Below are 72,089 nucleotides of genomic sequence, written 5' to 3'. Positions count from 1 at the left end.
TAAGACACTCACGCATTTTCATTAGCTAGTTTACATACTGTATCTGTCAGGTCTTGTTAGTATAAACCAAAGATGATTCTCTATATGTGTTGACTTGTAATCCCCAATACTTTTCAGACTCAATGTTTAAAAAAAGGTCATTCTAGCTTTGAATTCTCTGAAATGTTTGTCATGGAATTCAGCATTTTTAACTGACTATGGGATTAAAACTAAATACTAAAAAATAATTGAATAGAAATATGTCTATAATTTATAAATAAATAATTGAATACAGATATTCCCAAAGAATCTACATGTCCAGGAGGATTTTAAAACCTCTATGGCCAAAATCAACAGAGACAGATTTTCAGCAGGGTTAGCTAGTTATCCTAGTGCATTTAGGAACAATGCATAATAGAACCTAATTGTGATTTGGTGCTTTGTTCCAGCATATAACTACCTTGAATTTCAGCAAAGTATTTCTTTAATAAGAATATGAGAAGAAAAAAAACCCAAAACATCTATCAAAATAGGGCATTTCAAACTGGCTTTGAAAAGCACCTAGAGATAAAGTGAATTTTATAAACCACGGAGAGATTGGAAACCTCTAGTGCAGAACTGCAAAGAGTCTTAAAAGAGAAGATGAACTGATGTGATAAAGATCGCAGACAAGAACAGAAACAAATGTTGCCTTTGGAAATTCATGATGGTACAAGGACTGAATGAGGTGATTGTATCGTGGATCATTTGGAATGAGTTGTGACTTTCAATATTTCCCTTAGCAGTTCTCAGCAAGATGGCTATACCTGAAGAAAATTCAAAGACACCATCTATCCTGCCCTGAAAAACTGATTCCTGATGCTATAGTCTGACTCCCTCACTTGTACTCAACATATGTACAGACTTCAGACACTCTGGCTGAATAACCCTGGTAACAACCTTTTTGAGGAATCCACAGGTCTCTAGATACATGTCTTCTTAGTACACTCTTCATCCATTACCGATTCAAAATTTGTGGGCTGGAGAGCTGCCTTTGGCTAGTCCAAACCTTGTCCTATCTCATAGAAGGCACCACAGAAAAGGACCCATGGAATCTTGGAGTGTGAAAGATCAATTGAATAGCATTGCCAACTGTAGCTCCACATAGCAGAAAAAGCAGTGGCGTGCAAGCTAGTGTTGGTTCAACTCCTTCAAAGATAAAAGAGAACTTGAAAAAAACTCCCAGATGATGAATTCCAAAAAGCTGTTGACAGATGCAAAAGAATGAGCGCAGTTACCTGGCATCCTACTATAATATGAGAAATCCTTAATCAGCATGAGCAAATTTATTTGTATTTTATACCCAGATCTAAAGCACAATGAAAAAATTGTACAGCTGCATATGCACAACTTTCTTAGAGGTATTGCTTTGGAAAGATCAGAGTGAATGATAGAAGCAGACATTGCCTTTCCAAAGCACTATTGTTTGGTTGTTTTGGGTTTTTTTAACTACAGAGAATAACTACACACTTATGCAGTGTTGGCATCTCATCTACCAAATGAGTTAACTCTTCGAGCATAATGGATAATATGTTAATTTCTATCACAATTGTTTGTATCTTCCTTCTATTCTCTGGCATCAAAACAGAGAACAGTTTCACTGACGAGATGTTTGGGTTTTGATATTACTTTCTCTTAAATTAAAGCTCTTTTGGATAATCTATATGCTAGAGTTCTTTGTGAAGTGTCACCAAAATTGTCATCACTTCTTGCCCTGCACACTGTCCCAGCTCCCACAGTTAAATTTACAAGCAACAATGCTAGATAAAATCATTGCTTTCACTAACTGTAAAGTAGTAAAGAGGTTGTACTAATTACTATTCTATTCTATTCTATTCTATTCTATTCTATTCTATTCTACCCAAATCAGTATTTTTACTAATTAGTGGGGTTTACTGCTAACTATGAAGCTTCCCAGTTCTAAAACTGTATCCACAGTATGTAGCCACAGTAAGTAAATAAGGTATTTTTTTTATATGCCTTTTACAGCTGTGCTTACTGTACTATAAAGTTGAATTGTCTACCTAACTTAAAATCATCTGTCTGGTACAACAAAACATTGTATTTCCTGAGATTGCATTGAAATATTAATCTTTTTTAAACCATTAAACTAAATAATAGAACTGTCTAGAGAATATCATAAAATTTTACATTTTAATTTTGAAGTTTACATAACAGAGCATCCACTTCATGTGTTACTCTGTTTTTGAGAATCATTCACCTACTTCAGGCATTCCACTTCATAAAATAAAGTTTCAGTAAGAGATTTGCACAGCTTAGAAAAAAAAGAAATAATCAAATGCACAGAGGTTATTTGAACTCCCTTATCCCTGGATAGCTTAGAGAGGTGCTTTTTGAGAAAGAACAGAGTAAACAAATAAGGTGTGAGAGGTCTGACATTAACTCAATAATTCCCATTAAGAACTTTGCCATTCAACGTTCTTAAGAGACCTACCAGTACATTCAGATTTCCTGTGACAAGATACAAGTGTCTTTAACTAAGAAAGTTCTGATTACCTTCTACTAAGACTTTTCTGAAGAAAGAGTCAGGACCATTGTTCTTTCAAAAGCACATCTTAAGTTGATGTTTTACAAACCTGAAAGACAGGCAAAAACTACTGTGACTACTTTGTCTTTTAAAAATGTTGCTATCTCTACTCTACAGAGATTATCAAGCTGCTCACCAGGATTTTTTGTGGTTTAGTGCTATTAAAGTATCACAAAATCAAACACCTTTGGCTCTTTTCAACAAAAAGATATTCCAAATATCATGATTTATTCTGATTAGATTTTAAATCAATCAGCACACAACTTCAGTGCTTAGTATTACACCTCCATGTATATTTGAAGAAATTTTGTATGCAAAAAAAAAAAAAAGTGGTACATGAAAGTAAAGTGTTCAAGAGGGAGAGAGTCCTCTCAACATCTTTACTTTATTGGAAAGCAAAGCAGGATATTGAACTATTCAGAGATACAAGGTTGGAAGAAAACTGTAGAAATTTCTTCCACATATAAAATGTAACATTATAGAGCATTTATATCATAGCAGACAAATCACTGTTTATTACTTCCTGGCTCCCTCTGATCATGTGATATATTTATTCCTGGTAATGCCATGTGTTATAAAACAAACTACCTCCCGATTGTTATTATTCTGGAGCAAAATTTTGGCAATTGCTCTAAGCAATCGCAAATGTCCTAGAAATAAGGATGTGCCCTCTTGTTTCTAAATATGGCCTGTTGATGTCAGTGAATGTAGCCACAGCAACACTCTGTAACAGGAGAACTCACCTGTATGTTCACTGAAGTTGACATCCTTCCCAAGCTGCAGTCCATCATTTATATTTACCTGACTTTTCTGGATGATTTTGTCCACTCTTGGCACTTTAACTTGTCCTTTAGCCTGCTTCTTAATGTCTGAATCCTTCAGATATTTTTCTTTGAAATAATTTTCTGTTTATTTAGTTTCCTGGATCTCTAACTGGCTTATTGCTTAATGAATAGATTAGTTTATTGGTCATTCACCTAATGTATCTACTACCTGACTAATAAATTTGTTAATATAGTCCATGTTTTATATACTCCAAATTGACTGTGTGTTTATCTTAGTCTTTGATTTTGTGATTGTTTAGTTCTTCCACTGTTCTTTTGATTCTGTCCTTGATCATTGGTTTACTGTTAACTTCCTGTAAAAATAATTAGCTATTTCAGTATCTTTTAGCATTGCTTCTCATTTCTCTACTGTTATGCTCATTACATATAGCTTCTGTTACATCTTCTCTGCAATGCCTTCCATCCCTTTCACATCCACTCATTCGTTCTTCTCTGTATCACTTTCTCCATACCTTTCTACCAGCTTTGTTCAAATATAGTTTTCCTGGATGTTTCAATGTATGTTAATAATCCTTCAATAGCCTTCTAATGGCAAGGAGACCAAAACACTAAAAACCGGTTGTCATATCTCTCAGGAAATCTGAAGAGATGATTGAAACTCAGTAGTACTTTCCCATGTATTTGCAGAACATTGATATACCTATGTATTTTATTGTACTTTATTTCCTTTTTGCTTCTAATTTTGTGTTCTTTAATTTTATTTCTTATGTTTATTTGTATCTTCTCCACATCTTTTTTATGTAGCTATCTGGAATTAGAAAGTAAAATTAAGCAGAATTTTAGGTGCCTGCATAGCCTAGATTAGATCCTTGTAACTTAGTAAATTTCTGACAAAACTTTTAGGTTTTCCACTGAGCTAACATAAAGTTTAACACGATTTTTTAAGACTCAAAGTCTTCAGGCCCAAAAGGAGTACTCTAGATCTTAATCATCAAAAGAGGCAGTGGACTTTATAATCTTATCATCCGTTACCTTCATTTTGCTAGAAATGGAATTACCAAAAGCAGAAGTTTTTAGTTGTTCTCCCAAATATCTCTGTTTCTCGGCAGGTTTATGGAGAAATAATTTCTAGCTATAGAAACATAAGTGAGGCATATGTTATTATATTTATTCCTTTAAATGCAGATAATAAAAATGTCCTGGGAAGCTCATCAATTTTCTGTCCACTAGATGTTAGTCCATACACCTTTCAAAATATTTCCTGAAGACTGTTATATTCAAAATACTTACTGACGAGGGTAAAAAGTCGAATTAAGACCCCAACATTTTTAAAGGTCAAATATTGCTAGCTTTTAAGGAATCAGTTCATGAGCTAGAACTGTACTATTGAATAAACTTTGGGCATATTCAGTCCTAGGCTAAAAATAAAAAAAAATTCCAGGTGTCTGACAAGTCATTGACACTGATCCTTGATTAAATGACTACCAGTCACTTTATCCTGACAGGCTTCAGGAAAGCACTAAGTAGCTTTAAGAAGATGCTACAAATCTCTTGTTTATATAAATGGGATTTTCTGCTCTACTGGCGCTTCCCATAAACCTTGTTTTTTTCAGATGCATACTTCTGGAAAAATAGTTAAACATAAGTTCTTTCTCTCCCACTGACTCACACAAGCACTATCACCCTTCACATTTAGTTGCTGACATTATCTCAGTCTGACAATATCTCAGATTACACATAGACTGGCTTAAATGCAGATGCCTTGTATATCCATTCAGAGTGTAAATTTTGAAATACATTCTTTCCCACTGAAAAGTTTTATTAGTTATAAGGGACAACGGGGAAGAATTTAATCAAGTCAGGAGCTAGGGACATGATTAATTCATTAGCAAATTGATATTTAATGTACCCAATGGGAAATACTAAATCTTCAGGGCTCTGCTTTAATAGTCTTTGTCTTCAATAACTGCACAGCATTGAACTTTGTTGTTTACCTCGAGCTACAAGAAAGCTTTAACAGTCTTGTTATAATATGGAACAACATAATCCAAGATTCATTTTAATTCACACTCCTTAGGCCTACAATTTGCAGAAGACAACTAGGAGAAACAAAGAGAAAAGGCAGAAACAAGGAATAAAAATAATCAAAAGCACTCAATGCTACTACACTTAGTTAAAATGCTTTTGTAAGAGTCACTTCCAACATTTCCTAATAGAAAGAAGTAGTGTGTTAGCTAGCACTGGAAAGGGTATCAGCATTTCGGATCCTATGAGTTTATAGACAGATCCAGAGAACTATTACTGTAACTTAAACATATGTAGGAATCTAAATACCTCGTGAGTGTGACTTACACCTTTTACTTTATGATTCATGAGCAAATACGTTAAAAAAAAATGGATCGCGAGCTAATCGTGATTTTCATAATTTTTTATGTTATTAGTAAGTACTGAGAGAGATGGTCATTGAAAATATAAGATAGTTCAGGCTTTTTCTTTTTTGAATTGGATTGTTTTTTTGTTTTTTTTTTTTTTACTCCAAACAGTTTGGAGACAGAAATTGTTATTTGCTTTTAAATAACAAGATAGATTAATCTCTGGTTTAAGTGATCGTACTGACATTCATCAAATCGACATTTCTAGTAATTTAGTCAGTTTAGATTTCTGTTCATGTACTTAACTTAAAGTGCAGTTTTATCCTTTTTAGGGAAACTATAAAAGCTAAACTAATAGCTTTTATTTGTTTCTTTGCTTTTTGCAATTGTAATCTGTTTAATAAATTATCAGAAATGGAATAAGTTGATCAGGGATATTTATTGGTATAAATTCACGTATAAGACTATTAATCTGGTTTACTTTTGGATCATTACATATTTTATCATTGTTATCCATTTCTATTTTAGTTTAGAGCTTTCAGAAGTCTGTATTTTGTATTTTTGGGTTGTTTTTTGAATATACTCTATCAGTTATTGCTCTCTGTCCTATACCAAAGGAGATACATATTCAGTAGCAGTTGAAGAGATTAAAAGATATTTAATATGGTAGAAATTATTTAACGTTTATTCTTTGCACATCAGGCATATTTATTTAAAGAGTACTTTTTCTGTCTATGTATTATCTTCCAGGCTTAAGAAGATAAGAAAAGTTCAAAACATTTGCAGCCCTATTTGAGGAGACTGGATGTTGCATCACATAATCAGAAGTGTACATTAAAATTAAATTTCACGTAGTAATTTAAGAAAAGAAAATCTGAACTTTTTAAAATAGGAAGCAATAACAACACTGATTTGTAGTAAATGTCTGGCTTATTTTCTGTATGAGCAGCTAAGTGTGTTAGTTCAGGTTTTACAAAACCTCATGCAATATCATTAGTAGTTAAAATGTAGAGGAAAACACAATACTCAAAGTGAAGATTTTGTCTTATTTTAACTGTCCGTCTCTTTCACGTATTTGTTTCTATGACTATATTCTATCTGCTCCAAACACAACTCAACATTTATTTGGTTCCCCTTCTTTGATGGAGAGAGTGAAAGAGATTTACAAAGTGAAGGAAGCAGATGAGAAATAACAGAAGTTCCTGGATGTGAAACCTGTGGCCACTATTGGCATTGCAAATGGCTCCACCACAGCCATGAAACAGTGCAGTGGTGGTACTGTAGCACCTCTGTTTTTCTCAGATTTCTGAGGTTCTTGGGACTTTGGATTCTGATTACTCACTCTAGAGGAAAGCAACCTTAAAATGATAGAAGTGATAACAACAGAAGTTATAAAAATAATAAAGACTAGTCCCATCTGGGCTCCTACTTACTGCTCATTGGAAAAATTTATCAGCTGATGCCTCCAGGTAAATAATAAAGTGTATTAATGTTAGATTGGCCAGGGGATTACTCCTCAGAACATCTTAGCTCTATTCATAGCTATGCTTTCAATTGCATGTGTAATTTAAAGTAAATTGCTGACAATTAATCTCCCTGTTCTTCTCTGCTGTAAAGCTAACTGTGAATTTTTTTCCTTGTACAGCACTTTAAATTTTTACGAGTTACAAATTTTGTTATTGATTGTTTCTAGAAAGTTGAAATTAAATGCTCATTTTTGCATTTATTTCCTTCCTTATTAATGGAATGTATGTATTTAAATCAAAATTCATAACTGCTTGCACGTTTTACTCTGATACTTTCTAGAGCTTACCTCAAAAGTCTGCAACATATTTATAGGCAATGGATTTAGTACTTTTTTTTTTAATGTGCAAAATTCCATTTTGGTAAGCCAAGTACTTTCTACCCACAAAACAAAACCCTAAATAAAAGACTAGCAATATCCATAGAGGACATGCTCAGTGATTCATACAGGGTACACCAGCACTAGTCTGGCTAAACACCACTCCCATTAAAATTGATGCAGCTAACAATTTTTGTAGGATTATCCAGCTCCCTCTGAAAGAATGTGAACTAGATTTTGAACTGCTGGTTTGCCCTTATATATATGCCAAATATTCTACTAAACGGTTGTATGACCTTTTAAAAACATATATTAGTCAAATATTTTTAAATGTTTTATATACAAACATCTACAAGCCTGATTGACAAGGCAGCAAATGCTCAACTCATTACTGTACTACATATGCTTTCTTTTAAGTTCACTGCAACCTGAAAACAACTAAGCATACAGAGGTAATTTGTAATAAAATCTGTCCTGTACTTCATTTCCCCTAACTAAATAATTTATCATGGAAATATTTAGAAAGGCTTTAAATACAATGAGAGAGCAAAATTTGATCTGTAGTCATTTGGAACTCACACTCTTCCTGTGATTTCTTTTGTATAACTATCTTTTTTTTTCCTCATTTTGTATTATTCTTTAAAACATAAGAACATTTAAAACTTCCAGAACAGATGAACTTCCTTAACATTCTCTATGGACTTAAAAATCTTATGCTTAAAATTGCATTGTTAAAAATAAAATTAATTAAAACAGTACAAGTTTTAGGAAAATGCATATTTTTGGTCTAGTGTTTTTACTCAGGTATTACATTAAATATTAAATTAAAACTAAATGAATTACATTCACCATTAAAACCATGAGAAAGTCCATTCTAAATGGGAAGCTGATGTCTCCCCTTAAGATTCCTGAAATGGCTGGCACTTCTATAAATCTAAATGACATGATATTTCTTTACATCTCAACAGTCTATGGAGCATTGTAAAAGGAAATCCTATGTTCCCTTTATGCAAAAAACCAAATTCCTTTATGTTCAAATTCTTCCCACATGTGAAAGTCATTAGCACAGGAGCTTCTCTGCATTTTAAACTCAGAATATAATCTAAAACATAATTGAAATCCATGAGCTTCTGTGTTGGTTAGGTCAGATCCAGAAGACAGTAAGTACGGAATATCTGAATTTCCTATCACCTGATAATGTCATTTTCATGACAGAGTTATTAATCTTAAACCTCTTTGTTCTTTATGGACTACATCCTGAATGAATAAAAAACCTTCTAAAAAAGTGGATCAATGGGAAAACAAACGAAGATTTTAAGGAAGTCTAATCATCAGAGAACACAATTCAGGAAAACGCTTCAATGCCTTTCTGCTCTTTGTAGTAAATACAATTTTATCTTTCCCTTAAAGAAAGGAGCTAAGGTACTTTTCACCAACAATTCATCAGTTCTGTTTCATGGCATAGTAAAGCAATGAGAAGCATTTTTTTCAGTTTTTTATTAGGAAGTCCTTCCATGATCTGTATTCAATCTATAAGAAAAAAATGTATTAACATTTGTGCACATATCTTTACTGAATTACTATGCTTTGCATTTATTTGAAAGGCAATAGCTTATCTCATCTCATGTGTTCTGAGAAAAATAAAGCTTAACTGGTCATACTTTTCTGTGACCATAGCACTGAGCATTAAGTGTTAATTATTTTCAGTTTATGTGAAAGGCGAAAGACTCTAGAAATCCATATAAACATAAGGTTATTTCAATATTGTTTAAATGGCACATGGTGTTTACAATTTTTCAGAAGAAGAAGTGTGACATCATAGAGTTGAATTCTAGCTGTAACAAAAAAAGAGGACTAAAGTTAACATGAAGCAGTTAATCCAATGATCCTTTCAGATGGAAACCAAGTCAGTTTGTAGCTCTTTTCCAAAGATTTCAAGGTTTTATTCTTTCTTTTTCCCATCTGGTATCTCTTACTCCAATAATGGACAAGTACTGGAAGTTCATATGGGCATTGATACTACTTTACATCTCTTGTTATGGTAAATGACTCTTCTCAGATATATTGACTTCTGATGCACAATGAATAAATTATTTAAAAGTTACAAAATAAGGGCTACCTGTAAGTGAAATTAAGTTCATCCTCTGCACTAAACAGAAAAAGGCTCTTCTCACTTAAAATCAGATGCTACCATTTCATATAAAAACAAGTAACAAAAGCTGATATACGCAGTTAGCAAGTTGGGCTTCAAATAATAAATATGCTGCATTGTAAATATTGAAATATGCCTCTTTTCATCATTGCTTTAGGCAGAAGTGGCCATCAAACTCTCTTGGCATCTGTATTCTGAATGAAAGGAGACAAAAACATTTTAAAAAATGCAAGTCATAGTACTAGAAGACTAGCAATCAAATTGAGGCCTTCAGAATCACAAATGCTATTTCTTCAGTGTGATGTGTTATGGTTCTAAAACGCCTATGCAAGCTACGTTATAGAAATGTAGAATCATAGATTCAATGGGTTGGAAAAGACCTCTTGGATCACTGAGACCAACCATTCCTATCTGCCAGTAAACCATGCCCCTGAGCACCTTGTCTACCTGCCTTTTAAACACCTCCAGGGATGGTGACTCAACCACCTCCCTGGGCAGCCTCTGCCAGTGCCCAATGACCCTTTCTGTGAAAAATTTTTCCTGATATCCAGTCTGAACCTCCCCTGGTGGAGCTTGAAGACATTCCCCCTTGTCCTGTCCCCTGTCACTTGGGAGAAGAGGCCAGCACCCTCCTCTCCACAACCTCCTTTCAGGTAGTTGTAGAGAGCAATGAGGTCTCCCCTCAGCCTCCTCTTCTCAAGGCTAAACAACCTCAGTTCCCTCTGCCACTCCTTGTAAAACTTGTTCTCCAGCCCCCTCACCAGCTTCATTGCTCTTCTCTGGACATCACTAGGACAGAAAGACAATCTGCTTATTTGAAAATATGCAGATATAAAAGATATTATAGTTAATACTATACTCCAAGTTTTTGTGCTTTCTTGTTACAACATGAAAAGTCAAAGTCACCAGCTACATTTCAAATAATTGAGATGTGGGACTTAGGAGAATTATTAGCACAATTATTACATTACTGTAGGTTTTAGTAATTTCTTGAATTAAGTAGATTTTCCTGAATTTTGTTTCAGAATTCTGTATTTCTAGTTAGCCAGAGAAGTTTTTTCATCCCAGTTCATTACCAGCAATTTACATCTCTTCTATCACAGTTAGGACTGTACTGAAGGGCAGTGCCCCGACGTCATGACAAGAACAGAGTCAGCTGGTTTATCTCACTGAATTATATCTTCTCCAAAATCTGCCAACCACTCTGTCTTTATTAGCCTTACATATAACACAGCTGCCAACCAGTATAGCCTGGTGCTGTTTAGCAGGGCACACTGAATACAGAAGTTTTCCATTTAGGTTGGTTTTCTTGTTTCATATTTTTTTCTCTTTTTCTCTACCTTACCTGCAGGGACACTGTGTTTAAGGAAAATTGTGTTCAAGAAGATGAAATTGGGCATGACGTCATGATAACCTGAGGACCCAGGAAGAACTGAGGGAACTTGTAAACATACTTGTTTCGGAAAAGAAAGGGTCACTGGTATAGAGCAGAAGGGAAAACAGGCTAAACGAGAAATGAGAACAACTGTGAAGTTGTAACTGGAGAAGAGGAATACACTGCTCAATAACAAGCTGTTTCAGCTGTTCCCATATCAGCAATATGTAGACAAAGTCATCTCAATGCTTTCTCTGCTTCAAATTTGTGAAAGGAAATTCATAGTTTTTATTTAACTGAACAGTCATGAACACTGCTGTTTTTCATTATGCTTCCAGCTCTGTAACTCAAAACTTAGATGACAACAGAAATAAATGGCCTTTATGCAATATGGGAATAATATAATACATCTGGATAGAGTTGTGTTGGCTTGACCATGGCTCAATGCCAGCTGCCCATCCAGCAGTCCTATCACTCTCCCTCCTCAACTGGACATGGAGAGAAAATATAATTAAAGACTAATGGGTTGAATCAAGGAGATCATTCATCAGTCACCATCACAGGCAAAACAGACTTGACATGGGGAAAATAATTTAATTTATTATCAATCAAGTAACAGTAGGGTAATGAGAAATAAAAACTTAATCTTAAACCAACTTTCCCCTACTCCATCCTTCCTGGTCTCAACTTCTCTTCCAGTTTCTCTACCTCTTTTCCTTGCCAGTTGCACGAGGGGATGGGGTATGGGGACTGTGGTCAGTTCATCATAAATTTTTCTGTCGCTTCTTCCTCCTCAGGGTGATGAGGGGAAGAACTCCTCACATTCTTCTCCTGCTCCAGTGCGAGACCAGAATCTGGAAGACCCCCTCCTCCTCCTTCTTCAATGACTTTGGTGTCTGCAAGATACTCCTCTCATCTGGCTGCTGTTATGCAGAAGGGGTTTTTTTTTCCCTCAAGTATGTCATCTTGGAGGTGCTACCACAGTCACTGATGGGCTCAGCCTCAACCAGTAACGGCTCAGCAAGGTGGCAATGGATCCATCAGACATAGGGGAAGCTTCTGGCATCTTCTCACAGAAGCCACCCCAGTAGTCTCTCCACTACCAAAACTTTGGCCACATAAGCCAATACTATAGTTTATTTTAGTACGATTTGGCTTTGTTTAGTAGGAGTAAAGACTCCACTTAAGAAATTGCAGTTTGCCAGAAAGATATTTAGAAGATGTAAAGATAATATTTATGTTAACAAAACTTCAATATAAAACTGGGAGAGCTCTTCTAGAAGAGTCTGTGGGATCACTAGATGTTGAAATATAAATTCTAAATCATTTTAGGAAATCATAAACAGAACTTTCTCTCTTTTCTCTCTATGTCTTTTCCTTCACATACACACAGAGATATCCATAGAAGGTGTAGAAATGGATCATTTCATTGGTCCAGTTCTGTGATTTTTGCTTCTCTAGATCAATAAGGTCTTCATGCCTTACTAAGATTTACCCTTACATACTAAATAAAGCTTCAAGATTTGTTAAGGACCATTGCAGAGCCCCTAAAAACAGTCACTGTATACTCTAATCATGCCATCAGTAATCATCTAGGAACATGCAGAACCAGTAATGTTGTTGCAGACATTAAAACAATTTTATTGTCTTTATTTATTGTTGTATTCATTTTTTAAAGAAAATCTGTTATTTGCCATGAAAAATTTAGTGTGTTGTGATTAAATAAATAAGTAAATAATATATATTTCTTTAGTATCAGGTCTTGTACTACCAGTTAATAAAAAGTATCTAAAAGGCTGACAGTCTTTGGGAAGAAAGTTTCCACTCGGTACATACATAAGCACGGACAAAAATTGGAATTTGTATTCATAACAATGAAGCTTGAGACAACCTATTGGCTCACCAAAGAAACCAAACACAGAGTCATCTGTGTCAACCAGGCAGACCTGGTTCCCAATTCTTTTACAGATGCTAAAAATCATTTCTACATGTTTTCTTCTCAATCGCTCTCAACTTGTGAGACTTACCCGGTACAATTGATCTCATAGCTTACGGTTAAGTTTCTACAGCAACCAGTGTGGCATGTTAGAGACAAAAAAAATTCCTTTAGTGTCTGTAGCAGATATACCAGTAGATAATCATCATTAGTAAGCAAGCTAGACCCCTAGATATAATATTCTTTCTTCGTGCATGAGGGCTTGTTCAGTTAAGGAAAGTGCATGCCTCACTAGGTTTCCTTCAGTTTTGACTGATCAGTATTGCTGGATTGAGGCAAAGAATCATCTGGAATTCAGTACAGTGTTTCTTCCCAGTTGATCTCAACATGGTACAGTCTGCAGTTTTGAGGAAACAATCTGACAGTGCAGAGTTGTGCCAGCTCAACTGGTTACTGGAGCACAACAGACTTGCTTGAGAAATGGGTACAAATTAAATCAACAATTATAGAATATACAGATTGTTATTTTAACTTGCAGTAGTTCTCCTGTTTTGTTGTCCACTTTCTTGCTAAAATAGTAGCAAGGAGTTGTTACTGTTGATAATGAACACCCACACTCTCACAGCTGCTTGCACCTGGTCTGGTGAAAATACCTGCCCGGGAAACAGGCAGATATTGCTTGGCTGAGGATGAAGTGAGCTGGGAAGAGAATACAATTTTAATATTGGAATATGCAACAGCTCATTTTCTTGGTTGTGCAATAAAGTGTAACTAGGAGGCAAAATGATTGTAGATAATAAAAGTAAATTTACATTTGAGTAGGAGTCGCTAGACTGTTGAAGGTACAAAAGTCTAAAATCAGCAGGATGTGCTAGCTGTGAACAAATATGAATATATATGAACTGTCATATAGTCAGTAAGACATCAAAGATGTTGCATTAGGAAGTTTTCATGTGAAAGAAAGAATAGTCCATGCCCAGGAATATTCACATTTCAGTATAATTTCCTTTGTAAATGAATAGGAATCTCCTACATTCAAAATATATGTTAGTCCTTATTAATTCTTAGCATAGTAGGCACAAGACTAATTTAATGGTGATTTGAACAAGTGAGAAGAAATCAGCTAACTAGTGCCTTACATGTTACACTGGGCAGAGTTGAACCAACGTATGCACAAAATAGCAGCAGGGATTATTTTAAAAGATCTGTGATCCACTGGACCAAATGGTGCTCTATAGCTCAGTGTCCCTTTTGTCTCCTGCAGATGACAGAATTATTATTCTAAAAGATAAAACCAGGAGGAGCTTTTAAGTGGAATAAATCTGTGCTGCGGAGCTCTCTTTCTCCAGCTCTCTGCTATTTCCAAATGAGGTTTCAAAAGTGTACCTGCAGAAAGGCAGTTACCTGAAATCAAACTCTAGTAGGGGATATTGCTACATGGTAGATACTGCATCTCCTATGCTTGGATATATGAAAGCAGGGTTGGTACGAAAGGTACCCCTAGGTGCCTATTGCAAACAGTCCTGTGGTAAGCTGCCTCTCTCTCCTTGAAAGAAATTATTCATCTATAGCAGAAATTGTAGCACTGTATTTTTGTGCAAACATACTGCAATTTATATGGCAAAATATTTTTAATTCTGAGATAATCAGTTCTCATAACATTGTTTTGACTTGGAGCCAGATCTTAGACAGCCCAAAAGCACCAGGAAGATAGATATAGGTGGAAGAGAAACAGAACTAGACTAAAGTGACAACTCTGTTTCCAATCTTGTGCATGAGCAGCTGACACTGGTGAGCCTCTATGATCATTACATATTAAAGTGTTAGGTAAGAGATCCAATAAATACCAAATATAAAAAAAAAAAAGCTGAAAATATTAATTTCTGCTTCTTATATATTTCTCTCTTGCACTGCACAGTCATTTCTAGGGACAGCAATAATACAAAGGAAGTCTTACTTTTCCCTTTCCTGAAAAAATGATTTATGATTTATAGTAGAAGTCTGATAAATGTTACTCCTAATCACTTGAGCCATATATGTTAGCAAATCTCTTTTAGAGGAAGCAAAGATTTCAACTGTTAAAGGTTTTATTTCCAACAAGAAATATATTTTAAGCAAATCTGAGAAGACTGAAAAAGCTCATTAAACTATAACTAGAGCCCCAAAGCTATTCAAAGGTTTCTGTCATCTCACACTGAAAAAAATTTATATGAACCTTTTTGGCTGCTATGTATTCATTGATCTTTAATTGAAAATAAAACTTAAAATAATAGAAATCGTATCTAGAACTTCACAGAAATGACCAGTTTATTTTGTTACAATAGGTGACTGATGGGAGCCAATGTATTTGTGGTCAGTGAAAACCAGAAACACAACCATTGGCAAAACAACTGAGGTGTAGATTCAAATTTGCAAACAGGACATTCTTGCAAATGAAAAACAATGCTATTTAAAAGATTAGCTTTCATTAACAAAAAACTTGCAAGTAGCAAAAAAATATTGGGTACCATTGATTAAAAGAAAATACTAAATCATTTCTATTATCTCACAATAATATTTCTCTTGGGATGATTATGGGCTGAGATGATGTTTTATCATCTAAGGCTGTGTTTAAAAATATTCAGAATGGAATCTTCCAAATGATCCTCCAAACAAGTAGCAACATTCTGGAAAAAGATGCTCACTCTTACTGCAGTAAACTCATAAATTGCCAAGTTATAAAAAAAAAATTAGTTGCCTCCCTGAGGTCTGGTGCCTATCACTTGAGGCTTGGGTAGCTTGTTCATTTAGGTTTCTTGTAAAATCTTATCCTTAATCTCGGGAGATTTTTCATAGATGCTACTGTGAATCTCATAGTGCTGAAGTCCTATAAAACTGTAAACAGCAGGGTTTTTTGGAAGTATTAAGTAATGGTATTGCTGTAGACAACATAAATGTTGTCCCCTTAGTTTTTAGATGCCCCCAAACTACTTTTGAAGTTTAAGAACAGAATGGGTTTTCAGAAAACAAATCCAGGGATGAAACAACTCTGATATTGCCAAATGCTCTACAGCCAATTCCAGTGACAAATAGAACAGAACCCACAAACTACCTCGCACATGTCATGCTTCCAAATTGTTGGTTGTGCTCAGATGCAGTAGTGAAAGATTCATTTTTCATCTAACCCTTAAGGACATAACCGTACTAGTTTCTCCTGCTCTAATCCAATCACTGGCATTGTTCCTCCCTTGGGTAAATAGTCATGTAGTGTCACTCTCTATCACTCTAAGCAGGACTTATGGAAGTTCCAGAATCTTTGTGTTCTTCAGTAATCTGTTTTCCTCAACCTTAGGAAGCCTGAGCAAGAAATGTACGTTAGGGAAAGGAAATTGCTCAGGATGGACATATTTTATCTTAATTTCAGTTCCTAAGTGTTTGCCTTAAAGCTTCATAAAAGAGCTAGAAATAGTCAAGTGTGGTTAAAACATCAAAACAAAAGCAAAAATAACTTCACAACTAGAAATGGGTGATATGTATTTTTGGTTGCATTCTCAAAGGTCACTTTCACTTTTTATCTCACAGGGGCATCTGCTCTTTTCCTACCTTCTGTTTGCCACACATAAGATGAAAGCTGTCCAAATTTAATATTTGATGTATTAAAAACTACACGTATATGTGTACATTTGTATATTTGTGTGACAGTTATAAACATATATCTTTTATATACTTATATATATGAAAGACAGGTATATGGAATATGGTAGGCGTTTATTGCCCACAGCAAGCTATGTGGTTAGAAACGTTCCAAGTAATTTTGCCTGTCAGATGTTGCTCACTCTTACCCAAAACTGTCAAAATGTGCTCTGGAAATATGGTAGATGACAAAATTACATCAAGGAGCAATCAAGGTGGGGAATCTTATAGAAGGACTGAAACCCCAAGTATATTGTTTGAAATTAAATCATCTTTTGATAGGTAACATATCTTTCATAACAGTTACTCAGTAAGACTAAAATCAAAGTTTGAATCTACCGCTACCTCTGCAAAGTGTCTTGTTATATATAATTGTAATAATACATGTAATAATTAGTTAAATTGCTAAATGTGTTATTTATAAAATAAGGGGGAGAAATTATATTAATTTATTATCTTGTTTTCTTTCACTTGAATGTATTAAGGCAATAGTTGTGCATTCACTAATAATGAACATCATCTCTGTGATTAATTTTTATGTTTTCATGTTCTTAATGCTTTATAATTTTAGTCTCAAATATAAAATAATTAGACATTTAGAAAATTTAGTACCATATTTTACTGATGTCACATATAATCAAAATATGTGGGAAAAAATATATTTTAAGGACCTTTAAAACACTAGTCATGAAATATTTGACCACTTTCTTACTGAATCCACTCTTCATAAATGCATGACTCCTTGTACTTTTCTGACACGAATGTGTGAAATGATACTTGAAGAAACAATTGTAAGTTACTGTAGTAACCAAACTTTCCTTCATATTGTACTGCTTTTAATAGAATTTGCAGTCTCCACCAGTTAGAGAGAAGAAGAAACATTATAGAATGGCATCTACAAATTCCAGCTTTGAAATAAACAAACTGTCAAAGAATAGTTACAGAACACTATTATGAAGTCACTTATTTGGAATAAAATAACATGCATTATATAAAATAATATATCTCCATGTACATGTAATACCATCTGGTCACAGATGTTCTCCAAGATGGAAAAAAAGTAATATATTTGTATATTTGGTTACATGGGACTGTATATTTTGTTCCACTTCTTCTGAATAAATTAGCCTCAGAAGGAACAATTTTGTTCTCTAACCAGGAAATTTTGATTCACCTGGCGTTGTTTTTTTTTAAGTTTCCTAACATGCGTTTATGCCTTGATCTTTCTCCAGTGGTCTACAAGTCCATAGCATATTCAGAATTTTGCATGTAAGGGTCTACATTTTTGTCCTTGTTTCCTCTACAAACAAGTTTTCTCAGGTCCAGGTCTGCATTTTTTTTAGCTAACCGTGGGTGAGTTGTCTATAGCAGGAGGAAGAGGAGGATAGGCTGTGCCCTGTCTTTTATGATACCATACCTGTACTCTCCTCGATGTAGCCTGTGTCCCATTTCTCTAGGTCTCTGTATTACTGGGCTATAGGGTTATACACAACGGGGATCTACTTTTTACACTTATATAATCACTGGGGAATAATCTGTAATTTTGCATACTTTAATGAATTTTTAATTATTTAGTTCCCATTGGTTATTCTGCAATAGCACAATGTCTCTTATTTAAACCTGAACTTCTGTCCTTAAGCTATTAAATTTTTATTGATGAAAATTTCCTATAAACTGGCATATTGCTCTAGAATTGGTTGGCCACAATGAATGTCTGTTATTTAGAGAAAATTTTTTGCTTAGAAATCTATTGTGTGACTTTGAATTATGATTCATAATGTTAAAGTGCATGGAGCTAGCTGTAAGAAATTTGTAGCAGTAGTACAAAATACTGATAAGAATCCTACAGACATAGGAATTACTGCAGAAATTCATATTAGTGAATACTGTTGTCAGAAATCCATTTTGTTATTATTCACCTGTAGTACTTTATACTTTCTATACTGTGTTTCATACGTACCAGGTTTCTGATTTTGCTTTACATCATCTCTTTTGCAGAAGATTCCATGCAAGTTACAGGTGGGAAGATGTACTTATTATTTTGCACACAACATATAATAGTAATAGACACCAAAAAGAAATAATGAATGATTTTATTTAAATATAAAAATTAAATTAACTTAGCAGTAATTACAGATATAGTCTGATAACTGATATATTATTTAGTAATCACAGAGTCACTAGGTTGGAAAAGACCTCCAGGATCATTGAGTCACAACAAAAATAAGTCTTTGTATTCTAGGAACAATAAAAAAGATTATTTTAACTACTTTGATCTGGCCATAATATTTAGAAATTTCTGAGCTGATCAAATGAATATCCATCCTGTGAAAAAAATCATATAATTTAAAATTTGTTCGGCCTTAAGCAAGGGCAAGAAGTCATAATGTCAGTTATAACAAAATGAAATTTTTAGAAGAGTTCATTAAGAAGTTATCACAGTGTTTGAGGATTTTTGCTTTTAATGAGCACAAAATTCTTTATTTCATTGAGGAGAGATGATTTCCATTTAGATATTGTATAATGCATGACATTAGAAGTTCCATATTTCCATCATGACATACTTGACTAACTAACACAGCTTTTCTTTGTTTGCCTGGATTGAAAGGACAATTTTTTTAGTCTGTGGTGCCACAAACTGGAATAAGTATGCTTATTTATTGCTTAAAGGAATATTTGCATATGAGTAAAGATGTCTCACTATGACATGAAGAAATCAATTATTAATCAGAAAGAAGATAATCAGGAAGGTGGCAAATACAGAATGATTGCAATAGCTAAAGGGGAAGGTTGTGGGCTTCTGGGGGCTTTATGAAGAACTGGCACCTTTTATAGAGTGTTAGGAGGGGATTTTTTAGCCTTCTAGCTATAGATCTTAAATGCAGTTCTAGTTGGCTAATGCATGTTTACCTGTACCAGAAAGTTGTCTAGTTGCTCAAAAAAATCTCCTGGTTCAATAGGCACTAGAGAATTGAAGTCTCCATGGGAGTTTAAGGCTTTTTTGGGTTCACTGTAAGTATTCTTCATGAATAGTAGTGATGCAACCAGAAACTTAGTCTCCTGTTAGTGCAATGCTACACAGCTTAAACTGTGAAACAAGAGACATGAAGGCCAAACCCTAATGACAACTTGCTTCCAAGAAATCTATGGAAAGGAAAATTTATGATAGTACTCTGGGAAATTCTAACACCATTTATATCACGATCAACCATTTTTGACCCATCTAGTGGACTAACTAAAATAAACCAGGGGATATTAGTTGATAACAGTAAAAAATACATTCATAATTTTTGTCCTTTTTTAACATGGAAATATGTAGAGGTTTTTCTTCTTGAGAGGACAACCCTTGTAATTACCCATGAGTATCTCCATAGGCAGAAGGACACCACTCTGATTCAAACTGAGGACATGGCGAGACTGTTTGTTAACAGAGTTTGTGTACGTTTCCATAAGGGTGTGATACTCTCTGGTAGATTTAACAGTAGAGACTTCGGCCCTAGATGAGTAGATGGAAATCTAAGCTGTATTGCACAATATCTTCCTCCTTCTATACTTGAACAGCCTCCTATATCTCTTAAGTTTTTGTGAGTGGTAGATTTATTTAGCTCATAAAGTTAACAGGCTTATCATAATTCATAATTCAAGTCTCACAGTTCATTGTAGAAATAAAGTTTCTGCGACATTTTGAAGTGTTGTCACTTGAAGGTCACCTTTACAAATAAGCACTCTTTTATTTGAAGAAAGATTTTTAACAAAACAACGTTGGGGTTTTTTTTTGAGTTTGATAATACTCATCACAATACTTCAAACTCCAAAGAATTCTTCAAAGGAAAAGCAACCTAGCTAGAGTAAGTGAGATATGCTTGAAATCAGTATTGATCTGTTAACTAAAATCTTCTCTGCATATTTATGGAAATGCAAAGTCTAAAAACAGCTGATCTCCACAAGTATGTATTTATATTGCCAGATAAGAAAAATTTATATTTTATCTATGCTTACAAGAGTTCTGCCTTTCAGAACATATATCACGTTGATGTACATTTGCATATTCTTTTCCTTCCACCAAGTCTAGAGCAACATACAAAATGATAGTAAGTGAGATAATTATTTTCTTCTGCAATGAAGAAAACTAGCTGTTAAATCTTAAATTCAGATGTGGATTTGTATCATGGAGGATAAAAAATTGATTCTTTCAAGGCTGAAGCATGTAGCACTAAACCTGAACTCTTGTCTGGGTGATAGGAAGGGCTTGAATGATGCATCCTGAGAAGTATGTTCTTGAAAAATTCTCTCAGCAAGAACAACACTGTTCAAATAGAAGAACAGAAAGTGCACTCCTTAGTACTTACTCTACAGTTACCTATGCCAAAAGCTCCAGAAGTGTGCTCCTGTATCCCACAACTGCAATTCTCTAGCCTTGCAGTTCATATGTACATAGACACAGATTTAGCTCAGCAGCTCTTAGCTGGTGAAACATTAGATTTACTCATACAAGAGGGAATGCAATTCTGGACCTGATGGTCACCAACACAAGGGAGTTCGTCAATGATGTCAAGATCCGACAGCCTGGGCTGCAGTGATCATGCATTGGTGGAGTTCAGTGTGCTGAGGGATATGGGACAGGCAAGGAGCATAGTCGGGAACCTAAACTTAAAGAAAGCAAAATTACAACTCTTCAAGGAATTAGTAGGAGCCCCTAAGATATGGTTCTTAGAGGCAAGAGGGCAGAACACAGCTGGCAAATATGTAAGGATGCTTGCTATAGAGTGCAAGAGCACTCAGTCCCTCGACATAGGAAATCAGGCAGGGAAGGAAAAAGACCACCATGGCTGTGTTGAGACATGCTGGTTGAACTGAAGAGCAAGAGGGAACTGCACAGGCAGTGCAAGCAGGAACAGGTAATCTATGAAGAGTATTGGGACACTGCCCGTTGATTTGGGATGGGGTCAGGAATGCCTAGGTACAGCTGGAGCTGAACTTGGTGAGGAATGCAAAGAATAACAAGAAGGGCTTCTACAGGTACATCAATTAAAAAAGGAAAACTAAAAAATGGATACCCCCCAATGAACAAAAATGGTGACCTTGTATCAACAGACAAGGAGAAGGCTGAGTTACTCAACAAATTCTTTGCCACAGTCTGCACTTGAAACCACTTGACCCCCACTGGGTCAATGTGGGGACTTAGGGAGTAAAGCTCTTCCCTCTGTAGGGGAAGGTCAGGTTCATTACCACCTGAGGAACCTGAACATATGTAAGTCTATGGGACTTGATGAGATGCATCCCAGAATCCTATGGGAATTATCTGATGTGGTTGTCAAGACACTTCATAATATCTAAAAAGTCATGGCAGTCAGAAGACCCTGGTGACTGGAATAAAGGCAATATTGTGCCCATTTTTAACCATGTTAGAAAGGATGACCCTGGGAATCATAGAATCATAGAATGATTTGGGTTGGAAGGGACCTTAAAGATCATCTAATTCCAACTCCCCTGCCATGGACAAGGATACCTCTCAACTAGTTGTCCTGTCCATCCTGGCCTTGAGCACTTCCAGGGAGGGGGCATCCACAACTTCCTTGGGCAACCTGTTCCAGTGTTTCATGACCCCTATTGTAAGAAATTTCTTCTTAAGGTCTAATCTAATTCTTTCCCCTTCCAATTTATAGCCATTCCCCCTTGTCCTATTATTACATGCTGTTGTAAAAAGTCCCTCCCCATCTTTATTGTAGGACCCCTTCAGGTACTGGAAGGCTGCTATAAGGTCTCCCTGATACCTTCTCTTCTCCAAGCTGAACAACCCCAGTTGCCTAAGCCTGTCCTCATAGCAGAGGTGCTCCAGCTTTGGAGATCTGTTGACCTGTCAGTCTCACTCCTGTATATAATGCAAACATTATATTAGAAAAAAACCAAACCAGTATAACTACAGTAACATCTTCTATTTTTATTATGAGTCAGATACTACTCAAAAATGTGACAGCAGTTGCTCCAAGGTCTCTTGTCAATGAAAACCAAATTTCATCTGCAAACAAATTCTTTAGGACCTAAATTTTTCTTAAGTTATATCGCGATTCTTATTCTTTGACTCATCATCCCTGCTTATGTTTCTCATACTCAAAGTTTTGAAGTTCTAAATCAAAATAATTTCCTTTTGAAAACATATGAAACAATATTTTTTTTCTCACCTAGAAGAATACCTAAACACTCATAAAATTGTGGCCTGTCTTCCTCACTTTAGTTTTTTTTCCTCTTTTTTATTCTCTCTCTTTTTTTTTTTTAAGTTAGTACAACATCAAGAGGATAGGTAATGTTGCACAGAGCATGCCTATAACAATGGCCCTTGGGCCACAATTCTTTGCAGTGCAGAATGTGAATTTACATCTTCCAAGAAATGAAATAGCTCCCAAGACAGAAGTATTTCTTTCTAATTTGTTGGATGAAAGGAAACAGCAGCACTATCACTCTCTACTGAGTTAAATTTTTATTTCATCTTCACAGAATCATGGAATGGTAGGGGCTGGAAGGAAACTCTGGAAATCTAGTCTAACCACCATGCTAAAACATGTTCATTGCATACATTTTTCCTAACTTGCTGCCTGGTGGCAGAACATCAAGGGGACATTTTGCTTTTGGTAGCTGCTAAGCAAAAGGATTGGGTCTCTAAATGAATGCTGAGGCTCTAAATATTGCAGTTTAACAATCCAGGGTAAATTCTGTCTTGAAATATTAATTTTTTAGCAATGGCTATAAAAAAAGTCCCTGTATTTTTCAGCCAATTTCCATGTCACAGAATCACAGAATGGTAGGGGCTGGTAGGGACCTCTGGAGATACAGACTAACCACCCTGCTAAAGCTGGTTCATCTACAACAGGTTGCATAGGAATGCTCCCAGGCAGGTTTTATGTATCTCCAGAGGAGGAGACTCCACAGCATCCCTGGGCAGCCTGTTCCTTTGCTCTGTTCCCCTCTCAGTAAATAAATTTTTCCTTATGTTTGGGTGGAACTTTCTGTATTCCAATTTGTTCCATTGCCCCTTGTCCTGTCACTGGACACCACAGAAATATAATCTGGCCCCATCCTCCTGACACCCACCCTTTAGATACTTACAAACATTGATAAGATCCCCCCGCCAAGTCTTCTCTTCTCCAGGCTAAACAAACTCAGGTCTCTCAGTCTTTCCTCATAAGAGAAATGTTCCAGTTCCCTGATCACTTTTGTGGCCTGCACTGGACTTTGCCCAGTAATTCCTTGTCTTTCTTGAGCTGGGGAGTCCAGAACTGGACACAATACTCCAAATGGAGCCTCACTAGGACAGAATAGAAGGGGAGGATAAATTCCCTCGACCTGCTAGTCACACTCTTCTTAACACATCCCAGGATAGGATTGGCCGCCTTGCCCATGAAGGCACAGTACTGACTCATTGTCAACTTCTTGTCAACCAGAACTCCCAGGTCCTTCTCTGCAGAGCTGCTTTCCAGCAGGTCCACCCCTAATCTGTACTGGTGCTTAGGGTTTTTCCTCCCAAGGTGCAGGACTCTACACTGGCCCTTGTCAAACTTCATTACGTTCCTCTCTGCCAAACTCTCCAGCTTGTCCAGGTCTTGCTAAATGGCAGCACAGCTTTCTGGTGTATCAGTGTCTCCTCCCAGTTTTGTGCGATCAGTAAACTTTCTGACAGTATACTCTGTCCCATCATCCAGGTAATAGATAAATATGTTGAACAAGTCTGCACCCAGTATTGACCTCCAAGGAACGTCACTGTCTTTGCCTTCTGCAATTTGAGTAGCATGGTTTGAGCCCTTGCCAGTGAAGTCTGAGCCAAAAAAGTAATTGAGTACCTCAGTCTTCTCCATATCCTCGGTAACCAGGTCTTCCTTTTCCTTCTGGAGAAGGCCCACATTCTTCCCAGTCTGTCTTTTATCACTGACAAACCTATAGAACATGTTCATGTTGCCTTTGGCATCCTTGGCCAGGTTTAGTACTACCAGTGCTTTTGCTTTCCTAACCTGATCCCTGGCTGCTTGGACAGTTCCCCTGTATTCCTCCCAGGCTACCTGCTCTTGCTTCCATCTTCTGTAGGCTTCTTTTTTGAGTTTACTTTGGTCCAAGGTTTCCTTCTTCATCCATGCAGGCCATTTCTCTTCAGATTCTCTCCTGTCCTGTATTCTTTCTCCATCTATTACTGGTACTGGCATCAAACTGGTAGGAGTGGGATGGATTGAGGTCCCCATCCTGCAGCAACTTTAGTTTAAAGCTTTTTCCACCAGGATGGCAAGCCTTTGACCAAGAATCCTCTTTTCCTTCTCTGACAGATGCACCCCATTATCCCCCAGTAGACCAGTTTTCTCAAAGCAATTCCCATGATATAAGTACTCAAATCTCTGGCTGCATCACCACTCCTTTACAATTTGTTGATTTGCTAGACTCGCCCTTTCAAATCCCATTCATTTGCCCAGGAGGACTGAGGAAAAAACTACCTGTGGTCCAGGTAGTCCTATGCTTCTTTTGTATTTAATGGAGAAAGAAGTTACTCCAGACCTGGTGACGTATCAAATCAGTCTATATGTTTAAATTCTTATTTTTAGTGCTTCATTCAATATATTAATCTAGAACTGAGATACCAAAACCTTATATGCACTCTTATATCCATGTAAAGACCCAAAGAATTCAATAGCTTTGCCTAGTGTTCCAGCTAAGTATTATTCAGTTCTGCAAAACAGGAGTCTTTGACATTTTCTTGGTGTTGTAACTACTGCTCTACTGCTAAAATTCAGGATGCTGAATACATTTTTACAGGCTTTCAGAATGGAAATAATATTCTTATCAAACAGCAAAACCAAGCAGAACACGGGTAACACATATTTCTCATTCCTTTTTTTTTTCCCTCTCTGAGTTCTTTTGATTGCTAGCAAAACAAGCAAGTAACACATTTCAGTCAATCATTTGAAAAAGAAATTACTTTTCCTTGCATCTTTTCAGGACCCTTCAGTATGTATGCCCAGCTGCTTTTCTTTATTATGTGTTTGTTCAAAATCTGCTGAACTATTTGAAACAGCTTTGGGTAGGAGCACAAAGGGCATAAATGCAACACCTTGTGGAATTTTTATTTTGAAATGTGTACTATACATGCAGAATAATAGTAAAACAGCATGGATAAGTTTTGAAATGCATAGCTGGTAAAGAACCTTTCTAAGAAAATACATTTTCAGGCCCTTTTGATTTGAGACTTGGTTTGCGGTATGTCCCAGGAATAGAAGCAGAGATGTTCTAAAACCTCAACTATCCGTCTTTCAAATATGGCTGTAGTACGACAAGACAAAGTAGCTTTTGATACCAGTAAGGTCTTCCAGTAAGACAGTGGCTGACCTGCTTAACTCTCCAGGGAATACAAGCTGTGTAACACTATAATCAGATACCCGAAGATCTCAGAACATGTCTTACATGAATCTTATGAAGATCAGGTAGATACTGCTTGTGGTATTCATTTTGTCCATTATGTAGTTCCAGGAAAATCTATGGAGTTTCATTTATCTTTTTACTTTGCACTATTACATTATATGTCAACATATAAGAGTCAATAAAAATAGTGATGGAAAGACTATGTTAAAATCTAAAAAAAGTAAGAAATACTGGAAAGACGGATTATACATTACTATTATTTGTCCTCTGGAACTGAATGATTGATTAAAAAAAAAAGATTGCTTGTACTTTTAACACTTCATAGGCCACATCCATTTGAATTAATGCAAAACAAATCAAGTTGAAAAAGTGGGTTTTAGAATCCTGAATATTTCCATTAGGATTTTTGTAAATTAAATTTCAAAGTTTCGAAAATGTCTTCTTATTTAGTGCTTTTAATTAATTTAGACCAATCTTCAAGAAAAAATCCAGTTTAGTCTCTTAGAAATAGAAATAACATATAGTGTTTTGTAAATTGTTTGAATAATGTATAATTCAAGTTCTTGAAAAAGAAAATAAAACATCTTATAAAACCTGCATAGGTAAACTCAACATATAGTTTACAGAAATGTTTTTTTATCCTGCATCAGGACAGACTTTCTGCATGACTGAAGGTTGGAACTATGTTGTGAAATATTTGAGATGACAGATTAATATGCCTATTCTCATTAATCTTCATAAGATTGATCATTTTCTCCAAAATACTGTTAGTTTTGGCACAGTGGTGCTAAGCATTTAAAGCAATGTTTCTGACAAACATCTTTAAAAAGTTACGACTTCCCTTAATAGTGTTTCGCTCAATTACTATGACAACTCCTTACATTGATCTTTCAATTCATATGCCTGAAAGTTGGGAAAAAATGCAAATTTACTTTAAAGAAAGTAGATTATTCCAAAGAAACTTGCTGGCTTAAAAATAGGACTAATTTTCTGAACAGAAGAACATACAGTAGCACAAATTTATCCAATTTAATTTCACATGAGGCTTGAGATGAAATTATTACATCAAAATGGAGGAGAATATGATATAGTTGAAGAAGGGTGAGATGGATAAGGCAGATTTACAAGCTGACTAATGTGGTTTCACCACAAGACAGAGTACATTAGTTGTACTGAAAGATGAACAAAGACAGAGTGTTTTATAAGTGGAGTACCACAGACTGCTCTTCCACTGTACTTTATTTAATATTTTCATTAACAAATTTGGCACAGAAGCTGAAAGGAGAACTTAGCAAACAACAAGTAGTTATTAAAGTAATTGAGGAAGAAGAGAAAACATTCATCAAGTAGAAGTCATAGAGACTAATAAAAATTTTTCATGTACAGTGGTGTGTGCTTTAGCTGGAAATGACAAGAGGAACGATATGTGGTTACATAAGTCACAGAGTATGGGATTCATCTGTGCCTTTTCCAATTAATTGGTGACAAGCAAGACTGATTATATGGATCCTTAGATGGCGCCAGTGCAAACATATTGGCTCTATCTTTCCTTATAAATTTGTATTGAGATCACTCAGAGCTAGTTTGGTCATTTTTAGTCATATTATCTCTTACACAAAAAATCTTGAGATAAGAAGGAAGGTGGCTGCAGCTTACATATATGATTGCAGTTCATCTAGTAGGCAAGAATGAAATTACATCATTGATATGAGAGGAAATGGGCCAATTTTTCTGCTAAAAGAATTAGACTCAAAACTGGAAGACAACATTTTTTTAATAAAGATAGCAAAGAAAAGAAAGTGAATAGTTTGAAGATGGATCCTGACACCAATGAGCAGATGCTGAGCTCAGTGACATAAAAGAAAACTCCTCTATTTTTTTATTACATCTGGAATTTCCATGAGAAAATATTATTTTATTTGGATCAGGTTACATTGAGTACAGTAGAAGCACATAATAACTGAGGTCATAAGGGACCTCAGGAAGTCATTTAGTCTTGTGTCTTGCTCAAAGCACAGCTAATTTCAAAGTCAGACTGGGTTGCTCAAGGTCTTGCCTCACCTGATTCTGAAAACTGCAAAGATGGGGTTCCTATGATTATTCTAGGCAGCTTGCACCCATGCTTAACCTCTCTCAGTGGGATTTTTTAAAATTTATTTCATTTTTAATGTCAAAGTTATTGTCTTGCTGAAATTTGTGAGAGTGTTCTTGTGTGGGCACCACTGATAAAGAGACGTCTTCACCTTCTGCATAATTCCCCCTTTTACAGTGGACGATAGCAATAAGATTTCTGCCTTTAAATTTCTTTTCTCAAAGTTAAATAAGCCAGCTCTTTTGATCTATTTGCACTCACTCTGTGTGCTATCACATCCTAGTCATCTCGGTGATCTCCCACTGGACTAATTCCAGTTTGTCAATGCCATTCTTTTACTGATGGTCTGAGAACTGGATGATTTTATAAGTATAGCCTCCTGACTGCAAACAAAAAGTGAAGAATAACTTCTATGGTGTGCTAGCTATTTCCTCATTGTTCTCTCTCTGCCAAAAAAATCTGCAAAAGTGTTGCTTTTAACCTATTGAATGGATTTCAGTTTTGTCACCTTTTTTGATATTTTGACCCTATAGAAATATTTATTTTTCATCTACTTTTAAATGAAATATTTTATAATCTTATTAGAAAAACTAAGGTATGATAAAAAAAATGAATGCTCTAACATATTTATATAACTTTATCTGTTGTAGAAATATTTCATAAAACTTTAAAACATTTAGGAGAAAGAAAACTAGCAAGAGGTGAATTCTGAAAAAAAATTGTCACTTATTTCTTTGGAAAGCTAATTACTCAGGAAGAGAAAAAAGGTCACATAATGGGTTTGAGGAATTACTGGTGACACCAGCAGCCAAAGATAGACTGAGGCACAACAGTAAACATTATAAACAGTATAAAAAAAGAAATTCAGGCATGTAGTGATGTGCAGGCAAGGCAATGGCCTGAGAATACATATGTGAGTCTGAAAGTCTTGAATTCTAAGATAGAAATACTCAGCAGGCAATGGCTCTCACTTTCTTCTTTTCTTCATGGATTAGGCCTTTAAGAGGACCAAGACCTTGTTCTGTCACTCTGCTGTACATTTAGGTAAAACAGATATTCACCTGGCTTTTAGCCACCCTCACTAATATGAGTTTGCTGACAGAATAGCATGCATTTAGAAATTAGAGAACTCAGCCTATTCAGTCTCTCAGAATAATCTTAAATGAAGATCGTTCTTCGGAAGTATATGACTAAAAATGAATAGAAGACACATATTTAAATAAATATACTTTAAACAGACAAAGTGTCCTTCAAAGAAGTTTTGTATTTCCTTAGATGTGTAAATTTCAAACTTAATTAGAGTTTCTTTGGCTTGTGGAAGGCAGAAGAAACAAACATCATGTTATCTTTTTATGTAATATGTATAATCTTGAAAACTAAAACAAGTGCCGTTTATAGATATCTAAGAAAAAAAAAATTGCCACAGGGCCACAAAATTTCACCAAACTAAGGAAAAAATTCAGTTTCAATGCCATGGAGTCAGCAACAAAATAATTAAAGGTCCTTCATTTTTAATCCATTTACATTACAAAATGCAGGAATCTTTCATGCGAATGAAAGAAAAAAATATCCCTGGAAATTCCATTACACTTTCAAGGAGCAAACATATATACGTACTAGTAGTCTGAATAAGTTCTACAGTTATAGGTAAAAGACAGAGTAAAATTTTAAGAATTTTTCTCCAAAGTAAGCCAGTACACATCATAGAAATGAAAAACAATAAAAGATGGAAACTTATAATTCAAATACAGTTGTACAACTTTGCGTTCTGCAGGCACTTCAGAGTAGAGAGGAGAGTCTACTACTGCTGGATCCATATGCATCTATTTATGTTCCTAGGCATTGTTTTAATAACTGGGTTTTTTTTGTTCTTTTGCCCGTGTTGAATAAATGGTGTTTCATTAAATTTAAAAGGATTCTCAGGGCTTTCACAGCTAGTACAAAGAATCGTCTTCTCGGGCCTTTTATGACTGATTTTTTTTCACCTATGTCTTATTTTTAGGATGTAGTGTGTATTAGCATCTAAACTGCAGAAGAGTTTTATTAATATGCTTACAATAAAAGCATAAAGAAGTATTTAATGTCCCTTTTAAAATTACTCACTTAAGCTGTGTTTTCATTCCATTGAGGAGATAAGGTTGCCTTTAAGAAGACTTGATGACTCTGAAAATGGAAGCATCACACCATTAATTTAGAAACCATCCTGAAAGAGCCAGGAACTGCAATAATAAACATGAGATATGATGTCTCCTTTAAAAGGAAGCAAGATAAAAAAAGGAAGAAAATTATTCTCCAATCATTTACTGATGTTATTCATAGTAAGAACCAACTCTTTTCTCTCACTTTCTTTTAATATGGAAGGTATGAATACGGAGGAAATAATTTCCCAGCTGATGAAGGAAGGAGGGACAGAGAGAGAAGATGTTATGGACTGTCTACAACTGGCCATCCTCCATCATCCCTGCACCACTCAGGAATCAGAGGAGGGAGGAATGAAGCAATGAATTTGAGCCTGGGAAGACGAGTAAGTAAGTAGTTCCTGAAGTACCGATTAGAATCTAAACCCACGTTATTTTTAGTTGTGCGTACTGTCTGCAGTTGTGTCTTCTCCAGACCTTTCTTTCTAAGACTGATGAATTTTCAATTTTGGTCCTTTAGTCCAAAACAGGTGAGAGAGACTAATGTCTTCACTAGTATATTAAAGGGGACATAGAAATCAGATTTCTCATGTTGTGGATGAATTCACTACTCACTGAGTTCAGCTGTGAGTATTTGCAAAATCTGTACAAAGCTGCAGCCCGTTCCCTACTATCAATGATATTACTGTTTTTACTGGGTTATTGGGCTATGACAGTCAGTGGAATTAATATTAAGACCCCATCTCCTCTTGAGTGTACGTCAAGCTGCCAAATCTCGACAAAGTTATAGCAATTTTGGTCATTTGCAGAAGGAGAATTTTGGGTTCTTGGGGCAATAATTGGTGAACTTTTCAATCTTTATGCATTTATAGGAGTCAGGGATTTTAAGAATGACTGTCTTCTACTGAAATGTCATACACTGGCCACAATAAGGTCTCCCCAGATCCTTCTCTTTTCCAAGCTTAAAAAATCCTAACTCTTTCAACCTTTCTTAATTGGAGACAAGTTCCAGCCCTCTGAATGTTACCATCCTCTGGACCTGCTGCAACAAGCCCATGTATTTTTTGTGCTGGGGACACCAGAGATGGACTCAGCACTCCAGGTGGCATCTCACAAAACCAGAATACATGGGGAGAATCATCTCCCTCAACATGCTGGCCACACTTCTTTTGATGCAGCCCAGGATACAGATACAATTGGCACATTACAGCTCGTGTCCAATTTTTTGTCCATGAGTATCCCCAGGTCCTTCTTCATAGGGCTGCTCTCTGTTCATTCATCCTATTTTTTGTATTGATGCTCTGGAATACCTCAGCCCAGGTAGAGGTCATTGCACTTGGTCTTGTTGATTTTAATGAGGTTCGTACAGGCCCATTCCTCAAGCCTGTCAAGATCCCTGTTGCTGGCATCCCTTCACTCTAGCAAATCAGCTGAATCACTCGGATTGGCATCATTTGCAGACTTGCTGATGGTTAGTCAATCCCACTGCCTGTATCACTGCTGAGTATATTAAATACCACTGGTCCCAGTACAGACTTTTAAAGTACACCACTCTTCACTTTCATCTTGGACGTTGAGCAGATGATTATCACTCTTTGAAGGCAGTCACCAGCTAATTCCTTACCTACCGAATAATCTGTCCTTCAAATCCATATCTTTCCAATTAAGAGACAAGAATATTGTGTGGGACCTTGTCGAAGGCTTTACAGAAATCGATATAGATGACATCTGCAGTACTACTCTAGCCCACTGAAGCAGTTGCTTGATTACAGAAGGCCACTAGATTAGTCAGGTATGATATGCCCTTGGTGAAGTCATGTTGGCTGTCTCTGATCACATCCCTGTTTTCAATGTGTTTAGACATTTTTTCCAGGAGTATCTGCTCCATCATCTTACGAGACATAGAAGTGAGACTGACTGAGGCTGATAAAACATAAATAAAAATTAATAAACATATAGTATGGAATATAATACATATATAAACATATAGTATCACACTGCTCTGAGATATATTGCCTTTTCCCTAAAAAATGTGTAGGCTTAGGCTATTTGTATGACTGCATATTTTATTTTTGTGTATGCCCTTCTTCCATGCCTCCTCGATGTGAAAATAGAGAGTCTGAAACACAGTTCTGTGATTAGAGTAGGGTGTATGGAAAATATATCAGGAACAGGTAATTGAGTGTGTGGTATGAAACATGCAACTAATCTGAATGACTTCACCAAGAATTCTTTAGGAAAATACTAAAACTACTATTTACTATACCTGAAAAATTGATTTACATACACAAGTTTTCTAATGCATTCATCGGCAACAGCTTTGGTGTTAGTGAAATCAGATTTAGAATAAAAATGCCTTTATTGCTTAATTATATCACTGAATATTATTTTTCATACTGAAGTTAAGAAATAGCATGAACTATTGCAAGTGAAATTAAGAATTATGTATTTTTCAGGTGGATAGATTGCAAAGCTGTTAACTTAGTTGTTATCAAGACTACAGGGAACCAATTCAACTTCTTATTATCACAATAATAAGAAGGATTAAATAAAATCTGCTTTTATGAACCTTGTCTTTTGGTAGTTGTTTCATTTTAATGAGTTTATTAACTTAAGTGTCTTTAGCTTTTTAGTATAGTACCACAATTACAACAAAGACAGTGCTTTAAGTGCCCAGATTATCAGTGGGTAGAGCTTTTCAAAAGTTATCATCTTAATGATGTTAGTCATCTTGTAGGAGTGAAGAAAAAGGTAAGAATATTAATAACAATTGTTAAGTATATTTTTTTTATAAATTTCATGAGAAAAAGCTTAGTTACAAAGAAATAAGATTTTTGGCATGTAATGCAAATGTTCTCTTTCAAATCCTTCATTTTATTAGAGAGTGGGATCTGCACAAGGTATGATCACTTTAAACAATTAAAACAAATGTGACAAGTAAAATATGTTCAATCAACTCATTGTTAAGCCAATTTAAGAGTGGAAACAATTGTACAGCACAGGGCTAACGGCTGCAGCTGGCCCATAGCAAAGAAATTGATTCCATGATTCTAATTTAATTTGTCAATATCATTGTTCATTAAGAAAGAAACATCAAGAGATGGAGAATATGTTAGATAAAAGACTGAGTCAAATAACTGTTCCAGATAAATGTGTTTATTAGAAGTGGTGTAATTCATATATGTGCTCAGCTTCTTTGAGTTCCAGAAATATCAAGACAGATGGTGTCATGTACATTTGGCTGGCACAGACAGCCTGGAGTAACTAGCATTTCATTTCATGATGTGAGAAGAGAATCGCCTGAAAAAATAACACAACTTGGCTTAGAATACTGGGGCTTCTTAGAACTAATGTTCTAGGGGCGAATGTTTTCACAGCCATATCTGCAAGCTCATGCCAATGAGAGGCACAGTAAGTGCCTCTGAGAGGAGAAAACCAGATAACCCTGGAAAAAAGTAATCCAACCAACAAACCACCAAGTGACAAGTTTCTTACATTCTGGAATCACAGGCTAAAAAAGTCGCAGATGTGAAGAAATGTAATCTGCATGGCAAAACTGGGTTAATCACATTGTGTTAGAAGGCTTAGGTAGGTTAATGAACAGTCATTCTTCATCAGTCAAAGGACTATTCTGTTGAAACTCTACAATTTTAGCACTAGGGTGAAGTGAAGAACAGGGGCCTTGGTTTTTAATAGAGAACAGCTATGAGCACCTGTTCCACTGTGTCTCTAGGCAACTGAAGTTTGAGAAGGTAACTTTAAAATTAGGTGAGTGAGATGAGAATAGAATTTGCTAAGAAGGGTAAAATTTCAGCTGTACCAAGATGCTTGCTTAAAAATAACAATTCAAATTTTGTTAATATCAAAAAGTCCCTGACAGAGAAGTATTAGGAATACAACTTGAGCCCTTTTTTTGCTAAAGCAAGATTATTTACATTTACAGTTTGTTCCTTTGTTTTTGCTGTTTATTCTCTTGAGAACAAAAGTATGGTTTATGGGGACTTGGGAGCAAATGCACGAGTGTAAATCATGTGTTTCCAAATCAGCAATTGATTGAATTAATAAGGTAAAAAGTAGTTGATGGATGGTACAGATTCTTCAACTGTTTAGACTGCATACTTGCAAGTTTACCAGGGGTATGTGGGCATGTGAGTTGATTCTGCATAATGAAAATACTTATTCAAACTTTTGGGTGTGATTAATAATAATCATAGTAGTATGTAGAATGCCTGAAGTTACTTTAAACTGTTTTGACCAAAGAGATATAATGGATGATCCAAAGTTAGTCTTTGGATCTAGAAGTAGAGAGATAGTAGCAGCACGGGGAGGAACTTCAATGTAAACTATAATGAAAACTTTTTAAAAACACTTTTGGGGATCAAAGAACTTAAGAACTTACTGTAAGAATAAGAAATTGTGAGCTCTTGATAGAGTTGAACTGTAGATTTTTCTCACTGTAGTGTAAGGGGAGAAGGGGTGACACCAAAACAAAACCAACTTTCCTTCATATTCTGTGTTTTGGAAGAACATGGTGAAAATTAAAGATGTGTTTGAAAGAGACTTATATTATTGTTTATTTTCAAATTTGATGAACTGTATAGGCATTTCTCTTGGTTTTTTATGAAAAAAAACATGCCCTTCCAGAGAGGAGATGCTGGAATGCACAGGTATATTCTGTGTGTGTGTATGTATGTATGTGTGGATAGTTCTATACTGTATTTTAATCTGTAGTACTGTTGATTTCTGTTTCTAGAGGAGGTCTGGTTGGTTGTGTGATTTTTTTTAATGTTCAAAAACATTTACATAGATACAGTAAGTTTCTGTATGCACACTATTTTCTGTGGAAGAGTAACGGCTTACAGAGTTTTGTTTTTAGTTATTACAGAAAAATAATGATCTCTTGTATGTTGAGTCGGTGAGTAGAGTCTTACTCGCATGGATGGACCCAGATCATTCAAAGATTGTGTTTTGATATGGCAGAAGGTACTGATAATTTCGGTTCTTATGAACAGCACAACAATAAACCACTTCTGTACTGGTGAAAATACTGTTTATACCAGTCAACTTAGGTAATATCTGTTCAAAGGCTGCTGCAGAGGAAAATAAATTACTAGCAATGGTGCTTAAGACAAATGTGGTAAATAAGAAAATCACACCTATGATTAAAGGCTTAATTCTGTGCGGTTTTGAAAAATCCTGCATGTAAGCCTGTAAAAAGTAAGTTTGCAACAGCATTCATCTAGTGGCACGGATGTATTGATCAATGATTTTAGTGTTGGGTAAAAGCAATTTGTCCATCCCCCCATACTAAAATGTAATTATTTCTTCTTCGCTTCAGGATTCTTGGTATGTTCCATGCTGTGATTATTCTTGCTCATCCCTTGAGTCCATCAGCTCTGGCAAAACTTTGAATGCATTTTTTAGGAATGTAAGGAGAAGGTACTTTTAAAAATCTTCCTTGGCTAAAGGTCAAAATTTTCTAACTCATTAATTCAAGCACATAATTACACTGGATGACACCAAAGGAGCTCTCTAATCAAATAGGGTTGCCTTTGGGATTACACCAGGTTTCTCAGGGCATTGTCCAGCAATGCCTTGGAAAACATAGAGAGGCCCGCAGGACCTCTCTGGGCAGCCTGTTGCACTGCTTGTCTGCCCTTGTGGAATTTTTTTCTGTAAAATCAACCTGAACATCTCTTCTATCAATTTACACCCATGGTATCTCGTACTCCTGCCATGCACAGTTATGCAGATCCTGTTTCTGTCTTTCTGATTATTTATCTCTTCACAGGTACAAATAGATAGCTTAAAGCCATCTCTTCTCTAGGCTTAACAAGACCAGATTCCTTAGCCTTTCCTTACAGAAGCCCTCCATCTCCCAATCAACTCGTTCTAGTTAATAAATATTAGTTGCCAGAGACTAAGCATGTTGCTCAGGAATCTAAATAGAAAAGTGTCCAGACACTGCTTCAGACTGCAGATTAACTGCTTTTTCAATTTTTTTCTTATGTTGTCTTAAATGCCATTTTCAAGCCATGTCTTGAGATGAAGTGGTTGAAACTAATTTTTGACCAAAACAAGATCAAAGGCTTTCACACCTCTAAAATGTTCTTTGGCATGCAAAGAGGTCAAGCAGCAGTCACTGCAATTTGAGGGGGCTCAATGCTCCTGAGAACAACTGCATACCTGAAAAGTTTACGTAAAACAGAGCTCCTCCTAAAGGAAGGCCCAGTGGGCATAAATGATAGAATCACAGAATAACTAGGTTGGAAGAGACCCACCGGATCATCGAGTCCAACCATTCCTATCAAACACTAAACCATGCCCCTCAGCACCTCGTCCACCCGTGCCTTAAACACCTCCAGGGAAGGTGAATCAAACACCTCCCTGGGCAGCCTGTTCCAGTGCCCAATGACCCTTTCTGTGAAATGGGCATGATCAGCCAGTATCAACTACATAAAGGGCGAATGCTCTCTGTTTGAGAGAACATTCCCACTTTTTAAGGATATCAGCCTTATATTTCATTGGAGGATCCTTGGAAAAGTGAACTATAGTTTTCCACTAATTATCTGTTTGCTGTTTTTAATTTGCCTCTTCTCCCCAATTCTTCTCTTTCTCTCTGCATTTCCATTTCTAGAGAAGCACATTATTACTCTATACAGTCTATACATGTACATATCTTTGCCTTTGTCATGAATCAATAGTTGTTTTACACTAACAGAAAACTGAACATTTGCAATCTACCTTAGAATTAATAGTTGAATTTAAATCAGCCATACAGTTTTGTTTTCACTTTAATTCACCTCTCAGAATTCTGCTTTAACAAACCACCCCCCCCTCCTTTCCACGTGCAGGGGGTTGCGACACAAACAAGATGAGTGTATACCATGAGATTTTTATTTCCTCTGCTCTCAGGAATCATGCAATTACAGTATGATATCTAAAGGGATGTACATCTGTATTTATGGAAAGAATAATCAATCTTATCCAGGTGTATTTTCTTTTTGCACGGCAGTGAAGATTCTGCATATTTACTACTCCCACTGAAATACAGTTCCATTAACTCTACTGGCTGCCATTGTTTTGTCCATTCAGTAGAGGTTTATGTGCATTAACTGTAGTTCAGACAATGGCTTGAATGTCTATAAGTACCAGGAAAATATGTGTGTGGAGGGAGTACCACCAATAAAAAGAGTACGTGTGTGTTGACTGGCATTATTCAATATGCAGTCATTTTGATTTCTTATTTTCTACAGCAGCTTTATAAGCACTTCCTGTCCTACTCTAGATGTTGAATAAACTTCCAAACTGTTCTAATGCTTTCTGTTCCAGGCCTGAAAAGAACTGCTGGGATAACTAAGTACAGAAACTGCCTCTTAAATCACAATTCTGCCCTTGTGCCTGTGGCTGAAGAAATGGGAAGTAAAGTTGGTGCAGTATAGAACACATTTCTCTGTACAGTTTAATACTCTCGAATGGATCCAAATTGAGAGCTGTTTTCTAGCCTTTGAACTTGAAAAGAAAAAAAAACTCTGATCAGCTTGTACAGCTGATGCAAATGATTGTTTACATGCAAAACATAAGGAAAGCGTGGCTTCTGTTAAAATTAAAACATAAGCTGTTCAAAATGCGAAGCTAAACAGAGAGAGAAGATGAACTGTTGACTGTCTTTCTATAGAAGTATAATAATTCATTTAAGTTTGGCCATAGTGATTTAGTGAAAGAAAACTTTTCTATAAGTGGCTGGGAGAATCCTCATGATCGCTAGCTCTTGTCTGCATGTGGGACTTCAATCTGCCAGGTGTCTGCTGAAAATACAATGCAGCAGAGAGGAAGCAGTTTAGGAGGTTTCAAGACTGTGTGGAAGACAATTTCCTGACACAGTTGATGAAAGAGCCAAGTAGGGAAAGGGTCCTGTTGGACCTGTTGTTCACCAACAGAGAAGGACTTGTGGATGTTGTGATGGCTGGAGGCTGTCTGGGGCATAGTGATCATGTAGTGATAGGGTTTTTGATGCTTGGAGTAGGGAGAAAGGGGGTCAGCAGAACTACCACCTTAGACTTCCAGAGAACTGGTTAGTGACCTGCTATGTAACTTAGAGACTTACACATCTCTGAGGCCAGATGAGATCCACCTCAGAGTACTGAAGGAACTGGCGGAAGTGCTCACTAAGACATTTTCAATCATTTATTAGCAGTCCTGGCTAACTGAGGAGGTTCCATTTGACTGGAGATAAGCAAATGTGATGCCCAGTTATAAGAAGGGCTGGAAGGAAACTACAGCCTGTCTGCCTGACCTTGGTGCTGGGGAAGGTTACGGAGCAGATCATCTTGTGGGCCAACGCATGGCACTTACAGGATAACTGGATAATTGGGCCCAGTCAGCATGGATTTAGGAAAAGTATTTCCTGCTTAATTAACCTAATCTCCTTCTATGACAAGGTGACCAGCTCAATGGGTGAGGGAAAGCCAATGGGTATTTTTTGCATGGACTTTTACAAAGCCTTTCCCACAGTTTCCGACAGCATTCTTCTGGAGAAACTGGCTGCTTATGGCTTGGACAGACATACTTTATTCTGGATAAAACAGGACTGGATGGCCAGACCCAAACAGTTGTGTTGAATAGAGTTAAATGCAGCTGGTGGCCAGTCAGAAGTAGATTTCTCCAGGCCTCAGTGTCAAGGCTGATTCTGTTTAATAACTTTATTGATGATCTGGACAATGTGATTGACTGTACCCTTACTGAGTTTGCAGATGACACCATGTTGGGTGAAGGTGTTGATCTGCTTGAGGGAAGAAAGGCTCTACAGAGGGATCTGGACAGGGTGTGTAAGATTCAATATGGCTAAGTGCAGGGTCCTGCACTTGAGCCATAACAACTCCTTGCAACACTGCAGGCCTGGGGACAAATGGCTGGGAAGCTGCCCATTGGAAAAGAATCTGGGGTTGCTGGTCGATAGCTGGCTGAATATGAGCTCATGGTCTGCCCAGGTGGCCAAAGAAGGCAAATAGCTTCCTGGCTTGCAGCAGAAATAGGCTGGCCAACAGGACTAGGGAAGTGATTGTCCCCATGTACTCAGTGCTGTTCAGGTTGTACCTTGAACATTGTGTTCCGTTTTGTTCCCCTCAGTATAATAAAGACATTGAACTTCTGGAGTGTATACAACAAAGGGCAACAAAGCCAGTGAAGAGTCTAGAGAACAAATCTTATGAGGAGCAGCTCAGGGAACTGGGGCTCTTTAGCCTGGAGAAAAAAAGGCTGTGGGGATACCATTTAGTTCTTTATAACTACACGAAAGGAGGTTGTCGTAAGGCAGGTGTTAGTTTCCTTTCCCAAGTAACAAACAATAGAAAGGGAGGAAATGGGCTCAAGTTGTTCCAGGGGAGGTTTAAACTAGACGTTAGGAAACATTACTTCACCGAAGCTGGTGAGCATTGGAACATGCTACGCAGGGAATTGGTTAAGTCACCATCCCTGGAGGTATTTAAAAGGTGTGTAGGTGTGGCACATAGTGATCTAGCTTAGTGTTGAACTTGGCAGTTTTAGGTTTATGGTTGTACTTGATGACCCTGAAGGTCTTTTCCAATGTAAATGGTGTTGTGATTCTGTGAAAAACCTTTCTGGAAAGAAAATCAATATACATCAAACTTTATGCAAGTCAAACCTATTCATTGTACCTCTTCACTGCAACGCTCACAGCCATAGTACCGTTTTATTCATGTCATAATCCTCATTTCATCATGTTTATTTTATGCACACATGACATAAAGAGGATTCTTTAGTATTTTTTCATAAAGAATTCTAAAGAATTCTTTAGTACAATTTATTCTTAAGGCAGAGGGATGTATTTTTTGTTCTGTATTCTAGTAAAAGGCAGTTCTTCCACAATTGTCTGAACACTAAGTTTTCTAAAAAAATTATAGGGATTGTTAGGTGTTTTAACCATAATTTTTTTAACTCTGAGTTAAAAAGTTTCTTAAAAGATACAAAAACTAGTAATTTTTTTTTCTTTATACTGTTTTTTATAGGAGAGATAATCAAGATTTTCTATGTATTCAGCTTATAATATTTTACATCTGTAACAGATTTAGTGATTCATTACATAAGTCAGGAAAATAGGTACATAGAAGTAAGGAATATTTGGTTGTTTCATTTTGGACTTGTTATTTTTAATAGACCCACTCTAAGTTTTGTGGAAAAAACATACAATAATACTAGTATAAGGTCACATAGTAAACAGATTTAATATTTCCACCAACAGTAATCAAAAATGGTCTCCTATCATAGATCTCAATTTACTAATTCTATTTTACTTTTGTTTTGTTGTAAAATATACAGAGAAGTAACTAGTATCCCTCCTTCCCATATTAACACAAAATTAAAACAAAAATGGAACTTCTACATAAAATAGAAATGTGTTTCCTGCAAGGTTGACTGTGGTCTTTGAGTATAAGTGCTAAGAGTTTTCATAAGCAGGGAGGCATTAATCTCTTGAGAGATCTGTTTTAAGCAGTCACAATGGCTTCTTTTGTCACATCTCAAGTACATTTTGTCCCGAAAATTTCTATTTCTGAAGGCAATGTCTTCAATGAGTTAAGATTATTATCAGTCAATTCTAATTGCCTATATACTGTCTGAGATTTGAAAATATTTGTCAATATATTTTTTTAAAAATCTAGGCCTAAGATATATCTGGAATCCAGTCTTCAATACAGTGTTTTGACTGACTGATATTTCAGAGTTTGAAGATAACATTAGAATCTACAATGAAAGTGCAGCTTGATTAACTCTGTTGGTTTGAAAACTGCTTGGGGAAAAAAAAAAAAAAGCATTGGTGCTAAGTGTAATCACCAGATCAACCCAACAGATGTTTGGATCCAAGTATTTGGTGAGTGAAGAATAGTAAAATACCTGTATTTTTGTCTTATCAACTTATATCAGAAAAATCATGTTTTGTCAGCAAAGTTGAACAAAATAGATGCAGAGTTGTTTTTATTTCTACTATCCTGAAGGGAAGAAAGTGTGTTTAGAACAGTCATAGCTAAGCTGAAAACTGCCAGGAGAAAGAAAATACAAAATGTAGGATGGAACCAAACTAGGGATCAGACAAAGATCAGATGCATGGGAAAATCTTACTGCTGCCTGCCAGTCCAACCTTTCGTTATTGCAGGAACAGCTTTTTTTTGGCTTTACTTTATAGTCTTTCTTTCAGTTCGGGAATTTGTAAAGAAATATACGTACCTGAAATTTCTTCAGTGGCACAAATGAAGGAGCTGTCAAGGGAGTTCTTTTCAAACCAGAAGCAAATGCCAAAATGCTGTTCTCTGCTTTGGTCTTGGACTTGTGTTTTCTCCTAGAATTTTTGTCAGTGCTGTCTTATGGAAGATGAGTTGGACTGACAACAAAGGTGTCTGTATATCCTACTCCTGAACTAGGAATGTTCTATTGGTCTGGCACAATGAACAACCAAAGACTGATGGAGAAGAGGCATAGTTTGATTGGCTTATTTTGTGGATATTTATTTTGTCCGCATAAACAGATATTTCCTCCTGTAATTTCTTCAAAGTATCTGGTAAAACCTACCAAAGAACCAGCCCCACCACTCTGATGCCTATTTAGGCCTTCTTGCATGCAGTCTTTTCTCATGCAGTCTTCACTGTCTGTCTAGTCTAGGAGTTTTTCCTAATCTTGCTGCTGGTATATCAGTCCACTGAAGGAATAGAGGGTATTCCTTTCAGTTTTTCAGTAACTTCTTTGTGCATTTGAAGACTGTTGAATCCTCTGGTCTTGAATTTTTCCCTCTGATTTTCCAGGCTTAAGCTATTAAAAGCAGAATAATTTTTTTTTTTTAAGCTATTTGCACTGGGTTTATACAAAGGTTTTTACCAGATAATATAGTATAATATAGTGCATACTAACAAATACTGTAAGCTAAAAGATTGTAGCAGTAAACAGATTAAATAATTTTTCTTCAATGAAACAAAAATGATTTCTTTTGAAATGAAAATGCAAGTTTCAAAGTCTTCTGAATATGTAACTAATTAGAATGGCATATGTATTATCAATAGAAAAAGAAAAGAATCATCAGAAAGTTTAACAGTAGGAAATAAGCTGGTTTATGGGGGAGGTAAAGGAACAAAATACCATTTAAAATCTGTAGCTGCTTAGCAGTGCTTAAAAGCTAATTTTTGTTTTGTAGAAGAAACTCCTCTGTGTTTTTCTAGGAGCATATAGGAAATTGATAAAAACAGGCTTCTTTCACAACTCTGCAAATATGTGTACATCAAGAACAAAACTCAAATGCCTCAAAAAGCAGCTCAAAGGACTGTGTTAGTATATACTGTTTGGGGTTTTTTTTAGGGAGAAAGAGAAAACATGTTTCTGTGTATGATGGATAAACTACTTCAGTTTATACAAGATTTCTGACACTTTTTTCATAGTTTTCTTGTTTGTTGGGATTTTTTTGTTTGGTTTTCTTAAGAAACTTCATTTTCATTTTGGACTACTCACTCAAACTGTATGCTGAGTATCTGATAAAGATATTTTTCTTCACTGGCAGTGAATTCTTAAATTTACTTTGTAATAAAAGAGAAACTAAAACTGTGAGCCTATTGGAGTAAAAAGGGAAACCCTTTCTAAAGGAGGACCAAAACCTGTATTATGTACATTTTGTTTTCTTGTGGAATCTTTCCATATTTCCCTGTATAGGCTGGGAGCTAGTTCATCCCTCCAGCTTCTTACTGCACATATTTGCTCTAGTAAGCTTATAATTTTTTTTGCCTCTAAAAGTCGTAATGAATATCAGAATTCATCAATAACTGCAATCTCGTAGTTACTCTAAGCTGTTCTGAAGGTTTCTAGGATCAGCAAAACACTATTTATGTAGCTGTACCATTCTGGTGTGCATGGAGTTACCTTTTTTTTCATAACTGAGTATATCATGCTGTGTTCCCCATTTGTGAATAGAATCATAATAACAACACATCTATCTATTTCTGTTGCTAAGCAGTCCTTGCACAGTGTCAAGGTTTTCTCTTTCCTGTTCTGACTCTGCAGAGAGTAGGCTGAGAGTGGGCAAGAAGTTCAGAGGGAACACAGCCAATATTGGGCAAAGGGATATTCCAATCCCCATGATATCACACGAGGAAATAAAAACTCAAGGATATTAGGATGAAAGAGAGATGTTCATGATTATTGCATTTGTCTTCCCAAGAACTGTTGATGTATGCTGAATCCTTCCTTTCCAGGAAGTGGCTGGACAATGGCCTGCCAATGGGAAGTAGGGAATGAATTCCTCTTTTTGCTTCGCTTGCTAGTGCATATTTTGCTCCAGTTAATATACTGTCTATATCTCAATCCACAAGCTTTTTTTTTTTCTTTTTTTTTCTTCCGATTCCACAGCAGAGAACAGTAAGCAAGCAGTTGTGTGGTACTTAGATGCTGGCAGTACTTAACCCACTACAATCCTTTTTGAGCCCCGAAATGGGACTATTAATATGTGAGGTGGTTTGAGCTAAGTCTTGCTGATCACACTGCAGCTCTCAGGCTAACAAACCAGCTCACGGGAGGGAACCAGGGAGATGCAGTTGCTGAAGTATTGCTGCCAGTGCGTCATCATGGTGGCAGTTTGCACCTGCTGTTCTTCGACATGCAGCAAACCCACCACAGGAGGATCATCTGAGAAGCTAGACAAGGTAAACTGCTGTTTAACATTCTTTGTATCCCCAGTGGCTACACCAGAGGCCCACCACTATCCTCATGGGTCCTCAAGGTACCTTCTTCCAAGGTAGTCTATGCCAAGGTTACACAGTGCCTTTAGGGAGGTCAGAATATGGTGTTTCTTGCTGCTTGTTCACTCTTAAGCATATCCTACAGTCCAACCTATTTGGGATCCCCTAGTCACTAAGGGCTACAAGGGATATATTAGTAGTAAATAAACATGAAATCTTGTATTGTCGTACGCATTATGGAGTTCAGCTACTTTGGAGAAGAACATGACAAGAGAAACATAATAAGGAAATGCTTTTAGTTTTAGAACAAGAACGAAATCAAAGACTTAAAAGGCACTACAAGCTTGTATTGAGGGGCTGAATCTGTGCCAGGAAGGCCCTGAAACTTCTGTTTTTGAATGGTTTTAAAAATTAAAAAAGTTTTTCTTTTGCCTTCATTTGAGGGAGAAGTATGGACAATTTTTCTCTTTCTTAAGCTACCATGGAAATGGCTGCTACTTTTATCAGTTAGTTGTGAGCTGCATGTGGGTGTTCTTATAATATTAAAGTGCAGGAAATGAAATTTAAAAAAATTCTTCTCTCTTCCCCTGCAGTTATTTAAATATTATGAAGCCTGGGAGTTGGATTAGAAAAATATCTAATTACCCACTTCTTCAAGCTTTTCTTTTACCTTCCTCGGACTTCCAACCATTTATTTTTTTTTTTTATTTAGGAATGAGATGATAATTTTGCATATTGTCATAATGTTCATAAAAGGTTCCTATTCAATTTCTGTGTCCTTAGTAGGTATGTGAATACCTTGATAAGTTTTATGTAGATAAATTCCTGTTACAAAATACACAAACTTGTTTTTCCCAGTTATATTTAGTGAGCCCTGTAGAAGTCTCTAGAATGTACTGATCAACATTGTATTTAGGATACACTGTAGACATAAACAAATATCTGTTGACATCAGAAAAAAAATTTTCACTGAAGGGTCATTGGACACTGGAACAGGCTGCCCAGGGAGGTGATTGAGTCATCTTCCCTAGAGGTGTTTAAAAGACAGGTGGATGAAGTGCTGAGGGGCATGGTTTAGTGTTTGATAGGAATGGTTGGACTTGATGATCCGATGGGTCTTTTCCAACCTGGTGATTCTGTGATTCTGTATGATTCTGTGAAAGTGGAAGAGCTGACTTAGTTCCTGTTACTAATGATTTGTCTGTTGTAGCTCTTTTTAGACCAATGGAAAAGACTGAGTAAACAATGTTCTCAATCTCTCTGAAAACACACCATAAATTAACTTGAAAATTACATGATTTAGGTTCAGATTAGAGGGTTTGGATATTGCGAATCCCTGTCTCTTTGATCCATACCTCTGTCTTTCATCCTTGGTTCTGTGACCTTGAGGTGTTGAGTGGAAGTATAATTTTCATTATGGATGCTGCAGGTGGGGAAGGGAAGACATATAAAACCAAACCAAACCAAAATAAAAATCCCAGCCTACCCCTGTTTTCTGCCCCCAGCAGGAAGAATATAACGAATTGGGATCCAATTAGTGAGTTCTTTCTGGAAAGATCAAAACTGTTCTGGAAGAAAATTCACACTGCTTGACTTACGGAGTTTATTAAATACCATTTTTGAGATTTATCTTTTGATGACATTGAGTGTTGTGAAGCATGCCTGCCGAACACTCTGGCTGCATCTTTAGGAAACAATGCTATTCACTGCTACCTGATAGACAAGATGTTTATGCACATGTTAAGTTGGAAATGCAACCCAGGAAATATCCATAAATATATGTAGATCAATATCAGCTTCTCCTTTGACAATATATTTTACTATGTTGTGAAACAAACTGATCTTCTGCTCTGATATTCTAAGGATTTTGTTAATTCCAGAAGTTATTTTCCATTCAAAAACTAATGGTGTATATGTCCACATATCAAAGTAATATTGAATAGCTTTTATTCTTTCTGTTCCTATTTTTGTTTTATAAATATTTTATTAAAAATAATATAATAAATAATACATAAAACTATAATTAAATGATACATAGCATACAATAATAAAATAATAAATAAATAAGTAATATAATAATACAGAACTTTAAGTTTACTCTCTCTAATACATTTCAAATTATAGCTTCCATCTGCTCCAGATGATCTCCAAGTCTCCTTTCTGGTCTTAATGGCTGGTATTTTCCTTTTAGTTTCCAATCTTCATGTCAAATCAGACACTCCTGTTCAATTCAGTTAATTTTCATAACTATAAGCACCTTTCTTTAACATATTCACAAATATTCTAATATTAATATATTAATTCTTATATGAACTTCATTGAGATATTTCTTCATTTTTCTTAGCTGAGTGTTGTTCTGAGTAATGTCTTGAAGGGTAAAAAAAATCTGCACTAATTCTTTACAGCTGTATGCCCTGGTGATACATAGTACTATAAAATGAAGTGAGATCAAAGACACTGGCTATGACAGATACTTGATAGGTCCTGAAGTGACTATTCTGTTCTGCCAGGCTGCTGTGTGTGTTATTGCTGTTGGGGCTTGAGGATCTTAAGTGAGCAGTTGCCCAATGGTTCTGCTGTAGGGTGCCCAAGATACTGAATTATCCTGCACTGGTGAAGGAGATGGAGCCTTTACAGGGCTCGTGTGGCAGCCAGCACACCAGCTCTTGATGACCCCTCACATAAAGTCTTGCTTGTTAGTCAAAAGACTTTACAAAATGTGTTTTATAACTAATATATATCATTTCTCTCATAGAAATAAAATTCTACTACAATTTCATAGGTAATTAAAAGGCAAGGTGGCCTTTTGGCTAAAACTGTCCTTTTCAGTGTTTTCTGTTGTACCTTTTTTTATATATATAATATTCTTTGGCAAGTAATATTCTAGAGCAACCTTTTGTCTTTTTGTCTAATTCTAGAGTAAACCACCTCATATGCTACGTTAATATCTACTGGAACTGAATCATGAATTTCCTAAAGCAATCATTAAATATTTTTGGGCCCTATTAATTCTCAGTATTTTCTGGAAGACTTTGAAGAGTTCTCTTGGAGAAAGAAATTTGCCATATAAGTCATGTAGCAATCCTCTTTGCCAAGCTTCAACATTATTCTTCTAAAATCTATATTTTTTTTATAAAATTTAATTCACCTGATTAGTTATGCAGACATAAGGAGGGGAAAAAAAGTACTATTTATACATTTTATTCTGTTTTGTAAAATTTGTAAATAGGAGCAAATATGGCTTGTTTTGCATGACCAATTTTTGAAGTTTCTTTTGTACTTCATTTGCCATCTGTACTTTTTCACACTTCGGTATGTTCTGCATCTAATTAGGGCATGGATAACAGAACAAGACTAGGAGAATGTGAGAGGAGAAAATGAATGTACAATATGGGTACAATATGATGCTCAGCTTAAAATCCACAAGAATTATTTTGGAAGTAGTTTGAATTATCATGATCATACACTAAAAAGCTACACTTGTATGTTGTCTCAGAAATATACTTGCCCCCATTCTACATTCGTATCCTAAAATCAGACACCAAACAGGCTAAAATCTTTGGAACTGTGGTAGCTGAAGCGGCTCTCCATTGTGTAAGCCAGATCAAAATTTGGCCTTATGTGTTTTTTTTTGTATTTTTTCTGAAGTTATTCTAATTTAAGATTGTGAATAACCAAAGCCCTACTTATTTTGACAGCACTTGTCTATGTGAATCTGATGGTTTGTGTTTGTTTTTTTAAGATGCATAGGTAATTCTTGAAGTGTAAACATTTCTTACCTCTCATTGTATATACACACATTTTGTACATGCATGTTTAGGTATATGCATATATATACAAACAAACCATGCACATACACACAAAATTGAACTATTTGCTATAAACAATCATTCTGTTATTTGAGCAATCGAGTCTTCAAAGCATCTCTTCCAAAACTGACTAATGGATGATGAATGCTTAAAAGACTGTATGTGGTCATGAACGTGTTCATCTTCAACATTTGAGTTCCATTCTCCTTTGTATCATACAGACAGCATGTATATGCCTGCTTTTAAGCCTCATACAGATCTCTGCACTCTCTGATCTATGAATCTCCCTGCTCTTGAATGCAGTTTTGTATAGATATAGGTAGATCTTAGTCTCCTTTTTCTAGCTGAGGAATTTCCTCCTAAAGATTTTGTTTTCCTCCATGTGGAGCCATGGTATCTTTAGAGAACTTTACTGTGTCCATGAAAAGTGTCATTTGTTTACATGAATATGAGTAAGATAACTTTGAATCAAAATACTCTGCAAAATCTGAAACTGTAAACCAAATTTTAAACATCAAGGGAGTCCATTTTTAGGCAATAAGTCAATGTATTAACCATCAGTTAGGGTGGGGTTCATGTTTTTTGTGTTGTTTGCTTTTTTTTTTATCCTTTGTACTTAAAAGGCATACTAGAAATTAATTTTCCTCATGTTATACATTTCATAACATTAAATTCTCAATATAGCATTCATGATAATGAATGGAAATATAAATTAGATTAAGTAAAAATAAAATAAATATGTTTCTTTCACGGAAATCTTTTTCACACTTCTGAATATTCGGTGTTTGTCTGTATGGTTTAAAGGAAGAAAAAGCTCTCTCCAAGTCTGACTGACTTAAACTGCTGATGGCTACTTAAAGGATGCTTGTTCAGGCAAAGTAAATGTTCTGTTTACAATTACAGCTACATTTTTGGTTATTGCAATTTATTTTGATCCTGCTTTCTACAAACAGTATTTGCTCAAGCATGTCTTGCTCCACAAGATTTCCTACAGGAAGACAAATTACATTTCCATAGCAGAGATGCCTTTCTTGCTTTGAATTCCATGGTGTAACTAAATGAGCTGTCTTTCTACTTTTAATGGAACCATCACACTTTTTTTATCTAGAATAAATTCAATCAGAACCCTGTAGCAGTGACACTGGTAAACTAAGCTATTTTTGTCATCAAATTCTTCAATGTAAATTAAACTACAATTTCTGCAAATTTCTCTTCATTAAAGTTGTATACAAGCACTGTCTGAACAGTTAAGCTGTTAGTGATCAGTAAATTTTATGATAATGCATTTCCTTAGAAGGCAAAGACCCATCACTTTTATGACATTTTTGGAGATCTTCCATTGCATTAGCCGAAGTCCTGATTAACTGCCTTTTCCTGATCCTTCCCTGTTGCTCCTACTAAATGCTTCCTGTGAAATGTATGTAGTTTAGCGTATGAATGTAGTTTACAGTAATGAATGTAGTTTACACTCATATAAGTATAAAATAAAGTTTGATGTTACAATGCCATTTGCTTTCAAACCTTATCTAGGACTGCAGTACTTACTGAGGGCTATGAATATGCAAACTTCTATAATTTCTAGCTTGAGCTTAAAGAGGGTTCAGATCTATTTTTGAAAAGTAATGTGCTTCTTTAAATCATACATTTCTGTTATGTCACCAGCAGCTAGAAGAGTATCTATTTAGTTAAGGAAATTACGTTGACCTTGTATCTAGCATGTATAAATTTTGTGCTTGATATTTAGCATGAATGTATGAGTAAGAAAATATTCTTAAAATAGAAAATTGTTGTTTATTTATGTGTAATGTTTGCTTTCCTTTTCCATAGCAATATATTCTTTGAGGTTTTTTTCCCTGCTTACTTATTGAGTCCACAGAGTGCTTTATACCAAACCATGTTGGTTTGCTGCTTGGAGTTTTACACTGGTTATAGACTGCTGAATAGCATTAGTTTTCCTGATGCTTACTTCTGAATGCTGTGGATATACAACTCAGATCAATATGCTTAAAGTGTTTTTAAAGGTTTATGTGAAGAGGTTCCAGACAGAAATTGAAAATAATTCTTGCACTTGTTTCATGAAGGTCTTTGAAAGTTCCAGAAGTTAATAGGAGTTATCTACTAAACACCTGAGCAGGAAACAACAGAAGTTTGAAAACTTCTAGAAGATACTAAACAAAATCAGGCAAAGCTTCATTCTTTGAAAGACAAATATTTTGGACATTCTTCCAAGTTAGATAGTATAAGCAAAGAAAGATATAAGGGGTGTTATATGGTGCCTTCAAACATAGGCAATGAAAATTCTTGCACAGTCCTCTCTTTGCAAGACCAGTGTCCACTCTTTCAGCTGCTTAGGTGTATTATAATGCAGGAGTATAATGCTGAACCGATGTAGCTGCCTGAAAAGTAGGTTTTATCAGACACATGTGATGCACTAATGTATTCATAAAATAATCTATAAAGGCTGGAACTACTTTGTTCCCAACAGCTGAAGATGTCAGCATATCAAGTTGGCATCTGCCTGTAAAACTGCAAGAATATTACTTTACCAAGGCATGTTTGAACAAGCTGCCCAGGGAAGCGGTTAAGTCACCATCACTGAAGGTATTTAAAAGGAGTGTAGATGTGGTGTTTAGGGATATAGTTTAGTAGTAGACTTGGTAGTGTTAGGCTTATTGTTGGATTTTATGATCTTAGAGGTCTCTTCCAGCCTAAATGATTCTGTGATTTTGATACGTAGCTTGAACACCACTAGAAATTCTGGGTCTTGTGAGTATTATTGAATTTTAGGTAATAAATCTAGAGAATCACAGAATTGTTAAGGTTGGAAAAAAACTTTAAGGTTATTGAGTATAACCACAAACCTAACACTACCAAGTCCACCACTAAACTGGATACCTATACACTGCGTCTGCCTGTCTGCCTATCTATCTATCTGGTACATATGTGGTATGAATATGTAACTAACAGAGTAATGAACTCTGGCTAGTGTGCAAATCGGATGATGAATGCTAGCAAAGCTTCTTCATTTCTGAAGGAGTCAAAGGATCAAGATAGAAAGAACCTCTAGAAACATCTCTTTTCCTCTCTAGGGAGGTATTCTTTAAGAAAGGCAAAATCACGCATATGTGTTGTGAGAGCATGTCTCACTGAACTTGGATAGACATCAAAAGTAAATGCAAATCTAATTTGGTTGGTAGTGGGCATAAACAGGAAAGTTGCCTTCCTCTCCCTCTGGATAACTAATTGGAACGTTGCTATGACAGTGAGTGCCCTGCTCTGTGCAGCTCTGGCTGGCATTTTACCTTATGGTTGTTTTGTTAGTCTGAGGACTTAGGGGTGCTGTCAAGGATCACCCATACTGACAGCAAAGACCCCTCTGAGCTACTGAGGGTAGCTGTGTCCTGGGGATGCATTCTGCTGAAGTCCCCATCATGTGCAGTTGGGTGAAGCATGATCATTTTTTTTTTTCCAAAGCTGAATTTTGCATAGCTAGTGTCCCTAAACCTTTGCATCCTGATGACACCAAAAGAAGAGTGGAAGCTACTAAATGGGGAAGTGATCATGTCACTGAACATGATGGAACTAATGGTCTGCTACTAGTAGTCTTAGTTCTTATTCTGCTGACACGACCTGAGTGAAGGAAAGGAGTATTAGACTAGATTTGTCAGTGAAAGCAGACATAAAGAAAAAACAATTCTTTAAGACAAATAAAGATGATTTAAAAATTTGGGGTAATTTAATTAGCATATAAATTTGAGGAAAGTAAAAATATTCTGACAACTTCTAATATTTTTTTAATGCTTTTTAAATGAAACTGACGTTTTGAAATATTTTCATTTCTCATTCTTTCAAAATATATAAACTACTCCTAAAAGCCTGAAATTATATAACAAAGGGATGTATCCCACAACAGGATGGAGGGAGGGGAGAAATGGAGGCAGTTCTTCTGTGTGTAACTTACTAAGGATTTGTTTCATTTGAAACTAAGTATGTTATGTGCCAAGTGAAAAACAATAGTTTTTATTAGCTGAAACTTCTGCCCTTCAAAAACATTGATAACAAAGTCAAGCTTACCTTTCTTGTGGCCTGTATTTTTGCTATAGGTTAACAAAAACACCTAAAAAGGCACTAATTCTATTTTTTTATGCTGTTTCTCCTATTGTAGTGGAACTTTGTTACAGCGTTTCTGTTTCTTGTTTTGTTTATTTCACTAAAGTTGAAATATTATGAGGATAGATCTCTAAACAGTATTTGAGGGGTTTTTTTTGATGCACAGAGGTTTCACTTACTTGCATATTAGTGTATTGTCTTCTGTATTTCCTTTTCATGTATTTAAATTGATATTGGCATACTATTTTCTTAATATTTTTCACATTGATTTGTTCACACATAGACTGACAAACTTTGGGAGGTGTCTATACATTAAAACCATGCTTGCTATCTGGGAGGAGGGAAGAGGAAGAAAAAATGAAATGTCCTAGTTCTGTTTTCCTAAGGCTCCAAGACAAGATGATATCAAAACTGGGATTAATATTTCCCCACTGTGGAGTTGTGCAGAAGGGCTCCTTAAAACATGTTTCTGTTTTGTAACTTAATTTTAAAAATGTATTCATAGAATCATAGAATAACCAGGTTGGAAGAGACCCACCGGATCATCGAGTCCAACCATTCCTATCAAACACTAAACCGTGCCCCTTAGCACCCCGTCCACCCGTGCCTTAAACACCTGTGTAGAGAAAAAATCAGAAGGGCTAAGGCTCAACTAGAAATCACATTGGCAAAGTCTGTGAAAGAAAACAAAAAATCTTTCTATAAATATATAAATAATAAAAGGAGGACTAGGGAGACCATACAGTCCCTATTGGACACAGAAGGAACAACAGTGACAGGGGATGAGGAAAAGGCTGAGGTACTTAATGCCTCCTTTGCCTCAGTCTTTAATTGTAAAGAAAGTTGTTCCATCTGTGTACAAACCCAGGAGGTAGAGGAGCAAAATGAGGCTCCCATGATCCAAGAGGAGGTGGTCAGAGCCTTGCTAGCCTGACTAGACACCCACAAGTCTATGGGGCCGGATGTCTTCTTGTGTTGACAATCGGTCACGTGCCAAAGATGATTCTTGATAGGGTCGAATACTTCTAGCAGGTATCCATTTAGGACCACCCTCTTGCGGATGCTGTGAATGTATTTTCCCTTCAGATCCTAATAGGGCTTCCTGTATTGTCATTGCATCTCGTAACCACCATTCCAGGTCTATAGCATTAACTAGAATGCTAATATCTGCAGGCTCTTGTCCACTGAGCTCAATGATTCAAGATCTACCTTTTCGTACCAGTTCTGCTACAGCGTCAGGTTGGGATTGAGTACTTGTTTTTGGTTGTACTCTTAGAAATACCCATTCCAAGATGATAAATCCAACAAGCTCGTCTTTGTCAGTGGCATTACTGTCTAGTAAGTACGATGATTCTATAGGTAAAGTAGATAGTATCACCCCCTTTTTGTTTTGCCACTGACAAATGACGGCATACGGTGATTCTAAACCGTTACAGACCACAAGCGAAATAGGTATATGCACCATTCGCCGAGATGACCAAGACGTTTGCAATTTGCAAACAATTTTTTGTAACAGGTTATGGTGTTCTGTAGTAAATTCAATCTCATGAGCTGGATCCGCATTACGTAATAATGCGGTCAGTGGGGAAATTTCGGTGTTTGAGATCCCTACACAGTTACGTATCCATTGAATGTCACACAGTTACGTATCCATTGAATGTCACCTAATAATGTCTGTACATCTTTTACTGTTTTTAAACAAGTTGTGAGCTCTGTCTTTTGAGGTTGAATTTGAGCATCAGTGATATGCCAACCCAAATATTTCCAAGGGCTTGATCTTTGTACTTTGTCAGGTGCAATAACAAGTCCTTTTGCTGCTAACATGTCTATGCAACATATAGTTGACACAAGGTGGGTGAATTTTTCATACCCTGCAGTAAGCCCACCCATAGGGTTAAGAGCATCCATAATGTTAACATCCTCCTCATTCTTGTCGACTGTTTTTGTGGTTGGGTCTTAAGAGTTGTTACAGAGCAACGTGGGCTTGATCCACCTCGCAGGTGCCCAAACTGGTCCTTTATCTGTTAAAACACAAGCATAACCTTGTCCCCATGTTAGTAGCTTGTACAGACCTGTCCATTGCCCATAATAACTGGTTTTTCAATAGCACTTTCAAATTGTCTTATACTTGCTCTAATTTTGGTGACATGGTTTGTATATGCTTCAACTTTAACACAATTTGATGATCTCCTGCTAATCACAAAAAATTCATTACATATTGCTCCTTGATGTCTCTCCTGATTCCCCCCTTTTTTGTTTAGCTAACAATGTTTTTACTACTTGATGGGTATGTTCAATAATGACATGACTTGGTAAATGGATATCAATACTTCCTGAATAATCTTTTAGCTCTACTTGCAAATTCAAAATACTTGCCATGCAGCACTTAGCATATGCTTTTGTCATTGGAATATAAATGATTGTCGAGCCTTGGCCTAATAACTGAACACTTCTTTTTTCTTCCCTCGGTGATTATCATTGTAATCATTTCAAACCTAGTGACTATGCTTTTTGGGGGTTAGTGTGGCAAAATATCCACTCAATAATTCGTAACGAATCATTTAAATTTTCCTCTATCATTGACTCAATTATCCCTAAAGGTTGTCTGCACTAGGACCCAGCAGTTGCTGACTAGTTCCAGTGAGACTGGAATGCACAGTGTTCTCACAAATTGGCATTCCCCTAGAGAGATAACACCGTTAACTCCTCTGGACTTCTTCAAGGCTGAAAGAAAAAAAAAAAACTTAGAAAGGAAGGAGAAGGGTGGGAGGGCGCTCACACACATACAGCTGCATGTTTTACTAGATATTTTAAAACTTTTCCTTCTGAAGCCTTTCAGTCCAAAGATCCCCAGGTAAATCTACCTGTTTGCCGACTTAGTGGACATTTGAGATTGAAAGGTCCCAGAGATGTATTTTCAAGATTAATCAAATCCAATTCTTAGGTCTTACAAACGTTTGAAGCGCTTCAAACACACACACACACGACCACTCATTTCTCAGCTAGCCGAATACATTCATAAGATGTTAGTTATCACTATTGGATCCACAATTTTTCCATGCTATGGATATTTAAACTACACACGGTACCGGGAACATACAACACAAAATACGTAGCTGCATTGTCTAGAAAAGTCACGTGAATAATGCCATTTTCCAGATTTCTTTTTTATCACAAATACAGGTGTGTTCCAAGGACTATTAAATAAGGCTGTATGCCCATGATCTATTTGCTTTTCCACTAAATTTTTCAATGCACCCAATTTTTCACTCATTCATAATTCCAATGCCTATTCCCATTGCATTTAGCACATCTCTCCCCCACAAGATTAGTGGAACGTGCACAACTAAGGGTTACGCTACACTTCAACATAAGAGGCCGAGTTTGTAGGGACTAAGCCAAATGTATTTCAGGGATTCTTATGGACTCAAATCCTTGTGAGCCATGCTCTACAGAGTCAGCTTGGAACACAGCTGCCTTGGTACGTGCCTCTGAACCATGCTTTACTCCTGGTTTTCTGACAATACTGTCCCGTTCTTATCCTATTTTGATTTACACCAACTGGTAAAATGTTTGCCCTTTCCACAATGAGTGCAGATTTTAGGTCCTCTCTTCTGGCGTTGCGCGTGGCAGTCTCTTTTAAAATGTCTCTCCTTGCCGCATCTCTAACAGAACATATTTCTGTCCCAGATTACAGTCAGGGCAGCAGCTACCAGCTGTGCTTGATAGGTAAATGATCCCAGCTGTTGTTGTAGGTAATTGAGCCATTTCTTATCGTTAACAGATGTTAACAGGCCCTTCTGTAATGCTGAAACTGCTTGGTTTTCGCGGCGGCAGTGGTGGTGGCCAGCGGCCCCCCCTTCAGCCCAGGGCAGAGGCCCCCCCGCGGCGAGCTGCTCCGCAGGAACTGGAGGGGTGGGGGAGTGGGGGAGCAGCCCTCGGCCAGGCGGCTTGGTTCTCTTTTTACAGTTTTTGGAATCTTCTTTATCGTTTTGTCACTAATTAGTTCCCAGTGCGGACCGCCGTGCCACGCATAGATCAAAGCTTGCAATATTTCAACTTCTCCCTGCTGCTGTGCCTCCCTCCTGGCTTGCGCCCGTTGGTTTGAGGGATGATGGGGGGAGGGAGGGGGTGGATCGGGCTCCTTATCGGTATCTATCGGACCTGGATCTAAGGGATTGTCGGCCCTCCTATCGGAGGGTGCACAGGCAAGCGCAGCCAGTTTAGGGGGGTGGGGAGTTAGTGCAGTTGTTGATGATCCTGCACTCAGCTCGGAATTATCGCTCTGCTTTTTAAAGCCGACATTTTTACAGACAGTTCCTTGCATGCCCTTCACCTCTTTTAATGTCTCTAAAACGAGACGCCAATACCTTATCAGCAGTTTTGCGGGTATATCATGCCCTCTCTTGGAGAGGATTCCCGCAAGTAGCCTGGCCGCAGCTTCTGTTTCCATAGCTGTGCCTAAGGGGTGAGGAGCGACCTCACACCGGCGTCTACCCTGCTTTTGCCCAGGCAGTGCTCCCCTTAGCCGCGGTTTCCCACTCCCCCTCCTCTAGCTGCTTACCACACTCTCGGAGAAATTAAAAAAAGCCCTTTGCAATCCTCTGCTACCAGATGTGGGAGTGGGAGGCAGACCCCGAGTAACGATGAAATCTCAATGCGAGTATAGTCGTTCTCCTTTATTCATAAACACAACACTCCTTATATATTTATTCTAGCAGAGCACGAGCTAATAAAACAACTTACAATTGGTCCTACTGTGCTGTCCGTGCACCTGAAATAGTTACAAGATTGGTTAAAAGATGTTAAGCACGCAAAGGGGGCTGGTACAATGGTCTTGACGTTTTAGGGACTTTCCAGCGCTGAGTTCCGTGCTTCTGTTATGCACTTTCTTCTATCAACATACCAAGGTCAGTTTTAAGGAGGAACGCCAGGCCTAGTCACAAGTGTTAACCCTGGATTGTTCATTGCTATCAAATCACGTCCTCGGTCGTCGAGCCATCCTTCCACACTGGACCGCTGGGCAGAGTCCAATGGCATGAGGTTTAACAAGGCCAAATGCCGGGTCCTGCACTTGGGGCACAACCACCCTATGCAGTGCTACAGACTAGGAGAATTCTGCCTAGAAAGCTGCCTGGAGGAGTGGGACCTTGGGGCGTTGGTTGACAGCCGACTGAACATGAGCCAGCAGTGTGCCCAGGTGGCCAAGAAGGCCAATGACATCTTGGCTTGTATCAGAAACGGCGTGACCAGCAGGTCCAGGGAGGTTATCCTCCCTCTGTACTCGACACCGGTGAGACCGCTCCTCGAGTACTGTGTTCAGTTCTGGGCCCCTCACCACAAGAAGGATGTTGAGGCTCTGGAGTGAGTCCAGAGAAGAGCAACAAAGCTGGTGAGGGGGCTGGAGAGCAGGTCCTATGAGGAGCGGCTGAGAGAGCTGGGGTTGTTTAGCCTGGAGAAGAGGAGGCTGAGGGGAGACCTCATTGCTCACTGTAACTACCTGAAAGGAGGTTGTAGAGAGGAGGGTGCTGGCCTCTTCTCCCAGGTGACGGGGGACAGGACAAGAGGGAATGGCCTCAAGCTCTGCCAGGGGAGATTTAGGCTGGACATTAGGAAAGAATTTTTCACAGAAAGGGTCATTGGGCACTGGAACAGGCTTTTCAGGAACATGGTTGAGTCACCTTCCCTGGAGGTGTTTGAGGGACGGGTGGATGAGGTGCTGAGGGGCATGGTTTAGTGATTGATAGGAATGGTTGGACTCGATGATCCAGTGGGTCTTTTCCAACCTGGTTATTCTATGATTCTATTCTATGAATCTATGATTCTACCTCCAGGGAAGGTGAATCAACCACCTCCCTGGGTAGCCTGTTCCAGTGCCCAATGACCCTTTCTGTGAAAAATTTTTTGTTAATGTTAATGTTAATTCAATTCCTGTATGTTAATGTTAATTTATGTTAATGTTAATTTATGTTAATGTTAATTTGTGTTAATGTTAATTCAATACCTTTCATAACCATATCCAAGACCACATTGTGTTTCCTACTGAATCTGCTGAGCTTTTACACATGAAATTAATATACTATCACTGTAATACGTTCCCCATTTAAGGAGGAAAAAATTAAGTTGCTTCTTTTCTTTGTAGCTTAAAGAAAAATAATGTCTCAAACCAAAATTAAACTACTTTATGAGGATGCTTGAGGATGCTTATACTCATTAATAATTACATAACTTGCTGAAGTGATATATATATATTATACCTATAGATACATGTGGGATACTGGATTTTCTTTCCTACTAATATAGACACTTATTCAGGCATAACAGTTAAGAGTTTGTTTCCAGGCAATTTATCATAGACAAACAAGTAATTCTGAGCTATCTTTTCTGAGTACCTCCATTGTCGGATATTTGTATGTTAAACCTTTTCATAAACATTTAAAATTAATTTTCCAGGAACCAAGAAGAACAACCCAAAATTTTTTATAATGCAAAGACAGAAACATTATGAAAAATTATTGCAAGGGACATCAGAAAAAAAATAATAAGATGCAGAAAAACGAGAGTACGTAGGCAATAATTAGTGTGGTAATTCTTGCATTTTCAATTTTATGAAATTAATACCTCCAGTTACATTAAGAAATCATTATAATACGAATGACAAAGAAGCCTAGCAAAATAAGCAAGAACTGCTTGTGTGTAAACACCTTGTCTAGGCATTCATGTTGAACAATTTTGAGATAGGCAAGCCAATTTAATTCTGACTTTTGACTTTCAACAGTGATCAGTAAGGGAAGTTACTTATAACATTTCTATCGAGTTTTCATTATTCACTGTGTCTTCAGTCTTCTTGCTTCAGAAATGCAGCACGGTAATTCTTGGTGTAAATTATGTAGAACAATTAGAAACAGACTTCTGTATAGGAAAACAAAAGCAAAAAGAGCAAAGCAACTGTAAGAAAAGTAAATGCTAAGTAATGTAAGCTGCCTATATTGAGTCCTCTCAAACCACAATATAGCCAGCTGCAAATTTAACAAATTTAATTTCTTGAACTAGCCAGGTTGATACACTTTCTGACTCATTTAGCTTTTGTTATTCACTGTTTTGTCTGTACACCTATGACACTGTTTTGATGTGCTAACATAGTTTCTTTTCCTTGTCAAAGAGGATTCAAGGAAATGGCTTGAAATCATAATCATTTTAGTTAATGAGCTGAAAATGATGCAAACCTTGACATTACTTTTGATGGCTAAGGAATTAAAAGAACATCTTTGTCTTCTCTGTTATAGGTTCCCTACAAGTTTTTTTTCTGAAGTGCACTCTGCATTGTTTATGATCTATACAGAATTATATTATGAAATTTTTACATGCAGACATGTTTTAGATACAGTAAGATAGATGATAAATTGTTTTAAAAAAATGGCTCCAGTCCTGTAAAAGAATTGTGAGTTTTTTAGATTGATAAGTAATTGAGATTCTACAAAACATAATGCAAGTTATATTAGAGGATGATGGAAAGAAAGCATTTGACATCATTTCCCCCACCATTCCCCTAGAGAAACTGGCTGCTCAGGGCTTGTATCAGTGTACTCTTTGCTGGGTAAATAACTTGTTGGATGACCAGGCCAAGATCGTTCCAATGAATGGAATTTAATACAGTAGGTAGCTGGTCACAAGCGTTGTTACCCAGGGCTCAATGTCTGGGTCAGTCCTGTTTAATATCTTTCTCAGTGATCTGAGTGAGGGGATTGACTGTTTCCTCCTCAAGCTTACAGACGACACCAAGCTGGGCAGGATTGTTGATCTGCTTAGATTAGAAAGACTCTACAGAGTGATCTGGATAGGCTGGATCAATGTTCAAAGGACAACAGTATGAGATTTAACAAGGCTAAGTGCCGGGTCCTGCACTTAGGTCACAACAACCCCAGGCAATACTATAAGCTTGGGAAGAGTGGCTGGAGAGCTGCACAGTGGAAAAGGACCTGGGGATGTTAGTCAACAGCCTGCTGAATATGAGCCAACAGTGTGCACAGGGGGCCAAGAAGGCCAATGGTATCCTGATTTCTCCTCCCAAGTAGCAAGTGCTAGGACAAGAGGAAATGGCCTCAAGTTGTTCCAGGGGAGGTTTAGACTGAATACAAGGAAAAAATTCTTTGCTGAAAGGGTTATAGAATCATAGAATGGGTTGGGTTGAAAGGGACTTTAAAGATTATCTAGTTCCAACCCACACTGAACATCTTCCACCAGGTCAAGTTGCTCAAAGCCTCATCTAGTCTGGCCTTGAAAACCTCCAGGGTTGGGCCATCTGCTTCTCTGGGCGACCTGTTCCAATGCCTCACCACCTTCACAGTAAAACATTTCTTCATAGTATCTCATTTGAATCTCACTTCTTTCAGCTTAAAAATGTCACCCTTCATCCTATCATTGCATATCCTTATAAAAAACCCTCCTCAGCTCTCTTGCAGGCCTCCTTCAGGTACTGGAAGGCTGCTTTTATGTCACTCTGAAGCCTTCTCTTCTCTAGGCAGAATCACCTCCCTCAGCCTGCTGTTCACACTTCTGATGCAGCCCAGGATACAGTTGGCTTTCTGGGCTGCAAGTGCACATTGACAGCTCATTTTGAGCTTCTCATCCACCAGCATTTTCTTCAGGGCTGCTCTCAATCCTTTTTCCCCCTAACCTGTATTTGTGCTTGTGAATGCTCTGACTCGGGTGAACTTTTAAACATGTGAGTGTATTTAAAACTAAGATCTTTGGGATTTTAAAGTTCCTGCTTAGCATCTGAGTGTCCAGATCTGCAGAACTGTTTATTTGACTAGCATTAAAGAAAGTAAAAAGGAGACATTAGCCACATGGATGATTAAGTAATTCAAGGTTGAGTTCAGCTTACGCCTTAAACTGACATGACAATGTGGGTTGTGATAGTGATGATGTCCATTACTGTATGGGGGGTTCACCCTGCATGTGATAGCTGATGAAAATGAATACTTTGTTGGTGTTAAAATAAATGTGTTTGAGAAGCTTCAGCCTACTAAGAAAAAGGGGGAAGAAAGGGGGAATTTGTTACCTCATTGAAAAACACATGAAAAAGTTCTTTGCATCTTACATTTGATTAACTGAATTTTATAAAGAATTCACTTTTACGGTAAAATTGAAATTGTTCCTCTATTCCTTCATTTTCTGGGGAAAAACTATCAAGTGTTTGTGACTAGAATACTTACTAATGCATCAGGCGTGTAAAGCTTTGCTCTTTAGAAATATGACACATTCCTCTTTTCTGAGCATTATTCATGACCATATTTTATGAATATAGACCTTACATAAAAAGTTTTATGCATTATAAACTGTATCTGGACAAAAAATCAACTAATTTACCTCATTTCTTACATATGGCTTCTTAATTTTGATAGATGAACACTGCTTCTCAAACATAATTATTTTTCTTTTTAATTTTCAAACTGTAACTCAAATAATTCATAGATATTACTTTTTCATTACTTTCTAATTGTATTCAGAAGTATTTTACTCTATCTTTTTAGATGAGTGCTTGCTTTTATTTTCAATCAAACTCAAGGACTACAAAGCAACTGAGTAGAAATATTAATAGATGTGGAACAAATTATGTAATAATAGGCCTCTGAAACATTCTCTTCTTGCTGTCTTAAAAAGGATATTTTGGGTTTGGTTTTTTTTTAATACTTAATATGAAGACCTGATCTGTACAAACATCTTCAACCACAGATGTTGATGTGAAAGCAAATCTTGTAAAGATGCTCTTTTTTGATATGGAGTCAATTTATTCACCAATGTTGGCAGTGTTCTAGAGATTTTCTGAGTATATGCAGTGCAGTGATAGTTCATTCTCCACACCTTGTCAGTTTTAGTATTTGGGAAGCTAATAAAAGTATGAAATGTTATATTGACAGTTTCAATCTGGTTCTTATTAGGTGTAACTATCTTTACAAATCCATGTGTGGACCCTGTGAGAAAGATTAATTCAACGGTATCAGTTTAAGTACCTGAGAGGGCAAATCCATTGAGTTAATCTCTTCTTAGGTTGTAGGCTATACCTGTTATTTCTACATAACTCATTTTTTTCCATAGCTCACCTTGGCAGTCTTCATAATTCATTCTAGTAAGTTGCTCTCTTTTCAACTTTTCCAATGCAATTTTAACTTTCAGGATTCTAATCTAGGCCATGAACTGATATCAAAACTATATAGAAGAAAAACCTAAATAAATAATCTTTTACTCTAAGAAAATTTTTATCAAAGCAATCACATATGTATTTTAGAACAGTGAAATAAAAACTTTGGTATTTATAGAATTAGGTAGTGGTAAAATTGGCTTAGCATTTTGTGCTTGTGAGTTTCCTATAGATAAAAATTACTCTTCAATGAGTATTCTTGTACTTCCTTTTCTGTATTTCCTGAAGTACCAATTTCTGGCAACCTAGAATATCAATTTTCTCCTTGAATTATGACTCACAAACAAGAGTAAGCCCTTTTACCTTTGAGATAATTTGATCAATCAAAACTAAGTCTTCTTAAAGGAAAGCAATGATTTTCAATCAGTCTCAAGTTACATCATGTTTAATGCATTAGTTAAACCATAGTAACATCCAGGGCCTTCACATTGTAGACTGGATTTTAGAACACCACCTTGGATTTGTCTGCTGCTGTCTCCCTTCCAATAAAAGAATAACATAGAAGGCAAGGGCTATTATTTTCATAACATCTAAACACCAAAATTTTGAGGTGACATCAAATAATGTAAATCTACAATAAAATAACTCTTATAAGCTAACCTTCCAATAAATTAATTGAATAAAGATCCAAAATCACTCAAAGTCCAACGAGACTTACATCTATGAGACTATCAGGGAAAGTAACATACTGATTGGCTTTTCAAATGGGCAAGAGATACAGGGGACTAACTATTCTTAAGTCCTTCCTGGTTTAAAATTATTCTAGTAAACCAGAACTATTTTATCCAGGGTACTGAAAATCTTCAGCTGTTTCATTTAAGGCTGCACAATGTTGCTTTAGCCTTATAAAATGAAAATGTATTAGATATTTAGACTTCATTATTATTTTTCGAATGAAAAAAATACTAGTCTTTGTATATGACAGTAGGTATTCTAAAAACATTTCTTTGGAAAAAATATGGGAATTTAGCAGTTTTTCTGACAGTGAATGAAATCTACCAGGACTATAAAGCCTGTTTTTTCACAGATTAAGATTCAGAGTGTCTGCGTTCTATATTAGTGCAGCCTGAAATACCAGTCCAGCAAGTGAATGCTATTTTTTGTTAAACCTACAGTTCAACATCTCAGAAGCATTCTGAGTAACTTCTGAAACAGAAAAACTGTAAAATCAAAGGAAGCAAAAATTATATCAACTGCAATTCTTTTAGGATATTATATCTCTGCCTGGGGCTGAGAAACTTTCAACCAGTGTCAAAGCTTTTTTCCCAAGTCGGAAGTCAGAAATACGTAGTATCTTCTTTTCTTTGTGCATCTGAAACCATTTTTGGAAGTTAAAACTTGTCAAATATGGGTCATGAGCACCTCAGTGTTCTGATTCTTTCTTTTTTTTTGAAAATTTAATAGAGGGCTGTCAAATTAAACTTTTGAGACTATTCCACCTGCTGGCAGAACATCTGGAAATGGATGTTAAACTTATTTGTGTTTATAATGGGTTGCTCTCAGGGACTGATTAAACTGTTGAGCCAAATTGATAGTGGGATGTAGAGGATATCTACAAATCCTTCCTCTAAATGCAAACAAATACACTTGTCCCTAAGTTAGAGGTAAGCATATGGTTTATTAGAAGATTAAAAGATGTGTCACTATGATTCTGTGCATAAAAATTGTAGGATATGTGGAATTAATATTGCCCTAAATGATGCATAATGATTGATTGGTGATAGAGTCTATTCTAATGTATTCCAGATCTAAACAAAGTACACGTCTACCCGGAACATTTTGTTGTCACTTTTGGTAAGTATTATACTGAGCTATGTGTACAAGCAGAAAAGTGTGGCCACTGGCAAAACCAGTAGAAGGGATGAGGCTGTATTCCTTCTACAGTAAAAGAAGCTGGTGTTTGAACTGCTAATTATGCACTACATCTTGAGCTGAAAGCACAATGTCAGGAAGGATAATCTGACGTATTGGGAGAAAGGAATTTATTTCTTTTGGATGTCTGAGGATACAAGGGTGGGATTTGCATGAAGGAAACAATGAACTTGTTATTTTGAGCTTATGAAATCATGAAAGCCTAAAAGGTACATTGATGGTACAAACATTCAGGTGTATACTATGTGAGAAACTGAAAAGGATTGAGAAAAATTGTACTTTGCCAACATGTCAACATTTTAACTAAAGCAACATACAGTTCAGATGATACACCAACAGATGTAATAAACAGTCGAAAGAGCTGGCTTCTTTATAGTTGTCCATGTACACGTTACACAATTACAAATCTGACATCCCTAAATAATATTAAAGAAGTCATGCTGGGTTTTGAATACGATTTCATGAGACATGAGATATATCCCTCCTTTGAAATCTGTAGAGGAACGCAATTTTATCTGTACTTTAATATTTCTGCATGCCGAAATCGGGTGAAGCACACAGAGTTCCAAGATTTTTTTTTCATTAAACAATGGTTACATTAAAAAAAATAGCATGAAACAATTACTTCTCATAATGGCTTAAAATATAATCAATCAACTTAATGTTGAATGACTTATATGTTGTTCCTCTGCAAGACCATGGAAACAGATTCCATACCTTAACAGAAATTCTGATGGAAATACTTCAAGGCTATTGAAGGAGTCTTTCCATATTTTGAAATTTTTATGGAGATTTGAATCACAGATTAAGATCAACAAACGATAGTTTATAAAGCTAGAAAGGCTCACAACATTACATATATAGTTTAATTTTACATACTCTGCTGAAAAAAAGAATATTGGAGTATGCCTATTAGAATCGATGACTAAAGGATAACAAATTCAAAATAGAATTTTATGCCGTCATACTTTAAAAAGCGAAAGTATGTGAATTTTTAATGCCAAATGCTCAAAAGATATACTGATAAACATTGTGAACTTCCACAGTTTGGGTTTATCAGTGCAATACTTAGTCTATACTAACTTCTCTATTCAATTAAAACGCAACTAATTATGCATGAAGGTAAATAACTGCAGTTGTCTAAACAAAACCCAAGACTATCTTTCAACTTAAATTACCGTTGGACCAGGAAAGAGCTCACTTCTCTTGCAGACTGTAAAAGTGTTATCATTGGTGTATATATTTAGCAAGTGGACCCTAACTGGAGAGAGTTTGCTAGGAAAGCAAAAAGCTCAAAGTAGCATTCTTCAGAGCAATGATCATGGGCATAAATAATTTTCTCTGTTCATGTTTGGGCCTTTCTGTTTCATCAATGTGGGGACTTCTATACTGGCTGCAGTTTTCCTAACTTGCTGCCTGGTAACAGAACAGCAAAGGGACATCATTTTGCTTTTGGTAGCTGCTAAGCAAAAGACTTGAGTCTCTAAATGAATGCAGTTTAACAATCCAGGGTAAATGGTGCCTTGAAATATCATTTTTTAAGCTATAATAATAAATAAAAAATAAAACAAACCCTGTGTTTCTCAGCCAGTTGCCATGTCACAGAATCATAGGGGCTGGTAGGGACCTCTGGAGATACGGACAAACCACCCTGCTAAAGCTGGTTCATCTACAACAGGTCGCATAGGAATGCTCCAAGGCAGGTTTTATGTACCTTCTTAATGTACCCCAGGATATCACTGACTTTCTTTGGCCATGGGGTCACATTGCTGGATCATGATTTAGTCCAGTTGTGGCATTAATCTATCAGTTCCTTACAAATGAATGATTCTGTGATGGCTTAAGTAACAAAACCCGTTTTGCAATGAGAAGAATTTGTTTCTATAACAGAACAGACTGAAAAAATATTTGTCTGGGGAGAGAATTGTGAAGACAGTTTATCACATTTCATAACAGATTTTTTTAAATTATTCATTAGAAAGTCATTGTATTGAATACTTAAGATGGATTGGAAATTTTTCTTCCTGTTTATTGAGTACGACTTACCTTTGAAATACTAGAATTTTATCTTTGAATAACCAGAAGAAAAATAATATTTTACCAAATTCTTAAAATATAATTTCCAATCTCCTTAACTAGAGATGAGGATAATGTTTGCATGCCTCACTTGACTTCAGACCTAGTCTTAATTTGCCATATAATCCAAATATCCTAATCGTGAGTTTTGTTCTGTTTTCATGGGAATGTATTAATTGATATAGAGCTAACATGCATTGAAATTAAGTCCCCCTTTATAAAAGCATTTGACATAATTAAAACACTTCATTAATTGGGAATTGTTTTACAGATCATAGAGCAGCTATGTTTAAAATTTTAGTTAGGCCAATCTGCACACAACATTGCTTTTTTGATGTGAATGCAGATTATATTTTGTGTTTGTGTCAAAATAACTCTACAATGACTGTGTGAATAGGAGTCAGGGAGAAGATATGTAACCTTAACTAATTGAATTGAAGTGTTAAATTATTATTTTACTTTATATTATGATCATTTTCCCATTTCTTAATAGCAGGAGTAAGAATTGACACATCATTTGCTTTGTATTTTCAATAACATTAAAAATTGCATTTAATACTTTAGGATAGTTATTAATAAATGTGCACCTTTTTAAAAGTCTTTTGAAACTCTATTACTTTTTAACAATTCTAAGCTAATCATATTTAAAATGGATCAATAACCCTTTCTCATCTGGGAAAAATGAATGCACTTCTGTGTTTTTATCATTGTAAGTATGATCAATACCTTTATTCATGTGGGTTTTGTCTGTGGAAATGTGTTTCGATCTGTGAACATAAATCCACCCTGCTGCATGCTTGTGAAATGTCAATTGATTTTAGAGAAGGAAACTTATGGATAGAAATATCAGTATAATTGATATATAATGTAGATATGTACCTCTAGCAGTAAGTAATTTATTTGTACTCATGCCAATATTTGATGCATGAATTTTCTCTCAGTGCAGCTTTGAGGAAACAGCAGTTGATTTAGCTAGGTAAGTTTTCATTTTAAAAAGGGTATATATGAAAGTCAAAGCAATATATTTAATTCCCACGGTGGGTTTTGAACATTGAATCATCATTATGTAGTAGTGATGTTGTAGTAACACCACTGTTATCAATTGTGAACACCAGAAAATATGAAGGCCAAAGAAAATCCTGGATGAGCTATTAAGATCTGCCCATTTAAGTCTGTGATTACAAATCTACTTCTTTCAAATTACCTTGGTTTCAACATGTACTGATTATAACATAGCTTACCTCTTTTACCCCTGCTAAGGCATTTTACAGCTAAAACAGAGTTTTAAACAGAGTTTGGAATGCTGTTTTGCAACATGTTTTCAACACACATGTATGAAAACATGGAACACTTTAATGTTGTTGTAGTCCTAACAAGTTATAAATCTGTGTTTATTAATTTTAAATGTCAAATTCCTATAAAACAGTAAGAATAATCCTTAACTTTGAAATCTAGTTCTTAAGTAACAGTTGAAGGTATGTGTGGAAGGAACAATTGCCATTAGCTGTAGACTACACGACACTTGCAAGCTTTTGATCCATGCTTTTGGAGTCAATTTTTTCCTTCGAAGTAACCATAATCCACTGGGTGTTTAACAATAAAACTAGTTCTCTTATAACTTACAGACAGTTGCATTTCACAGAATTATTATTCTTTTCTTTTTATAATCAGAATAATTTAGGTTGGAAAAGACCTCATTGAGTACAACTCTAAACCTAAGACTGCTAAGTTCGCCACCAAACAACGTCCCCAAGTGCCACATCTACTTCACACCTTTTAAATACCCCCAAGGATGGTGACACAACCACTTCCCTGGGCAGCCCGCTCCCATACTTGACAACCCTTTCAGTGAAGAAATTTTTCTCAATATCCATTCTAAACCTTCCTGGCTCAACCTCAGGACATTTCCTCTTGTCTTTCATTTGCTGTTTGGGAGAAGAGACTGACGCTCACCTTTCTGCAGGTAGTTGTAGAAAGCAATGAGGTCTCAGCCTTCTTTCCTCCAGCATAAATAAACTGATATGTTCCTCAGTTCCTCCTCACAAGATTTGTGCTTCAGACCATTCACTAGCCTCATTGCCTTTCTTTGCACATGCTCCAGCAGCTCAACGTATTTCTGGTAATGAGGGACACAAAACTGAACACAGTATTTGAGGTGCAGCCTCAACAGCACTGAGTAAAGGGACATAATCACTCCTCTAGTCCTGCTGGCCACACTATTTCTGATACAAGCCAGTATACAGTTGGCTTTATTGGCCACCTGGGCACACTTTAAGCTGCATTGATACAGCATTTATCTTTTTCTTCCTTAGAAATACAAATACTTCCCCCAACTTTTTCTAGATTTCCTGAGGAATGTAAAGAAAATGCAGAGGAGATTATGGAAGATTCAATCACATTCTAGGGCTGTGTTTTCTTCCAATTATTTTATTGTTTGACATTTACAGGTCAGAGACTATAAAAAACATCAGCTGTTTTTCTATTATCAGACATAAAACATACTTCACAATACTCAATACAAATAGGGTTTATTTTCTGTCTCCAAATTTTCTGTCTCCCATTTTATTCTAACCATCTGAATCTTCAAAACTTATGCTTAGTAGCAAAGGTACACATAAAATCACACCCCACCTCCACACCAGGTTCAATTCTCTAATAAAGCTCATTATAATGAAAATATGTTAAGACTTTTAGTAATGTGACTCTTTCAAACACCTCTGAATGTGTGACTTAACTTTTTCTTCACTGCAGACTCTGAATATATTCCTTGGCTCTAAATATATTCACAGTGAGTAGTTGTTTGTTTGCTTGTTTTGCTTAGTGTTAAAAATTAAAAATTTAAAAATTAAAAAATTAAAAATTGTTAAAAATGCAATTTTTCTATTTATCATCAATATTTTAGAAAGCTCATGTTCTGTTATTTCAGAACCATGGTACTTCAGACAGGAGACACTTGTTAAAAAGAATTTTAATCATTTTGGAACAGTTAACTTCCTAAACATTTGTTCACTCACCTGAAAAAAATGTAATAAAGCTGTTTCTTTTAGTTAACATTTTTTTCTGTTCATTTTTAGTTTATTGTTTTGTAAATCTCTATTTTTCAAATTTCAGTGGTGCTTTCAAACTCCATCCTTCCCTAGAAAAAGAGTCCAAACATCCACAACTCCATTTGTAGAGCAAGACCAGAGGACACCATTACCTTTTTTTCTGGAAGAATAAGAGATCTTCCCCAACACATTTAGTGCTTCAGCCTAGAAAAGCTCAGTGACAAACTTGCTCATTTTTTCTGAAGAATGAGTAGTATTTTCTAAAATTAAAAAAAAAGGTGTTCAGAAATTGTTGAGAGAATAAGGAAACAGTAACAAATTTTAAAAGAGCACAACACCAACAGTACACCATTGTGAAAAGGAGGATAGATGGATCTTCTAGCATATGATGAAAGCAGAAGAAAATATTTATTTTCATTCTTTATTATTCACTCTCACATCTTTGTCAGATATGTCATGCCAGCTAAAGCTGATACCAAAGCATGTTTGCTAAAATTTTACAAGTAAGTTAAAACTAAAGTATTCTTTTTCCTTTGAATATTTCTTGGCAGGACTGACAGTAATCATGTGCCTTGCACGCCTCCAGGGAACCCTTCCTCATTTACCACAGAGAGCATGTGGTAAGCAGAGAGAGTGATAAGTTAGACTGACTTATGCTTATATATGCATATTCACTTGTGTGTTTCACTGATTACAATTTTTCAGCTGGAGAAGGAATTTCTTCATTAAAGAAGTATATAAAAGTATATTTTGTATGTACATCTAGTTATTAGAATCTGACTTGCTTTATGAACATGCTCTTACAGCATTAAGGAGCTTGTACATGGGGTTTTTATAGGATGATTCTATGCAATTTTAGTATAAATTTACAGACTTGAATTAGTTGTACCTGAAAGCCATTGACTTATGACCATCTTATTTGAAGTACTCTCAAGAACTTTCTGCTTTAATTGCTAAAAAAATTTAACTGATCTCCACTTGAAATTCTGGCCGTACATCTGAAAGATGAGTTCCCATAGTCTGACCAATCTTACTTTCCAATAATTCTTTCCCTTTCTTTTTCTTGCTTATTGTACTTCACATTATTATTTGCATCATAGCACTTCAGCAATTCATGCAATTCTTTCGCAAATTCTTCTCTTTAAAGATCTTATTTTTAATGTATTAACTTCTTTCTCGTGTTTTTTCCAGCATGAGTGCTGCTGACTAATTGTTTCTGTCCATTTCTGAATTTTTCATTCCTTGTATTCAATCATATACTGTAGCAGTTTTTTCTCTGCACAATACATTTTTTAAAAGCTCACTTGTTACAATCTTTACGTATTCAGGCTTGTGATAAATAGCCTATCACTAGCTACACTGGCAAAACCTCTGCCCACAGGGTTTTCTTCTAATCACTTACATAAATTTTGAATAAGATAGTTAACTTCAGAGCTCATCGGCTGCCTCATCACTTATCAGAATCATTAATTAAATGCCTTTTGGGTCTTATCTGTGAAAGATTAGAGTGTCAAATTTTCTGTTTAGAAAATAAATCCCAGCTTCTGGGCATGAAATCTATCCTTGTTTGATGGTGACAAAGTACAAGCAAAAATTTGTTTATATTCCACTGTTGTCAACAGAAATTCAGGAAATAGTTGCCAGCATGTTCATGTCCGGTGGTTGTATTAAGAATTTGGGTGCTTGGGGTTGAATGGACTGCAGGGTGAGGTGAGCGTTGGAGTTTTTTTTGTGATAGTTTGATTTGTGTCATTTGGGGGTTTAGGGTTTTGTGGGTATTTTTAGGGGTTTTTTGTTTGTTTTTTAAGATTTTTTATTTTATCTGGGATGTGTACATTAATATAATTGTAATAAGATACCTCTTCTACACTACCCTAAGAAAATTACTCATGGTCAGACTCAGTATTTCTTTCAGATGACTTTTGCATTACGGCATGGTGACCAACAAGTAGTGACTTGGATGAATAACAGTTGTCTGTTTTTTGCTAATCAGTCATGTCTTAGCCTAGATATGCAAAACTATATATTATTTGTGTATCCTTTTTTTCCTCTCCACATTGAACTATGTATTCAGATGTTCAAGAAACCATCTGATATTCCATTATAAATGTAACCTCCAGATTAGTGAACTAGTTCTCCTCTGACAAAATAGTTCTTTCAAACTATACCATTTTAGTAAAGCCTATTGATGTAAGGAGGAAAAGAGAAGGACGTTAGGAACAGGAATTCCATATCATGTGGGAGAGCAGTAAGACAGTAAATGCTTAGGAGAATATAGAAACCTAAAGAGGATTTTGCATGAAAGTATTAACTTCTGTATTGATCTCACATTGTCTTCATTATAGTGCTACTATTTTGGTTTTGTAGAATACAACTGCAAGGTCTTGACTGTTTCAATGGCCACTGAACATTGAAGAAATTTTAGCCCTGAGTGAGATGCTGTAAATGGTAACATAGGAGTTAATTTCTTCAAGCCTTGAGACAATCTTATGCTATCATGGCAGAAACTGTTAATCATTAATATTAATTTTGTATTCTAGAAATTTGTTCCTGCACAGGAACATCAGAAGCGTCCCATACTGATTTTTTATGTAGTTCTTTAAAGCCTCTCTTATTCATGCTACACAAAAAAACCTTCCAGTGTCAACCACTCTGTCTGGCCCAGACTGCATATTTTTGTATAGAAATATTTTTGCCTCATTTGCTGGATATGAGATTGCAAACTTGAGTTGACAGAAATTATTACAATGTTTTTACCCTTTGTATATGCTAGCTCCAGTATTTTTGCTGAGGCTTTGAGACTGATGGCTTGAGACAAGATGAAACCTGACTTGTGTTTTTTGTTGCTACCTTTCAGGGGATCATATGTAAAGGATAAAATGTCTGCAGCCAGGCCTATAACTCATCACTGAAG

Source organism: Phaenicophaeus curvirostris, chromosome 1 (assembly GCF_032191515.1).
Source record: "Phaenicophaeus curvirostris isolate KB17595 chromosome 1, BPBGC_Pcur_1.0, whole genome shotgun sequence".
NCBI lineage: Eukaryota > Metazoa > Chordata > Aves > Cuculiformes > Cuculidae > Phaenicophaeus > Phaenicophaeus curvirostris.
This window is presented reverse-complemented; position numbering follows the sequence as displayed.